Source organism: Lactuca virosa, chromosome 9 (assembly GCF_052849685.1).
Source record: "Lactuca virosa cultivar CGN04683 chromosome 9, Lactuca_virosa_CGN04683_v6, whole genome shotgun sequence".
NCBI lineage: Eukaryota > Viridiplantae > Streptophyta > Magnoliopsida > Asterales > Asteraceae > Lactuca > Lactuca virosa.
Window position 1 is genome coordinate 103,015,984 of NC_136434.1, and position 72,089 is coordinate 103,088,072.

The following is a 72,089-nucleotide window of genomic DNA, read 5'->3' on the forward strand; positions in this document are numbered from 1 at the left end:
TTCAGAAAAAAAACTAGTACATCCAGTACTTCAGATGGTGGTGACATTGATCATGAAGCCCCCTCAAAAGAAGCAAAAATCAAAGGTATGTCCTATGTCCCACTTAATCCTGCATCAATCTCCTAACCTTATATCTCAACTGAAAAACAACATAAGAGGCCCATCCATCAATACACATTAATAATCAAACATACATCTTTTTCTGATTCAGGTGTGAAGCATCGTAATCATATGCCTCAAGACAATTCAAAAACCAAGTCAAAGTCCACAGTCAACTCATCTAAACCAAGTGGTTCATCATTCATGAAACCAACTGCTAGTCATTTAGCCAAACAAAATAAAGAGCGTGACACAAACACACATTCTGGAGGCCATGGAAGGTGTTCATATTTTCTCTAGTTCCATAATCCATTTCCCTTCTTTTCATCACATAATTCTTTTTAAAAAATTTCATTCTTTTGTTATTTATCACCTTTCAGGGTGCAGAAGCCATTAGTTAGCCCTGGTGAAAACTTAACATCTCCTCCTACCATATCTTCAAACCAAACTACCAAAAGACAAAAGCTAGAAATTGGTTATTTGCGTAAGGTATAAAAACTTAACATCTTTAAAAATATCAAACAACAATTTCAATTTTCTTTTTTCTTATAAAACAGGTTGCCCAATTGAAACATCGCACTACATTTATGCACAAGATTGTGAAAAAGGTTGCAGAAATGGAGGGAAACTCAAACTCTAGATGTAATAAAACTACAATTCCCCAAAAACCTGAATTGGTAACACAAGAAAAAGCTCAAAAGCTTAGGTACTATTTCTTACATTTGTGCTATTTATATTGTATAAAGTAACTATTAATATTTATACAATATACATCTTGTTTTTATATTTAGGTCCCATAATAAATCTGAAGCATTTCAACAACCAAAAACAAACACTCTTAAATCACAATCATTCAACAGAAAAGTTAATGCTTGTGATAATTTAATACTCTGTAAACAAAAATCCGCTCCTCCAATGATTGAAGAGATATTGATTCAGAGGTTAGATAACTTTTATTAGTTTATTTTGGAATTTGGAATTTGGAATTAAGGTTTAAAATTTTTAAATGTTTTGTTATTTTTTGCAGCAAAAACTTTGGAAATGATAAATCCAGATCACCAAATAATCTAAAAGCTTCCAATAGTGCCAAGGTGGAGACAACATTACAAAATAAATAAATAATAATGATAAATTGGAATATATGAATATCATGTTGTAAGCTAATTAATTAGCTTTTTGTCATAGGTGCACCCAATTAAAGAAGGTGGATTTATGTTAAACTCAAAGCAAAATTCACATATGCCACCGATAGAGTTATTCAAAAAGGTAAAAAAATTCATATAACAATTTTATAAAAGGTTGTTTGATAGTTGTTGATTGAGTCAATTTTATAAAAGGTTGTTTGATAGTTGTTGATTGAGTCAGATACTAAAGTTATCTGATCATGGCAGCTTTCTTTGAAAAATGAATCGGATACTAAAGTTATATCCTTTGTAAGGCCACCACGTTTGAATAAGGTTAGTTTTTTTTTTTTTATAAATATTATATTCTATATATTTATGTATAGTATTGTTATTTGGTAATTGTTGTATTTAAAAAAAAATTGTGTTTAGGGGTTAAAGGAGAATGTGCCTAGATATTTTCAACAGGAGTTTAGGGTACGTATTATTTTATTGTTTTTAAGTTTTATATTATTCATAAAATGTGAATGGAACATTTTATTAGGATTTAAAGTTGAGATGTATATAGAGGTGTGCTGGGAAGCCAAATCAGTGTGGAAACGATAGGAGGATCACTGAACTTAAGACCTAATTAACAGGTACCCAAACTTATTTAAGGTTGTTGAAATAATTTAAAGAGTTATGTTATATAAAAGATCTTATGTATTGTTTTTTTTTCGGATTAAACTTTAATTATATTTTATGTTAAAAACCTTATGTTTTTCCATTCTTTTTGACTTGGCCTTTTAGTACGTTTACATTTTACTGGTAATATTCTGGTTTTACACAAAAATGTAATGGTTTTTTAATAATAAAATAAAGTTGAAAATTGCAAAGGTTTTTTAGAAGAAAAAAAATAAAGTTGAGGTTTAATTCAGAAAATTAAAAAAATGTGAGGGTCAAATCAAAAGTTAAAAAAAAAGTAGAAAAATGTGAAGGCCAAACCAAAAAAATAAAAAAATGCAAAGGTTTTAGGAAAGAAAAAGTTGTCGTCGGATCCAGAAATATAGAAAATTATAAAGTTTCTTTTAGTAAAAAATATAAAGTTGAGGTTTAACTTAGAAAAATGTGAGGGCCAATTCGGAAAAAAATGGAAAAATGTGAAGATTTTTTTAATGGTAAAAAATAAAGTTGTGGTTTAATCCAGAAATATATTAAAATGTGAGGCGATATGGAAAAATAAAAAGGCCAAATAAAAAAAGGAAAAATGTAAAGGCCAAATCGGAAAAAAAATATAAGGGTTTTTTTTATAAAAAATAAATAAATAAAGTTGACGTTTTATCCGAAAAACCGTTTTTTTATAATTAACCTTAATTTAAAGTTTTGGTTTTTGTTTTTTATTTTAATTAATTAATATTTTATGTGTTTGATATGAAGGTTGTTTGAAAATGGGTTGAAGATATACATGCAATTAATGCATTTTTGCTTCCACATTTTGAAAAAAAAAAAAAAAACACAAATAGCGTTTGCTAATTGCTATTGATAGAGTGGAAGATTTAACATTATTGTCATGTACAAAAGAAAAGAAAAGCGGAATACATACACAGTTCATTTGTTATTCAATGATATACATACATACATACATTATATATATATATATATATATATATATATATATAATAAATGTTTTTTAACTACATATAAATTTAACCAATCACTACTTAAAATCATTAAAATATAAAGTTTCATGTCTTTGAAGGGAAAATAATTATTATGATCAAAATATGACTGAATCTCTCAATGTTTGGTTAAGTGCACATGCATCACCCTATAAATAACCACTTTCAAGTTTTGAATCGGCTTTTATTTTAAAGTGACATCATGTCGCTACTCTCTCTATATCCATTTCAAGTTTGTTTGCAAGACCATTTAATCAATTGTGGGTCCTATTATCTTATTTTATATACGTATTAGTATTAATTTATAATTTTATAAATATATTTATAAGAGGATAAGATCTTTACGACTCAAGGACATTTTTTTTAACAACATCTAATACTGTTAGACTAGAAAATCTTTAATTAATTATATGTTAAATGAGACCAATTTAATAAAATGTTAGATGATGTTAGGATTAATTGCAAAAGCGTAATATGGCACAACTGAAAAAACAATATATTGGTGGAGGATTTTGTTAACATCATATGTAATCCTTATTGAGGGTGAATCCAGCAAAAAATGTAGCCTTGTGAACTACTAGTACTCAAAGTGGTGGGGCTATGTTTCTTCAATGATTATAATAGTATCGTATCCTCAGTTTGTTGTTTCCTTTGTTTTCTGTGTACATTTTTGCTTACTAAATCAATATCATGAGTATCATGTATTCATGTCCTCTACTTATTGTTGTCTCTTTTGTTTTATTAGCACTACTTTTGCTAATCAAGGGTTTGATTTTCTATCAACAATCGATAAAGTATATTTAAATGGATCATAAATGATAATTTTTCCATAGATATTATATTGTTTTTTTTGGAATAATTGTTTGGATCCAAATAAATGACTATTTTATCATTCTATTTAAAATTGGTAAATAGCAATTTACCATTTGTTTAATAATCATTATAAATTAAACTGTAGATCATCATATTTAAGTTTTTTTTTTAAATAACATGATTAGTAACTTAAATTAAACAGAGTAAACTGATAATAAAATTAAAAATTAAATCCAAACATTTGTTATAGCATATTAGCAAAATAAATATGAAATCATTACTTAATGCTAAGGAAACACCCCTTTCTATGACGTTTTGTTAACATTAAGTAAAAAATTAAGTCTATATAATTTACTTAATGGCTATATATATAATTGAATTCGTTAATCTTTTTATACATTAAGTACATTTGAGTAAAAAAGAAACAATACCTAAATCACTATCATGCCCTCAATTAAAATCTGATGTTGTAGATAAAAGTTATTCACTAAAATCACAAAATAAATAGTGTATTTCAATATAGAGATTTTAGTCTTTTCTAAAAATAAAACCACATAAACCCTGTGGATTAACGATAACACTCTTTTCCAAAAAAAATAAAATAAATAAATAAATAAACATGTTACGTTCTTGTGAGTGGAATTGATTCCTCATGAAAATCCTTCCAAAAATAACTTGTGAGAAAACTTGTTGCCTACTCATTAGGACAATTTTTATGTATACTTAGTCGATGATGTCGAACAACCAATACAATACAAAACATATATCACCGAAGAAGTTGTACTTTCTTAAAAAATGTTTTGAAGAAGTTAATGCAGACGAAGATTGTAATTTACTATATATCGTGTACTATTTCCAAGTAAGTTAAATGATTTTTTATTTTAAACAATCTACATTTCACTCGTTTTGTTGAATAGGTATTAATCTTGTTTGTTTTGTGTTGTTTTTAATTTAGTTATAGAGCAGCTTAAAAAGATTTCAACATGTAGGCATTTCATATTCATTTTAGTGAATAACTAGCTACAAATTAGTTTTGATGAACTAAAAGACAAACAACTGACAAGTATTAATGTACATGTAGTCATAGCGCGAACTTGCCTCTACTTAAGACACACATTGTCGATTCTAGAGGATCTTCAGTGATCATGAATTTTCTTCTTCGACTGAAGGCCTACATCGATGCATTAAAATTATGAAAACATATGTATAATTTGTTCTCTACCAAGTGGTGGATAGACGTGTATTTATTGCCTCTTCAATGTTGACATTCATGTTAGTTTGCATTTTTTTTTATTTTTTATTTTGTATGTTTTGTTGGATTGTCAATGTAACAATTTGTTTTGTAATATAACGTAAAATTTGTGTGGATTATTGGATTTTTGGATTGTAAATTATCTGTTTGTTTGATTTGTTGGAATTTTGATATTTTTACTATAAAAATGAACAACAATCAGATGATAAACTTTCCAATAATAAACTATTGTGGTAAAGCCATTATAGTTATTTTCACAAATAAAATAAGTATTACCATACACAACATAAAAACCACTAAGGTCGTGACAAAAACAATTCTAAGTAAAATAACATTTGTGTTCTTCCAACTTCAAACTAAAGTTTCATTATGCTACTTCAATTCTAATTGTATTTCATTCATTCATTTACCTTTGACATATGTTCTTTGTCAAGAAACAAATATTTGTAGCTTTGTAAAGTTAGTTCCTCATGAATATGTTAATCCAAATTATGCATCATTTTTTAATATAGTTAATTAAAATGTGTGTTGCTCATGCAAGAGGTTGCATCTCATCATCCTGTTAATGCAAACCGGGAATTGTAACATCCAAAATTTGGATGTTTAGAAAGTGAAAAGAAATGGAAATAAGTTGGAAAATGATAAATGACAAAATTGTCAAAGAGGTAAATTGGCTACCTTACATAACCAATAAGGGATATAATAGTAAATATGTCATCATTTTACAAATTATATGATTTTTATATGCTTATGATGTAATGTATTAAGTTCAAGGGCAAAAGTGAAAAATAATATGAAATTTGTAGTTCCATATAAAAGTGATAAAATTCCAACTTTGATACCATAAAAGCGAAACATAGAGGAAAGGTAAGGAGAGAGGGTACAAAGGTAACTTGTAATGGAATTGCAAATGAAGCAATATAAAAAACAATCAACTTAAAAGGTGTTCGTACGAAGAAACTACAACATTGCAAAATTGGACAAAAAGTTAATGAAAGCTGATTTGGAAATTTGGCAGCTGCAAGGTACCAACTTTGGAGTTTAATAATTCGATATCTATAGTTAATTATAAAGAACATTATCATGGAAAGTTGTATTCCATAAAACAAATAATACACATGAAAAATAATCAGACAATACGGATGTATAATGAATGAAATGTGGTTGTTTGAAAATTGTAGATTAAACATTTGAAATGTTGTAATATTCTGACTTTCCATGTTCACGGCTGAATAACTCCAATTTTGGACATATTCAGATGAAACAAGTAACATAGGACTTGTAGTACTCCTAACAGACTTTCCAAATATATAAAATTTTCCCAAATCGGAGTTCGTATGGCCAAGTTACAAGGCTGGAAAGATAGAGAAAAATCATTAATTATGTTGGAAAATTACCCCAAATCAAGGAGAGTAAGGGCATTTTCGGAATCTTACTAAATTAGGATGATGGGGGGAATAAGATGCACATACACTCCCTGCACTCTATTCTAATCGTATTTGGCAACCAAGAACTCTCCCATGACTATTTCTATATCTTTCTCCATCTAGGGTTTGAATCAAACAAGTTTTGAAGCCTCCAAATAGGAAGAGAAGCAATCAAAGGCTAACAAGTTATAAATCTTTCTCCTTTACCTCTATTTTTTAGTTCAACCCCAATGTCAATTTTGGCTTCAATTGATGATTAGGGTTTGGTTTTCTAACATCCCTTGAGTTGTTTTCATGGTTCTAATCTCAATCCAATCACACCATTGATGGATTTGATGATTTGGGTAAGAATCTCCATGAACCCTAGAAATCTAATTTAGGGATTTTGTATCAATAAGTTAGTATGGAATGAATTCAATGACCTAGATGTTGTTTGAGTACAATGAATCCAATTGGAATGCTCAAACACATCCATAATGGTAGAATGTTGCATAAACACGGATTTTAGATGGTTTTGGGGAAATTGTGATGACAACAATGGATCCTTTGTATGTGAGCATTTGATGACTATATGATACTCATAAACATGATTTGATATAAATAATATGATTTGAACACAAAAGCATGAAGACTTGAATGATCTTTAGTTGAATTTATGGAGTTTTTATTTATAAGGGCACTTTGGGAATTTGTTATGAAATTGAACAATCCTTTTATTATTAAGAGCTTGGTATGGGATTGGATTGGGTTACAACATGTTTTATACACTTGACAACACCCAATTATGTATTAAATGATTTGGGAATAAGTCATATTGGTTAAAGAGTGTTATTGAGATCTTAACCCTTTCAATTGAGTGTTCACAAGCATTTAGAGTGTAATAATGAAATTAAGGATTCCATAGTTAAATTAAGCACTTACAATGGGATTGGTTGTGTTTTTATCTACTTAAAAACATTCATATGGTTGCTCAATGAGTTAGGAACAAACTATGTGAGTTTTAGAATTTGAAATTGGATTAAGTAGAGTGTTTTAAGATGATAAAACTGATGGAAAACATAGGTTACAAAATTCAGGAAATCTACAGAAAAATCCCAAACTTTTGGGAAAAGTTTCAATAAAGTCCTAATTTTTTTTTTGAACAGAAAAGTCTCATTATTTTGAGAAAATCATATAATCTGTCATTTGTTGGTCAAATATAAAAAAAGACTTTTTCGTTAATTTAGGCAAAATGTTAAATAATCGAGACTTTTCTGTTAAAAAAACATTTAGGACTTTATTGAAACTTTTCCCAAAAGTTTGGGACTTTTCTATAGATTTCCCTACAAAATTCTATGCACTAAGCGGAAAAACATTTAACAATTAAATTATTAGGACACATGCAACCTATGAAGGATCTATGTCTTTCAAGTAAAGGAAACATACTATGAACTATCAAAACTACAAAACTTCTTATCTAAATCTAAATTCCTAAGATGAAATACATACCTTATTGATTATGTAAGTAAAAAATCAAGAAACCCTTTTTGTTGATCTTTTGGAAGCAAACACTACAAACGTTGTGCCTCTAGTGGTTCACACCCAACACAAGCAAGAAGGATATTGAGGAGAGAGGGGGAAGAAGATCAGAATTTTGGCCTATACTCTCTAAGGTATGAGTGGCTGAAAATCATAGCCCTAGGGGCCTTTATATAGTGCAGTCAGGAAACCCTAGATAAGTCCAAACCTAATATAATAATATTATCTTGAATTGAGTAATTGTCTAGCTTCTTAATTATCCACCAAGGATAATTATGGAAACCTTAATGGCTCCTTAAAACCATACATAGCCTCAAAGGGGGTTCTAGAATGCCTCTCGCTCAACTATTAAACAATTGCACTTCAGTCCTTGCACTTTCAATTAATTCTTTTAATCACCAAATTAATTCTAATTAATTTCTGATTAAATATTAATTAAATATTACTATTTCTAATCAATATATTATTTCCATAATATATTAACAAATTATTTATTTCAATTTATTAATCAAATAATAAATCATTCTCTCTCTCCAAAAATATCTTGTCCATTGCTAGGTTTGAGGGCAACCCAAAGGACTGTGCTACTATCAATTCAAGTTTATATCAATTATAGTTATGGGCATAGACACCTAATCCAACAGTCTCCCACTTGGATAAGTCTGTAATTATAATTGCCAGTATAACTTCTAAATTTATTGGCAAATTGTAGCTTCCATAAGTCGCTATCGAACTCTAAACCAGTCAGTTACATGTCCTAGTATAAGTGATCATATAATCATCCGTTCTGCAAGATATCATTCGGACATAAGACATGGAATAGAATCAATCTTATTGTCCACTACTTTGTTTCCGGATTTCTGATTTGTAATGACATAGAACTTCTTAATCGAACACATCAATTTAGTCATGGCCGGGCCCGACACTATAAGTCAACACCAAATCATTGAGGGGCCCAAAGATATCACTTTTCCCGTTAAGAAAAAAGGAACGAATAAACTTTGACTTATATGCTTGTACCATTTACTCATCACATCATGCACAACAATACATTTTATAACATCAAGTTACTGATGCGTTTTCGTATCATCAACGCACAACTGATTCGTAACCCACAACTCATATATCTCAGTTTCAGGATTATATGTTATTATCATCTCAGAATTACTCGTGATAAATCCCATGAAGTAATTTCTCTAAGCATGGGTTAATCCAATACTTAAATATCCATTTCAAAATACTCATGAACATTGCAACAATACCATTGTTATGTCTAAAACTCTTTAGACAATCTAAAATTCAATTCATGGCAGTCTTAATTCATTACTAACTTCCAGAAGTATGATTGACCGTAGAGTTTTGAATAATCGAATTATTCGGGAACTAAAACATGCAAAATGAATCACAATAATAAACAATTGACAAAAGGTAGTAAACAAATTCATAAATAATTCTCTATTATTTAATCACCAAAAGTTAATTACATTTACTTTGTTACAAGTGTCAACTAACTATCTAACTATTAAAACTAATATCATCTTTCAGACCAATGCTCTAGCATGTTGAACATATTTGACCCTACTCAGAACTTTTGTGAGGGAATTTGCAGGATTCTCTTCTGATGATACGTTCTTCACGATGAGGTGACCTTCTTCTACTCTATGTCTGATAAAATAGTATTTTATGTCGATATGTCTTGATATGCCATGATCTCTTGGTTCCTTAGTTAAGGCAACCACTCCTTCATTATCACAGAATATTTCCATTGGCTCCTTGATGGTCGGAACAACTCCAAGGTCTCCAATGAATTTCTTCAACCAAATTACCTACTTTGATGCTTCGCTCGCTACTATGTATTCTGATTCACAGGTAGAATCAACCACCGTCTCTTCTTTGGAACTTTTCTAGGTTACCACTCATCTATTTAAGGTAAACACCCAGCCAAATTGAGAACGGAAGTTGTCTCTGTCTGTTTAAAAGTTGGCGTCATTATACCCAGTTACTCTCAATGTATCACTGCCACCAAGTACAAGGATTCGATCCTTAGTCCTCCGCAGATACTTGGGAATATTCTTAACTGCTATCCAGTGAGCTCTACCTGGATTTCCATGATAACGACTGACCATGCTCAAAGAAAAAGCCACATTAGGGCGAGTACATGTCATATCATACATGATAGATCCAACGGCAGAAGCATATGGAAGTCTACTTATTTCTGCTATCTCTGCATCAATACTCGTGCTCTGAGTCTTACTCAGTTTGGTATTACTCTGTATAGGCAGTTCTCCTTTCTTGGAATTCTCCATGCTAAAACGTTTCAGCACCTTTTCCAAGTATTTACTTTGACTAATTTCAATTAGTCTTTTACTCCTGTCTCTCAAAATCCTTATCCCTAGACTATAAGCAGCCTCTCCCAGATCCTTCATAGCGAAACACTTTCCTAGCCAAGACTTAACAACTTGTAAAGTTGGAATGTCGTTTCCTATAAGAATCATGTCAGCAACATACAATACCAGGAAGGTTACTATACTCCCACTACCTTTGACATATACACAAGATTCATCCTCACTTCTAGAGAAGCCAAACTCTTTGACCTTCTCGTCAAAGCAAAGATTCCATCTGCGAGAAGCTTGTTTCAATCCATAGATTGATTTCTCAAGCTTACACACTCTATTTGGATACTTTGCATCTACAAAACTCTCTGGCTGACTCATGTAAACATCATCAACCAACTTCCCAATAAGGAAAGTGGTTTTGACATCCATCTGCCAAATTTCATAGTCATGAAACGCAACTATGGAGAGCATTATCCTAATAGATTTAGTCTTAGCTACTGGTGAGAATGTCTCATCATAATGAACCCCTGGGGTTTGAGTAAAGCCCTTCGCAACCGGTCGAGCCTTGAAAGTGTGTACCTTTCCATCTATTTCGGTCTTCTTCTTGAAGATCCACTTACACCCAACTGTCTTTCGACCTAGTATATTATCAACCAAATTCCAAACTTGGTTGTCATACATGGACTTGATCTTGCTGTCCATTGCCTCTTTCCATTTAGCAGCCTCAGGGCCTTCCATTGCTTCCTTGTAGCTAGCCGGCTCATCCAAATTTATCATTGCCCTATCACTGACAAATATGTCACCATCTGTATTAATATGGAAGTCATCGAACTCAGGTGGCATTCTAACTCTACTGGAACGCCTAAGAGGTAATGACTCATCAACTGGTTCAACTGTAATTTCTTTCTCTGGTTGAACCCTAGCGTCTTCAGAGGTTCCTTCATCGTTTGATTCCTGAATCTCTTTAATATCAATTGTACTCCCACTGTCCTCTTTGCATATGAGCTCTCTCTCTCTCTCTCTCTCTCTCTCTCTCTCTCTCTCACAACACTCCCCTTCATGCTACAAAGACCACGTTCTCACTAGTTCTGTAGAACAAATATCCAAAGGACTTATGTGGATAGCCGATGAAAATACATCTCTCACTTCGAGTTTCAAGCTTGTCATGAGTCTCTCGTCTAACGAAAGCTTAACAACCCTAAACCTTGATATGTGCTAACGAGGGAACCTTCCCTGTCTACATCTCATGAGGTTTTTTGGCAACCTTCTTAGTTGGGACAAGATTAAGAATGTGAGCGGCAGTCTCTAAGGCACACCCCCAAATGAAATTGAAAGAGAAGCTCGACTCATCATGGAACTAACCATGTCAAACAATGTTCGATTGCGCCTCTTAGCCACACTATTAAGTTGTGGTGTCCTAGGAGGTGTCAATTATTAAACTATTCCACATTCCTATAGGTAGTCGTGGAACTCGATACTAAGATACTCACCGCCTCTATCGGATCTAAGCATCTTTATCTTCCTTCCCAATTGATTCTCGACTTCTTGTTTAAACTCTTTGAACTTTTCAAAGGTTTCTGACTTATGTTTGATTAAGTAGATATAGCCACATCTGTTATAATCATCAATAAAAGTCACATAGAATTGATTAACATCCCTTGTGGTGGATCTGAGAGGCTCACACACATCTATGTGTATGAGATCCAACAAACCTTCACCTCATTCATCATCTGACCTTAAGTCAAATGATTTCAACATTCTATCCTTTTGGAGTTGGGCGATGCGTTTCTTGTTAATGTGTCCAAGAAGATAATGTCACAAGCACGTTTTATCTATGCCATTAGACGAATCAATATAAAATACATTATTACCTAAATTGTCTACACACATCACGGTTTCATACACACCATGACAAGGTAAAGCTTCAAAATAAAAAAATATATATATTATTTTTATAAGTAGAAATAGAACCATTCTCATCATTAAACGAATATCTAAAACCTTTTTTAAACAATGAATGAAAGGAAATAATGTTTTCATGTCATTTCTGACGAGATCAATAAATCTAAACTAACTCTATCACTAAGCACTAGACTATAAACCCCAATCTTGGTGACAGGTGAAGATTTCCAATTCCCCATGATCAAGTTTATTCTACCATGCTCCACGTCCTCACTTCTTCTTAGCCCCTGCAAATCAGAACAAATATGAAATCCACATCCTGTATCAAGGACCCAAGAATGAGAAGATGATGAGTTTTTAGATAAGATAGTGTATATACCTGCAGAAGTCGGCGTCACCCTGCCATCTTTGATGTCTTGCAGATACTTTGGGCAGCTTCGTTTCCAATGCCCTTTGTCGTTGTAGTAAAAGCAAGTGCCCTCTTTGGGAACAGAGACAGGGGGAGAATCAGAACTGAATTTTCCTTTGGGTCCATTTCTTGACAACCCAGCTTGAGACTTTCCATTGCAGTTTTGCTTAGGAGGACCTTTCCTCTTTTTCCCTTTCCCTTGACCAATGGCCAGAACGGGAGTACTAAGTACTAACAAGAGTGGAGGAAACACTTTTTCCCTTCATACCTGCTTTAGTTGTTCGCAGGAGGTTGCGCAATTGAGACAAAGTAGTTTCATTGTTGTTCAAATGTTAAGTCAAGATGAACTGATCATAACAACTTGGCATGGAGTTCAACACTATGTCGATTGTCAACTCTTCATCAAAATTCATATTAAGTTTGACAAGCCTATCCACGTATCGTTGCATTCTTTGTACATGGCTGCTAATAGATTCTTCCTCTTTCATCTTGCTAGCAATGAGGGACTTTACCACCTCATACTTTTCCTAGCGAGCTCGCTTATGGTACTTCTCCATAAGGTCCTTGTTCATCTCGTACGGACAGTAATCATCATAGTATCTCTACAATTCAGGAGTCATTGTGGCCATCATGATGCAAGAAACTTTTTTTTGCATCATTTTAGTGCTTTTTGTAGGCGACCATTTCTTCAGGAGTGGCCTTCTCTTCGTCGATCTCATCTAATGGTCTCTCAAGGACATACTCCTTGTCCTCGAAACGAAGGGCCATTTTTATGTTGCGAATCCAGTCATTGTAGTTGATTCCATCCAATTGCACCTTGGAGCAGATGTTCAACAAGGAAAAGTTATGGGAGGAGGAGGAGGAGGAGGAACTAGAAGCATCATTTGGAGTAGACATCTATAAAAGAAATGTAGTTTTAGTTAGATAAGAACAATCCTTAATATAACAACCCAAAAGTAAAATATCAAGGCTAGGATCCAACTAAATTATTCACAACCTTGAAAAGGAATGTCATAATCTAATTGTAAATTATATAAAGGTAGGTAAATGACGATTTACCAATTCCACCATCGAAAAACGAAATTTGAGGGAAATTAAGTTAAATGAATTTCCTAGATCTTTTGATACTCATTGAAACTATTCAATAGCATGTTTAATCTCAGATTATGCTCTTTCATTTGTGACTGGGATACCGAGGATCACAAACAAGATGTAAATAACCATGCAAATTAGTTTGGCACTCTCGATGTCATTTATCATCTCATTTTAATGTGCCGGTTAACCACACACGCTCCATTAATCAATGATAATTTTTGAGTTGCCCATTAGTGTGCTGGTTAACCACACACGCTCCACTAACTACTATAAAGTATAATGTTCAATTTAATGGGTTAGCATACAAATTCACATTTTCCTAAAGTAACTAAGATTGGGATTTAAAATTAAAATGTTTAGTTACTTTTAATCGCATTATGCTTATTAATGAGAACTAATTGTCCTATCAAACTAGTTCGACTAACGACCCTCCACCAATCAAGGAAGCGATGGGTGAGAGTGGACACCTATTCAACTACCAATTTATAGGCAGTTTCCTTATACCCCCTTTATAGATCGGCTTCGTAAATGAGGCGTACTGACGGTTCAACTGACTTAGTCTTATACATATAGTAATAATTAAACATTTAATTCTACATATAGTATAAGGCGTATTTTTTAAAACTTTTTCAAAAATACTTGTTTATATTTAAATTTCAAAAATTAAACAATTAATTTAAATTTAAAAATAAACCAAATAATATTTGACATTAATTATTAAGTTCAATTAATATCTAATTAATTAAGTTCAATAATATGAATCAACAAATAATTAATTAAGTCAAAAACTTATCTCCTAACTTCTAGGCTTTTGTTTTTATCATGATATATTCAGTAAAATCGGATTTGGCAAATAAATATAGCAGATAATTATCACATATAAGCAGATTAGGCAGATAAGCGTCAAAAATCTGGATCTGGACTAAGCTCACGTCGTGAGCTGTGACAAAACATAAAAACAGGTTTCTTTTCTTTTGATCGATTTACCAATGTGCAAATACATAAAAGATAGTCATAGGCTATGATACCACTGATGGAAAACGAAGGTTACAAAATTATATGTGCTAAGTGGAAAAAGATTTAACAATTAGATTATTATGGCACATGCAACTTATGAAGGATCTATGTCTTTCAAGTAAAGGCGACATACTATGAACTTTCAAAACTACAAAACTTCTTATCTAAATATGAATTCATAAGATGAAATACATACCTTATTGATTGTGTAAGAAAACAATCAAGAAACCCTTTTTGTTGATCTTTTGGAAGCAAGCACCACAAGCGTGATGTCTCTAGTGGTTCACACCCAACACAAGTAAGAAGGATATTGAGGAGAGAGGGGGAAGAAGATCAGAATTTTGGCCTATTCTGCCCCATGATACTTATGTCACAAAAAGATCGCATTCCATAAAAAATAAATTTAACTATTAACTAAAAACTATTATAAAATTGATAAATTATTTTATACGTGTTGAATTGGTCAAAATCTGACACATGTGCAATGTATTCGCCATACACCGGCTACCTAAAAACTCTCTAGTCTTAAATATACACAAATGACACTCGGACTATATTTTTGTCGTATGACTTATTAAGTGAATTATTGAAGACTAGTTGTAGGTCGACAACTTTTAGTGTGTCTGATGGGGAGACAAATGGAAACACCTTACCTTTAAATTATGTGGATGAAAAAGGAGCTTTGAAATACTCCTTGAACCAAAAACATATTAGAGGCAAAGTGGCATCTTGTCAAAAAAGAGTCGATAGTCACCCAACTTGTCTACCTCGAACCTTGGATGGGTCGCTACCTCCTTGCAAAACAAGTAATGACATAGTAACAGGTGACCCTCCACACCCCTCAGGACATCTAGCCACCTGTCAAAACAAGACGGTTTGAAAATCGTCACTCATGTCGGGGGTAGGCTGCATCCTAGCCGTAATTTTCCCACCCAATTCTCGTTTACATGTTGTAGTGAGAATTGTGTCGTATATATCGTCATGCTGCAAAAAACAATGAGAATCTTGTTCCGGACAAGATTTACGTGTGCGCTGGATATATTTTTCGTCTTCCGAACATGAACTTGCTGTTTTGGAGAAAGTTTTCTGGCTCTATACAAATGCTAATTGTTCTTAATACAAATCTTACTAGCATAAAATGCCTAAATAGAAACAAAAACTACTTCAAACAAAACATTTCGTCAAAAAATGCACTAAATTTCATATACTTTTTACATGTTTTGGATCAAAATTTCTTATTCTAATGTATATTTGAATCAATAATATGCTTAAAATAACATATTGTAAAAATAACTTATCCACAAAAATGTCAACTCTTCACCATTGAAAGACATTTTCTTCAAAAAAAAATCTATACTCCGGAACGGAGGTTACCTAGAGTGCAAAATTCGATTTTGAACTAAATTCTCTTAAATGCTTCATATATGGGGGACTACAGTAACAGGTTGGGTTCCCCGTGATTGTGACTCGGTTAAATTCGGATCCAAAATACCGCATTTCGGACTTGTTGGTTATCTTGATAAAAACAAATTTTTTTGAGATATTTCCTCTAAAAATGGGTTCTAGGCCGTCAATTGTGGCTCCTTGGCTCCTTGCTTTTGCAAAAAAAAATAAGGGAGAGGGGTCGTCTGTCCCTCTCTTGGCCAATTCTTAGTTGAAAACTTGAAACCCTCAAGACTTGAACACTTATTAGAAGTCAATGCCTTATTAGTCCTTTTGAAAAACTATTATCGCAAATGTGTCAGATCAAGGCAAGTGTTTAGCATAATCAATAATCATATTCCAAGATAACCACGAACAAGTACTTAGAAAAAGCAGGTCGTGACTTACACAATCTGCTCTGGGTGACATTAATTTACTTCGCTGCTATTTGGTGTTTCGAAGTTGGGTGCTCTTTTAAAGTTGGTTGGTGCTAATGGTGCCATCTTAAAGTTAACTGATTTCATTCTACTATTTAGTGTTTATTCTTATTCCTAAAGGCTAGCTTTTGTTTTTTATTTAAAGTCATTAACGTAAAACAAAATAATAATAATAATAATAATAATAATAAAACAAAATAATAATAATAATAAGGTAGCGCAAACTTACGGTCTGATTTTCATATAATAAGTGGTCATTTTTTGAAAATCCAAAGAAATATATTTATTTTGAAATATGAGCACATTTTACTTAATAACTCTTTTAATGATAACGCCAAACTCTTCCTCCTTTAGCATAAATACCAATGTTATTGAACAACCAACCATATATAATGAAATTGTAATTTATAAAAAAAAAAAAAAAAAAAAAAAAAAAAAAGTCGCAAGCATAACAAGAAATGAGGTCCAAAATATAACACCTTCACCTTGTGTATCAGTTTTTACAAGCAACCATTACATGATAATATAAGTTATAACAAACATTACACCGTGTTTCCTTCCTAATTCAAAAAATTTATCATCCAAAACACACAACAAAAACATATATCATATATTCATTCCCCTTCCTTCCTAAAACGTGTGATTCGACACAAGTTCACGGAACTTAAAAAACCACTGCGCATCAGATGAATTCTCATCCTCTTTCCCCTGTTTTTTCCTATCATCTCCCACCACCATTTTCTCATACTTCTTCTCCCCACCAGCACCACCACCCTTCTTCACACCTGTCAACAACGACTGCAATATCCCCGCCACCTCATGCATCGTGGGCCGCTCACAAGGATTTCTCCTCGTACACAACAACGCCAGCTGGAACGTCTTCTTCACATCCCCCAAATCCATACACGTCACCCACACTTCCGGATCCACCGCCTCCATCACCGTATTATCATCCGCCTTTGACAATATCTACAATTAAACCATTAATTACAACCCAATTTCCTTTTCTTATGTTCGTAATAAATTAGCAATTAGTAATACAATACCAGTTGATGTAGGTTTGACTCGTTCTCAACGGCTTTCTTTCCGGTTAAGAGCTCAAGAAGGACGATGCCAAAACTGTAGACGTCTGATTTTTCAGTTACGCGAGATGTTCTGGCGTATTCTGGATCTATGTAGCCGATTGTTCCTAAAACGTAAGTGGAGGCGTAGGTTTTTGTTGTTGGGAGAGATTTGGCGATTCCAAAATCGGATAAGTGAGGTTCGAAATTCTCGTCGAGTAGAATATTGGAAGACTTGACATCTCGATGGATGATTCTTGGGTTACAATCGTGGTGAAGATATGCCAATCCCTGTGCTGCTCCTACTGCTATCTTGTGTCGCGTTTCCCAATCCAATTTCACCTTCTTCGATGGCCCTAACAAAATTTATAAAATCGTTAACTAGATGAAATAGGGGCAAATTGGTAATTTTCACATATACCATGAAGAAGGTCCCAGAGGGAACCATTGGGCATGTAGTCGTAGAAAAGGAGGTTCCCAGTGGGTGAAAGGGAGTAACCGTGTAAGCTCACAAGGTTTCTATGACGGATGCTTCCAATTGTTGCAAGTTCAGTTTCAAACTCATGGAAAAAGTTATGTTGGTATTGAGTGTAAGGGTAAAGCCGCTTAATTGCAATAGGTCGGGAGTTTTTCAAACAACATTTATAAACCGTGCTTGATGATCCATATCCGATTATGTATTTCTCATTAAAATTTTCCGTCACTCTTAAAATATCATCATACGTATGAATCGCCATGTCCATGTGTAAAATCACAAGTTTCGGAGGACCTAAAATGAAAAATTATCTTCTTAGCCTTGCAATTAATAAAAAGTTTTTATTGATGGAAATTTTAAAAACCTTGTATGCCTTTGTTGGGTTCTGTGATGAACTGTTTTGATTTGTTTGATTTTAGAATCGTGAGTGTCACCATGGCGATTAGGATTACGAACCCTAATGTCATGCAAACGATGGTTGTTCTGGAGAATAAAACTGTTAAACAGAAATTGAAGATATTAGTAATTTAGTATTTTGGTTTATTTAACATTTTTTAAATAGATAATACCTTTTGATTGTGTCGAATATGGGTCGCATATGGAGCCTAGCCAGTTCCCGCATAACATAGGATTTCCAAGAAAGCTGGAAAATGGAAATAGAAAAGAAAGGTGTTAATAAGATTTTTTTTTTTTTAACAAAAAAAAAAAAGAGAATTATTGAATTTTTACCTGTCTGGGGGAAACCGAGAGAAGATTCTGGTAGGTGGAACCACACCAGAAATGTTGTTGTAGGAGATGTTTCTGATGAATAATAGTGGATTAAAAAAATAATTAAAAAAAAGTTATAGATTATGAACTTAATTACTAAAAGTAAATATGGATTATAAATTTAAGTAAAGCTTACAGATTAGTGAGGCTGAAGCAGTTGGATAACTGATTAGGAATTTCTCCATTTAGGTTGTTGTTATTTAAGATTCTGGAAAATAATAATAAAAAAAAATGTAAAATACAGAATTTTATTTTAATTTTTATAATAGAAGAAGAAAATCGGCTTACAGAGAAATGATGTTTTGTAACTGTCCCATTTCTACTGGTATAGCTTCGTGGAGTTTGTTGAATGACATGTCACTATAAAAATAAAGTAAAATAAATTATAATAAGATGACGTTTTATTTATTTTTTATTTTTTTTTGAAAAAGTCAATTTAAATTAAGAAACTTACATAATTTGGACACTTCTTAAATTCCCAAATTCCTGTGGTATTGAGCCATCAAGGTGATTATGGCTCAAATTCCTATGAATTAAACAAATAAAAAAAGTAAATTTTATGAAAATATGATCAAATATTATGTAAAAAAATTGATTACAGTGTAAGAAGATGCTCCAAATCGCCGATAGAAGCAGGAATGGGACCCGAGAAATGATTGCTTGAAAGATCCCTTGAAAATGTTTAAATTAATTTTATTAGAAAATATACTCATTAAATACTAAGTTATTTTATAAGTGAAAAAACTTACAACGTGTCTAGATTGATTATTCTCCCTAGTAGAAACGGTATAGTCCCCTTAAATTTGTTCGATGAAAGATTCCTGTAGTTAAAGAAAGAAATATTTCTAACATATTTAAATAATAATAATAAAAAAATTAAGAAATAGAACATACAGATAAGTTAAGCTCTCTAGATTCCGGAATCCCGAAGGAATTGAACCATTTAAGAAGTTTCCATGCACATTGCTGCAAATTAAATTCACATACGAGGGAATTTTAATATATAAAAAAGGAATTACATAAATAAAAAAAATGGAAATTAAATTATTAAACTTACAGCTGATTTAAAGCAGTGCAAGAACTAATGCGTTCAGGGATAGGTCCTTCAAGATCATTGAGTGCAAGGTTCCTAATGAAAAAAGCATATGATTTCACTTTTCAGCTATTTTTTAAATAAAAGAAATAAAAGATAATGTAAGAATTTAGAATTAAGAAATTACAATTCAAAAAGCTGATCAAGATTCCCAAGTTCAGGAGGGATTCCACCGGTTAAATGGTTGTTGTTCAACTGACTGAAAAGTGATAAAAAAAAAAAACCAACAAGAATATAACCAATTTTGTTTATATGGAATTTGCCTCAAAAATATAAAATTTTATAAGATTTGTTATTTGTACTTTTACTTACAGATAGCTTAGTTTTGTCATGTTGCCAAGCTCTGGTGGAATTGGTCCTGTGAGTTGATTCCCATGAAGGTAACTATGGAATGGAATTAGACAAATCAGTAATGGAATGGAATTAGACAAATCAGTGAACGGAATTGAAAACGCTTACAGTTTTCCAGTGAAGGATAAGTTTCCAAAGATTGGGGGAATTGGTCCCACTAGTTCATTCTCGCTTAAATCCCTAGAGAAAAAATGGAAATTATTAGTCAAAGAATACAGAAGGGTATTTTAGTCTTTTGACAATGATGGAAATCCTTACAGAACTGCCAGCGCTTGCATTAGACCAATGACTTCTGGGATTTTTCCAGTCAACTTGTTGCCTTGAAGAGACCTGGAAAACATATAAAATAAAAATAGAGTAGGTTACATTTTTGGTCCAATAGTTTGTTTAAATTTTCAGTTTTGGTCCCTAATAATTTTATCTTGCAATTTTAGTGCCTATTTTTAATTGTTTTAACAATTTTGGTCCCTATTGGCACCAAAATAGCAAGAAGAAACTTATGAATATAGATCAAACTTATGCAATATAACTTTTGAACAAACTCAGGAACGAAAATCATTACAAAAATAAAAAATTAGTACAAAAAATGCAAACACAAAATACTTGGGACTAAAACTACAAACTTTGAACAAGCTCAGGGACCAAAAATGTAATTACGAACAAGACAAACTCACAAGGTAGCCACTTGAAGGAACCCAATATTGTATGGGATTTCACCAGTGATCTGATTGTAAGAAATATCCCTACAAAAAAAATATAGTTCAAATGAAAAAGTATGTTAATTTATTTATTTATTTATTTGGCATAATGACTACTAAAAATCAGTCTTACAATATCTCAAAGCTTGTACAGTTGCCAATGTTATCTGGAATTGTGCCAGTCAAATTATTTCCACGAACATCACTGAAGAAATGTGAAGAATTTATGAGAAGAGAGAAGAGATAAGAGATAAATTATAAAATTCATGGTCAAAATAGAAGACTTACAAATACCAAAGGCCAGTCAACTGGCACATATCAGCAGATAGAGTCCCAGTTAATGAATTGCCTCTCAAACCTCTGTAAAAAAAGAAGTCCAAAACATGTTCAGAGTTACAAAAAGATGACTAAAATTTAATTTAATTTAAGTTGTAAGGTGTCATGAATGATGAAACTCACAGATACTGTAATACTTCGTTCCAGTAAATCAATCTTGGTATCTCACCAGTCAGCTGATTCTGAGCCAAATCCCTAAACAAAAGAAAAAGTTTCAACGTTAAGAACTTGAACTTTCATGAGGAAAAGGATGAAGATGAGTAGATAACTTACAGAGTCTTAAGGTTCGGAATTTGAGTTAGTGTTGAGGGGATAGGGCCTGTGATTTGGTTGTTCTTCAGGTTCCTGTTTTCAGCAACATTATCGCTTTATAAAGAGACGAATGTGTGCGCTATAATTGAATTTCTGGGTTTACATAGCATTAACTCACAATAGTTCAAGTTGCTTTAACTTTGAGATCGAGAAAGGTATGTCACCATACAGCATGTTGTCAGATAAATCGCTGCATTATGGACAAACAGAATGAGAAAAATATGTTTTTAGTTTTATACTTTCAATTTTTGGTGAATGTGAATGGAAGAAGCTTTGAAGCTTACAGGAGCACTAGAGAAACACAGCTGCCTATTTCATCTGGTATTTGTCCTGTGAGTTTGTTTCCCTGCAAATCTCTGTAGATCAAGTAAACCAAACGATGAGAACAGATTAAAGTGAAGAGAGACGGTTGATTTAGATTATGCTCATATGATTTGGAATACGTACACAGACTGTAGATTTCTCAAGTCTCCAATGGCGGGAGAAATTTCGCCTCCGAGGTTCAAATTTGACAAGTTCCTATTCGGAACAATGGATTAAGCAACGTGAAATCAAAACGAGAAAACATATAGAAAATGAGATCAAGTTTGAAGATGAGCAACATACAAAGCAACTACAGTTGTGCTGATATTGTCGCATAGAATTCCTCTCCATGAACAGAGATCGTCGTTCTGATCTTCGTCCCAATCCAGAAGCACATTAACGACATTGCTAAACGACGCCTTTATAGACATTATTGCTTTTCCTGCACACATTTATTCAAAACGATTAATAATTTACTACTAAAATATTCAACAGAAATTTAGAACAAAACGTAATGAATGTAATTTGTAAAAGTTAATAACAAAAATTTTGAAAATTAAAATTGCTAAGCAGAATTTGTTTGAAGTTATTATCTCTTCGGAATTTGTCGTTTCTGCTCGTTTGACTGAAAATACTGTTTTCGAAACTTTCTCTTCCAAACAGTAGAATCGGATGTTTCATCCATTCGTTCTCTGAGCATATCAACCTTCAGCTTTCTTAAAAAGATAAAAACAACAGAAAAACTCGACTCCCAATATCACTCAGAAACCTTCAGCATATGTTGTATTACATATTCTACAAACACAAGCATACATATCCAAAAGGAAAAAAAAAAATCAATGCTAGAAAACAGAACTCGTGTATTCTATGAAGTTAATAAATTACCTTCGTCGTTGAGAGACATCGTGCACGGAACCAGAGTCAGTAAAACCGCCATTAACACACATAATCCAAGCACCTTCTTAGTCGGAAACGCTATATTCTTCTCCATCATCGACTACAGCAACAATGTATGCAGAGAGAAACGCAGTTTCTTCCTTGAAACCAAATAAAACAGTCAAATTACCTCAAAATTGAGCTGTTCATGGAGTAACAGTGACAGTAGCACCAGGCATGACACTCGCAGTAGTGCGTGTGTGAATACTGGAGAGAGAGAGAGAAAGAGAGAAGAATGAAATGAAGAGAGAACAGGCGTTTGGCGTGAACTGTAAGAAAGAGAGAGAGGATAGTCGTGTTAATGGCGAATTGTTATGAAGAGAGAGAAAGTGCTGTTGTTGTTGTTGCAGAAGAGGGAGGGAGAGGTAAACGGCGGTGAATGGACGTTAGTAAATAGGGTGCTGGGAAAAAGAAGAAAAGTGGCAGCGGCCGTCACTACCCGTACTGCCGTTTCCCTAACTGGCTATATTTTGCGACAGTTGTCCCTCTTCTTTACACTTTACCACGCGCTGCAAAAATTCAATTCACTAAATTTAACAAAAATAATGATCATTATTTAATCATAGATAATATTAGACTAAATTATGAGCTATTCATTAATATGAATCAGGAAAAGACTCGTACGTTGCACGAGTGAAAGTTTAGGGGCAAAAATATAAAGAATTAAAAATAAAGTGCCAAAATTATAAAGATGAAAAGTTTGTTGAAACTTTAATAGCAAAATTAGTAAAAGTAAAGTACCAAAACTATAAAGAGGAAAAGTTTGTTAAAACTTTAGTGGTAAACTTATAAAAAAGTAAAAAATAAAGTGGTAAAATTATAAAATAATAAAAAAAAATGGTTTTAAAGAAGTAAAAGTGAAAGTTTAGTGGCAAAAATATGAAGAAGTAAAAATAAAGTGGCAAAATTATAAAAAGGAAATATTTGTTGAAACTTTAGTGGTAAAATTAAGAAAAAGTAAAAATATAGTGTTTAAATTATAAATATTGAAATGTTACTGTTGCCATAGGCTTTAATATATATATATATATATATATATATATATATATATATATATATATATATATATATATATAGGGTTAGATTCATGTGAGACGACCTAATTTTGTGAGACCGTGAGACACATTTTTTTATTTTTTTATTTTTTTTAGTTAATTCAAGTTCCGAAAATAATATTTAAAAAAAGAATTTTTGGATTTTTCCATTTATTTTGCATTTTAAAATTATTTTTTAGAATATGTACAGTGTAATATTCTATTAGAATATTTCACGTATTTTTCAAAAAAAATGGGATTTTTTTTATTTTTTTAGTTAATTCAAGTTCCGAAAATAATATTTTAAAAAAAATTAGATTTTTCCATTTATTTTGCATTTTAAAATTATTTTTTAGAATATGTCAGTGTAATATTCTATTAGAATATTTCACGTATTTTTCAAAAAAAACGGGATTTTTTTTTATTTTTTTTTATTTTTTTTTATTTTTTTTAGTTAATTCAAGTTTCGAAAATAATATTTAAAAAAAGAATTTTTGGATTTTTCCCATTTTAAAATTATTTTTAGATTTGGTCTGACGGTCTCACAAAATTAGAATGGTCTCAAATGAACCTGAACCTATATATATATATATATATATATATATATATATATATATATATATATATATATATATATATATATAGAGAGAGAGAGAGAGAGAGAATATTAAATATTATATTTTTTTAGGCAAGTTTGTATTTAGATATCAAAAGAAATGAAGTAGATTGATAAAAGGGAATAAAAACAAGAAAAAACCGTAAATGGTTATTTTGATATACATTTTATATTTAAACTTTTGAATAGGTGGTTTAGAAGAATAAACAAAAGAGAACGCGCATACAAAGAGGATTCTTAATCGTTCGCGAAGAGAAGATAGTTGTTTTAGTCAAGGAAAAAAGCCATGGTTTTGGTTTCTGTCTAAATTAAAAAGATTATTATAATCTTAATATATTTATTTTCATTTTTATTTCACTTTATAAAATTATTATTAATATTATTATATATATATTAATTACCAAAATTGGTTTGTGAGGGGTTTCACTATTCATCTCAACTTCTATTTTTATCCCTTGATTGCTGCTATCGTGTCCTTTCTATTTTTCCCGATTTTGCCACGTATCTTCCTTATCTACTTTACCTGCTTTACCTTTATTCACTCTGTTTACCGCCTCTATTCACCGTCTTCTTCCTGCTCTCTTACACGACTTACCTTCACGCCCGCCGACCGTCCACACACCTCACTGCTGTAATCGTGCTTCGCCTTCGGTGTTGACCATCATCGCTCCTCAGACCAAAGCCTCTGCTTCAGGTTTTAATCACCTCTTTCTTTTCTCTGAGTCGCTCTCCACTTACATGCAAATTTCAGTTTGCAATAACCCTTTCACTTTCAATTGGTAGGGCCGTTTTGTTACAAAAATTTTAAGAAAGTAAAACACGCACACCACCTGTTTGATAAGATGTGCTTTCTCAATTTCTTCTACTTCCATCCTAATTTTCATTGGAGTTTCAAATGATAAGCCTCCTATCACAGATATTTGAAGACCAACCTTGACAAAACTCAAAAACGCACACCACATGTTTCATAAAATGTCTATTTCAGATATGGAAAGATATTTTTTTGTTGGAAACTCAAAAACACACACCACATGTTTCATAAAATGTCTATTCCAGATATGGAAAGATATTTTTTTGTTGGATTTAAAACCAGCTTTACAGAATACCCATTCCAACATCACATCCTTTCAAATTACACTTTTATAAATTAAATTCCAACTAATCTATGGTTATGTGTTGCCAATCTGTACTATATTTTGAAATATTTATTGTACGACTATTCTTTGTCGTAGATACTAATCATACTCGCAGCCATCTTCCGCAACTTTATACCAATACCGCCTACAACTTCTTGCTGCAATATCTCCATCATTACACTTGGGTATGCTTTCCTGTCCACTGACTATCTAATATCTACTTCTACTATACAAAATATGTTTCTTTACTAATGAAAAATTAAAAAAAAATGTCGCACAATATATATGAGATTAAAAATAAATCACAAAATATATATGAGATTTAACTTTAAATAATGCTTACATCATTGTAAAATTGTTGAATTAAAACATGTACGTTACTCACATATTACTTCCGTTATTGTTTTTTCTATTATCTATGTCTATTGAAACTTGGTCGTAAATCTCTCCATATAACTACTTTGCTTCTATGTTACTTTCTTGGTGTTACCTCCATCTATAAAAGTTACTTGCTTTCTTGCTGTCCTACACAAATGCCACGTACAAAGAGACAACAGTTTGATTCTATTGACCCATCCAATGCTCCTTCAACATCAAATCAGAATCGTAACTGTCAATCATCATCTCAGGCTGCTTATCGCTCTACTATGCTTCGTACTTCATCAGTTAATGCCTCTTCTTACATAGATAATGGTGACTGCAACAACATCTGTGAATTTTGTGGTGCTTGCTTTTGGTATGACGAGCGTGTGGTTTCTGCTTCTAATAATCAACGTCCAAAGTACATGCAATGTTGCAAAGGAGGTCGTGTGGCTATCCCGTTTCACACACAACTTCCTGCAGCAATTGTACATCTATTCCAACAACCTGAATTCATGTTAAACATTCGAGCCTACAATTCTATGTTCTCTATGACCTCTTTAGGTGGGAAGGTAGATGACACAATAAACAACGGTGTTGGCCCATATGTCTTCAAGATTGCAGGCCAGATTCACCACTGGCTTGGTAGTCTATGCCCACCACCTACCAAGAAACCACGATTCCTGCAGATGTACGTATATGACACTGAAACTGAAATTGATAACAGGCTTCGTGCTTTTACTTTTGAAAATCGAACACCTCTGAATAGTGAAACGGTTACCCTTCTTCTAAAAACCTTAGACACTTCGAATGAATTGATTAAGCTTTTTCGAATAGCTAGAGATATTTGTTCCACGGTCGATGCACCCACCTTTACCGTCTGTCTTTATAGCTCGGAAAATGCTTTACGTTATGACAGACCATCCCCTGGCTGTATCGGTGCAATTGTGTATGATGATGACCCAACATGTAACACCTTTGACATAATTATTAGACACAAAGATGGTAGCCCTCAACGTATAACCAAACTTCACCCATTCTACATGGCATTGCAATACCCACTACTTTTCATTTATGGTGATGTTGGATGGTCACCAAACCTAACTCTTCATGGAGATGATAGTTCACAACACAAAAAATTGACCATCAACATGTACTATAGTTATATGTTACATGATCGGTACAACTTATATACACTACTACTTAGGGCAGGTCGCCTTCTACAACAATATTTGGTGGACGCCTACGTATGCATTGAAGAGAGTCGACTTGACTACATAAGGAAGAATCAAAATGTCTTTCGTACTGAATTTCTTCAGGGCGTACACGATGCAGTTCAACGTGGTGATACTGAAGGTCGTGATATCGGCACAAGGACTATACTACCATCGTCTTTTGTAGGTGGCCCACGATACATGTACAAGCACTACCAAGATGCTTTAGCTATTTGTCGAGTACATGGAAATCCTCAGTATTTCATCACATTTACATGCAATGTTAAGTGGCCTGAAATTCAAAGATATATATCACAATTTCCATCCCTCAAAGCACAAGATCGTCCAGATATCATCGCCAGAATCTTCCAAATAAAGGTCAGATCACTGATTGACTTTCTCAACTCCAGAAAACCTTTTGGTGAAGTAGCCGCAGGTACTCTTAACTGCCTCCTCTTACTTAATATTCTTCACCTTAAAAGTTCCCTATACTTCACATTAACTTAACTTTCTTGAATACTTCTACGCAGATTTATACACGATTGAGTTTCAAAAGAGAGGACTTCCACATTGTCATTTACTACTATGGGTTACTCCTCCATATAGAATAAAAAAAAGCAGATGAAATTGATAGATAGATATCCGCTGAAATATCAAATCCCACTCTAGAACCTCATCTGTATAAGATTGTTACAGATCTCATGATACATGGACCGTGTGGTATACTTAACCCACGTGCACCATGTATGGTGTCAGATTTATGTTCTAAACATTATCCAAAAGAATACCAGCCAAAAGAATACCACCACCTACCAAGAAACCACGATTCCTGCAGATGTACGTATATGACACTGAAACTGAAATTGATAACAGGCTTCGTGCTTTTACTTTTGAAAATCGAACACCTCTGAATCGTGAAACGGTTACCCTTCTTCTAAAAACCTTAGACACTTCGAATGAATTGATTAAGATTTTTCGAATAGCTAGAGATATTTGTTCCACGATCGATGCACCCACCTTTACCGTCTGTCTTTATAGCTCGGAAAATGCTTTACGTTATGACAGACCATCCCCTGGCTGTATCGGTGCAATTGTGTATGATGATGACCCAACATGTAACACCTTTGACATAATTATTAGACACAAAGATGGTAGCCCTCAACGTATAACCAAACTTCACCCATTCTACATGGCATTGCAATACCCACTACTTTTCATTTATGGTGATGCTGGATGGTCACCAAACCTAACTCTTCATGGAGATGATAGTTCACAACACAAAAAATTGACCATCAACATGTACTATAGTTATATGTTACATGATCGGTACAACTTATATACACTACTACTTAGGGCAGGTCGCCTTCTACAACAATATTTGGTGGACGCCTACGTATGCATTGAAGAGAGTCGACTTGACTACATAAGGAAGAATCAAAATGTCTTTCGTACTGAATTTCTTCAGGGCGTACACGATGCAGTTCAACGTGGTGATACTGAAGGTCGTGATATCGGCACAAGGACTATACTACCATCGTCTTTTGTAGGTGGCCCACGATACATGTACAAGCACTACCAAGATGCTTTAGCTATTTGTCGAGTACATGGAAATCCTCAGTATTTCATCACATTTACATGCAATGTTAAGTGGCCTGAAATTCAAAGATATATATCACAATTTCCATCCCTCAAAGCACAAGATCGTCCAGATATCATCGCCAGAATCTTCCAAATAAAGGTCAGATCACTGATTGACTTTCTCAACTCCAGAAAACCTTTTGGTGAAGTAGCCGCAGGTACTCTTAACTGCCTCCTCTTACTTAATATTCTTCACCTTAAAAGTTCCCTATACTTCACATTAACTTAACTTTCTTGAATACTTCTACGCAGATTTATACACGATTGAGTTTCAAAAGAGAGGACTTCCACATTGTCATTTACTACTATGGGTTACTCCTCCATATAGAATAAAAAAAAGCAGATGAAATTGATAGATAGATATCCGCTGAAATATCAAATCCCACTATAGAACCTCATATGTATAAGATTGTTACAGATCTCATGATACATGGACCGTGTGGTATACTTAACCCACGTGCACCATGTATGGTGTCAGATTTATGTTCTAAACATTATCCAAAAGAATACCAGCCAGAAACATCATTTGACAGCAACGGGTATGTTCAATACAGAAGACAACCGAATCGGTTTCATGTAATTAAGAACAATGTGAAAATAGACAATAGATATGTCGTGCCATACAACCGTGAATTATGTTTACATTATATGGCTCACATCAACGTTGAATATTGTGGTTGGAATATGCTTATCAAATATCTCTTCAAGTATATATCAAAGGGTGCTGATCGTGTGCATTATACAATTACAAATTCTCACTCCACTACTGACAACAACAATCAGCGTCATCTGAATGAAATTCAAAACTTCCTTGATGGTAGATTTATATGCTCACATGAAGCCGCATGGAGAATTTTTAATTTTGTTATCCATGATAGAAAGCCAGCTGTGCAGGTGCTCGCTGTTCATCTAGAAAACAAGCAAAATATCAGTTTTAGCGATAATGCTCAACAACAAAACATAATTCAAAATACATACAACAGTCGCACTACTCTTACAGAATGGTTATGCAATAATAACAATGACAACAGAGGTCGAGATCTTACCTACGTTGATTATCTTACTAAATACAGATGGCATGCAGCAAATAAATGTTGGATAAGACGATCATCAAAGAAAACTCCTGCAATAGGAAGGCTTATATACATACATCCCCGTTCCGGAGAAACCTTTTTTCTACGTATGCTCTTAGCTCATCAAAAGGGTTGCAGATCTTATGAGTGTATACGAACAGTGAATGGTGAACTGTGTCAAACATTTCGTGGTGCATGTGAAAAATTAGGATTACTAGGTGATGACAAAGAGTGGACATTTACATTTGAAGAAGCCTCAAATTGGGCTACTGCCTCAGAATTACGATCATTGTTCCCTCATATGCTTTTGTATTGTGAAATATCATATCCTATACTTCTATGGAATCAACAATGGCACAGAATGGCGGATGATGGACAACGAAACTTTGGTATAACAAATGATGATGACCTGAGACAATTTGTGTTGTATGAGCTAGAGTTGCTACTTCGTTCATGATCTTCTCCTTCCTCCTTATCAGAATACGACTTACCATTACCAAATTCTGATTCACTTCAACGACTACAGAATAGATTGCTTATGGAGGAGAAAAATTATGATAGACATTTGTTGGCATCCGAGCATGAGTTCTGTCGCTCACGCCTCAATTGTCAACAACAAATCATCTATGAACATGTCATGTCTACTATCTCTTCAAACCAACAAGTGTTAGCATTTGTATACGGACATGGAGGAACAGGAAAAACATTCTTATGGACAACAATCATTTCAGGCTTACATTCCAGAGGCAATATTGTGTTGGCGGTTTCAGCATCTGGTATTGCATCTCTACTTCTTCCTTCAGGTCGTACAGCTCATTCCCGATTTAAAATCCCAATAGATATAACAGATAATACCACCTGCAACATAAACAAAAAAACTCATCTTGCTCAACTACTGACTGAAACATCTATCGTTATTTGGGACGAGGCACCAATGAATGATCGCAAATGTTTCGAGTCATTAGACAGATCAATGAAAGACTTATTTGATAATATACATCAACCTTTTGGCGGAAAATCAATTTTACTAGGTGGCGACTTCAGGCAGACACTTCCGGTAATACCTAAATCTTCAAAGTCAACAATCCTAGCATCTTCGTTACCAAGATCTTATCTATGGAAATATTTCAAGCTTTACAAATTGAACGAAAATATGCGTCTTCAAAGGCCAAATCTTAATCCACAAGACCAACACATGATTTCAACATTCTCATCGTGGCTACTTCATGTCGGCGACGGGAAAGAAGGAACACCCGACACAACAGACCCACAAAATACCAAAAAAATACAAATTCCCAACCAATACCTTATACCTCCCAATGATTATGCATTAACAAAACTTGTCCAATTCATATATGACAATGACACTTTACAAAACCCAACAGCAGAAATACTGTCAACAAAAGCAATCGTATGCCCTAAAAATGATACAGTAGACGAACTTAACTCACTCATTATTAACATGAATCATGGAACAACTACCACCTACACCAGTGTTGACTCTATCGTTCCTCATCCAGGGAAACACGGCAACACTGAGGTTCTCTATCCAACTGAATACCTGAACCTCCTAAACTTTAATGGATTTCCTACACATTCTCTGCAACTTAAAGTCAATGCACCTATTATACTACTAAGAAATCTTAACCCAATGGAGGGGCTTTGTAACGGAACAAGATTGATAGTCACACAACTACTACCAAGAATTATTGAGGCAGAAATAATGACCGGGCAAATTTATCGGCCGTAGAGTTTTTCTACCAAAAATAACATTAACTTACAAAGACAAACAATTACCGTTTGACTTCAAGAGAAAACAATTCCCTGTAAAGTTATGCTATGCAATGACAATAAACAAAAGTCAGGGTCAATCACTTGACAAAATAGGCCTTTACTTACCACAACTTGTATTAAGTCACAGCCAACTATATGTAGCCTTATCAAGAGCAACAACACCCAACGCTTTAAAAATCCTAATAATTCCACAGGACAACGACAACCCAAACATAACAAAGAACATAGTATACTCCGACTTTCTGCAAGAAATAGAAACTACATAGAAATAACCTCTTCTATTCTTTAGATACCCAATCTTTTGGTTGTTCACAAGTCACATATGTATATTCTTTACACCATTCTAACTTGGCATCTTACAAACCGACAATATGCATCATATAAAAACAAACACTTCCTATTTGATACTTGTATCGTACCGAAATTCATATCCTTACTATTTACATGCACTTACAAATTCATGTCTTCCACAGTTACACTATACATCATACAGTCAAAGACAATGGCTTCAAAGCGTATCTCTGATATCAAAGAACGTCAAAAGCCCAACCCAATACAGATAAGAGTAGTGAAGCGATGGGTGCCAAAACAACAAAATCTACTGTGTTACCTATTCGTTGACAGTCATGTGAGTTATATATATATATATATATATATATATATATATATATATATATATATATATACACAATCAATTTAAATTGTGAGTGTAAACCTACTTGGGTGTGAACCTGCCATGAGTAGCTGTACCACCCTCTTTTGTTGACAAATGAATGCCTCCTTTGTTGACAATAAGAACTCAAATGGCAACTTCGTATGTTCACATAATGAACACAATAAATGGTAGCAGTAGTAATTGTAGGCTTGTTTAAGTATAAATAGAGGCTCTAACCTCAGTTGTAAGACACCACAAACAGAGAGTGTAGTGTGTAATACTTAGAGTGAGTATTAGAGGGTTGTTTCTTTTTCTTGTAATATTGAGCGTGTAAGCTCTTCTCTTTTGTTCTAGTTCTGAATAAAAGTGTGTTTCAACCCCAACAAGTGGTATCAGAGCTTGGTTAAGCTCCGGGGGAAGCATTCTCTGTTTTTTGGTCGAAATTTTTTTATCTCAAAAACAATTTCGGAGTACACCGTTGGAAAGGTCTCGTTCTGAGGATTCCGAAAATATATTTTTTTAAATTTTTTGACCACCGGAAGGCCTCCAAATCACCGGTCAAAGTTGGTCAAATCTGCCGGAAAAGTCGCCGGAAAAACCAGGGTTCGCCGGAGAAGACGACACTGTAGCAAGCACTGTAGCAGTGACATCAGCAGTGACGTCAGCAGCTGACCAAAGTTCTGGAAATTGCAGTTTAGCCCCTGTTCTTCCGGAAAGTGCAATTTGGCCCCTGTTTTTCAGAAAAATTGCAATATTGGTCTCGTTTTTCAGAAAAATTTCAATTTAGCCCCTGTTTTACTTCTGTAAAAGTTCTATTTGCCCCCTGAACTTCTGAAAAGTTCATATTGGTCCCCGTACTTCAAAAAAAAATAAAATATTCTTACTCGTGTATGCCCAAGTATATGCCAAGAATGACTACACCAACCTCGTCATCTTCTCAAGCCGGAGTTGAAAGTTTTCAAAGGACCGGGAAAGACGGTAGCGTTACGTTACACTATCCAATGCTCACGAAGATGAACTACGCGGTGTGGGCCATAAAAATGCGAGTGAATGTACAAGCACAAGGAGTATGGGATGTAATTAAAAATGCAGAAACGGACGAACGTAAAGATCGGATGGCTCTTGCGGCTATTTATCAAGCAATTCCAGAGGACGTAGTTTTGATGTTAGCTGAGAAGGACATAGCTAAAGAAGCATGGGAAACGCTCAAGATGATGCACATGGGAGCCGATCGGGTCAAGGAGGCTAAAGCTCAAACCTTGAGAAGTGACTTCGAGGTGATCCGGATGAAAGACAGTGAATCGGTAGATGATTTTTCCATGAGATTGAATACTATCGTAACCGGTATTCGATCTCTAGGTGAAAAGATTGAAGAAATTACGGTTGTGAAGAAGTTTCTGCGAGCCGTACCGATACGATTTATACAAATCGTAACATCGATCGAGCAATTCGGAGATTTGAAGAATATGACGGTGGAAGAAGTCGTGGGTCGTCTTAAGACCCATGAAGAGAGACTTCGAAGCTATGGAGAAAAAGAAGAAGGACCTTCTCTATTGCTTACACATGCTGAGTGGGCATCTCGTTCGAAGCAAACTGGCGAGAGAAACTCGTCAAACACTTCAAGAGGACGAGGAGGACATGGTAACCGAGGCCGGGGACGAGGCCGAGGTCGTGGACGTGGCCAAGGAGGTGGTCGCGAGTACAATACAAATCGGAATGACCATAATCCTTCTCGAAAGGATAAAAGTAAAATCAAATGCTTTACTTGTGAACAATTTTGTCATTATGCTTCGGAGTGTCCAAACAAGAATCGAGGTGAGGAGGCAAACCTCACTCAAGCCAACGAAGAAGAGCCTATTTTAATGATGGCAACCTCACAAGAATATGCACACAAAAAAGTGTCTCTAAGAGAGAAGATTTGTGTTAATCTTCTTGCATCGGGAGAAAGTCGAGTCGAGTCTGAGGTATGGTATCTCGACAACGGTGCTAGCAATCACATGACTGGAGACCGCTCAAAGTTTCGGGAACTAGATGAGCACGTTACGGGCCATGTGAAATTTGGGGATGGTTCGACCGTCGCTATTTTGGGAAAAGGGTTGATTTTATTCGATAACAAAAATGGCGACCAAAGACTCCTTAATGAGGTATATTTCATTCCAAGTCTAAAAAACAATATTATTAGTCTTGGACAAATGACGGAGGAAGGGAGTCGGGTCATAATGGATGGGTCGGATCTGACATTGTTTGACAGAAACAAAACTCTACTTTTGAGAGTTAAACGATCCCCAAACCGGTTATATAAAACTCCTTTAAGGACCGGTAGACCGACTTGTCTTTTAGCAACAAAAGACGAACCAGCTTGGATATGACATTCTAGACTCGGTCATGTTAACTTTCTCGCCTTAAAGAAGTTGTCCGAAAAGAATATGGCAATCGGAGTCCCAAAGATTGAGCACCCAAACCAAGTATGTGAAGGGTGCGTTCTTTCCAAACAAACCCGAATTCCTTTCCCGGATCATGCAGTTTTTCGAGCTCAAAAACCTCTACAACTTGTTCATGCGGACTTATGTGGTCCGATCACACCTACGTCTGTTGGAGGGAGTAAATATTTTCTCCTTTTTGTAGACGATTTTAGCCGGTGGATGTGGGTTTACATGCTATCGGAGAAGTCTCAAGCCTTGAGCGCTTTCAAACGGTTCAAGTTGATGGTTGAAAAGAATTCGGGTTATAAAATAAAGACACTTCGAACGGACCGAGGGGGAGAGTTCACTTCAAAAGAATTCTCATTATTTTGTGAAGAAAATGGTATTCAAAGGCATCTTACAACACCATATTCGGCTCAACAGAACGGAGTTGTAGAAAGGCGAAATCGGACCGTTATGGACATGGCAAGAAGTCTGCTCAAAGGTAGAAATGTTCCGGGAGAGTTTTGGGGAGAAGCGGTTAGACATGCAGTTTATCTTCTCAACCGCCTGCCAACAAAAGTACTTCCCGACAAGACGCCTTATGAAACGTGGTTTGGCAAAAAGCCCAACCTTGAACATCTAAAAGTTTTTGGTTGTGTTGCTTTTGCTAAACTTGTAGGTGGTCACCTGAAGAAGCTTGATGATCGAAGTAAGAAGATGGTGTATTTAGGTGTGGAAGATGGAACTAAAGGCAACCGTTTGTTTGATCCGCAAGACCGAAAGTTGCGAGTTAGTCGCGATGTTGTTTTTGACGAAAAAGAAGAATGGAATTGGTACAAAAACAAAGAAGAAGAGATGGCGACTCCTAAGACCTTTAACATAATTGAACCACAACCCCAAATACACCTCGAAACACCTCAAAATGACCCCGAAATCAATCCAGAACAACCAAACAGCCCAGGAATCGATGCTATCCAAGTTGGACAACCATATGCTGAATTTGACGAGCCTGAACCAGCTCCACATACTCCTGTCTCAGCCCCGTTTTCTTCAACCTCGCCCCATATGGAAAGCCCTTCTAGTGAGATTGGGCCAAGGGGATTGCGTTCGTTAACCGATATTTATTCTGAAACCGAAAATGTGTTCCTTGAACCCGGAGAATTGTTGATGATTGCAGCGGATCAACCCTTGAATTTTAAAGAGGCGGTAACCTCTAAGGCATGGCAAGAGGCTATGCAAACAGAGTTGGATGCAATCTAGAAGAACAAGACATGGCAACTTAATGATTTGCCACCCAGACACAAAGCAATCGGTTTTAAATGGGTGTTTAAAGTGAAGAAAGACAACTTGGGAAAAGTGGTGAAGCATAAAGCTCGACTTGTAGCAAAAGGATTTGTACAAAAGGAAGGAGTCGACTTTGATGAAGTTTTTGCACCGGTAGCACGACTTGACACCGTAAGGCTCATTCTTGCCTTAGCAGCTCAACATGGGTGGGTTGTCCACCATCTCGATGTCAAATCGGCTTTTCTCAATGGAGATCTCAAAGAGGAGGTTTATGTCACCCAACCAGAAGGTTATGTTGATAGAGCAAACAGTCATAAGGTGTTCAAGCTTCATAAAGCTCTTTATGGTCTACGACAAGCTCCTCGAGCTTGGAACATTCGTTTGGATAAAAGCTTAAAAAGGCTTGGTTTTACAAAAAGTTCACAAGACCCAACTGTTTACAAAAGGAACTCAAAAGACAAAATTCTTATTGTTGGTGTCTATGTTGATGACTTGATCATTACCGGGTCGAACACTAATGATGTTGTCGAATTCAAAGAACAAATGAAGAAAGAATTCGAAATGAGTGACTTGGGATTACTTTCTTACTAACTTGGAATCGAAGTTTCGCAAAAGAAGTGGGGAATATCTTTGCGACAAACGGCTTATACAAAGAAAATTTTAGAGCAATTTGGGTTGCTAGATTGTAATCCGACAACGTCACCAATGGAACCTAAGTTGAAGGTCAAGAAGGATGAAGATGGTGAAAAAGTTGATCCAACTGAATATAGGCGAGTGGTAGGTTGTTTAAGATACTTGACTCACACTCGACCAGACCTGTCATTTTCGGTTGGAATTGCAAGTCGTTTCATGGAGGAACCAACCACTTTGTATTTCCAAGTTGTGAAACACATCTTGCGATACGTAAAAGGAACCGTTGATTATGGAATCAACTATGGAAGAGGTCGTGAAATTGAAGATTTGGTTGGTTTTACCGATAGTGATCTTGGAGGTGACCCTGTTGATAGCAAGAGCACAAGTGGAATGATTTTCTATCTGGGAAGGAATGCGATAACTTGGCAATCCCAAAAGCAAAAGACTGTTGCTTTGTCCACGTGTGAAGCCGAGTTCATGGCAGCTACAACAGCAGCATGTCAAGCTATTTGGCTTGCTAATCTCGTGAAGGAGCTCACGGGACATCATATTATGCCTATCACCTTATATGTCGATAACAAGTCAGCAATCGCATTGATGAAAAATCCTGTGTTTCATGGTCGAAGCAAACACATTGACATTCGTTATCACTTCATACGAGAATGTGTTGAACGTGGGCAAATTATAGTGGAATATGTCAACTCGAAGGATCAACGGGCGGACGTCTTTACAAAGGCTTTAGCATACGTGAAACATGGTGAAATGCGAAACATGATCGGAGTGACGAATCTCGAGCCAAGTTAGGTTTAAGGGGGAGAATGTGAGTGTAAACCTACTTGGGTGTGAACCTGCCATGAGTAGCTGTACCACCCTCTTTTGTTGACAAATGAATGCCTCCTTTGTTGACAATAAGAACTCAAATGGCAACTTCGTATGTTCACATAATGAACACAATAAATGGTAGCAGTAGTAATTGTAGGCTTGTTTAAGTATAAATAGAGGCTCTAACCTCAGTTGTAAGACACCACAAACAGAGAGTGTAGTGTGTAATACTTAGAGTGAGTATTAGAGGGTTGTTTCTTTTTCTTGTAATATTGAGCGTGTAAGCTCTTCTCTTTTGTTCTAGTTCTGAATAAAAGTGTGTTTCAACCCCAACATAAATTATATATATGCCCCGTAACTTCGGGAGAATGGGTACCTGCTCACAAAGGGGGTCGCAGTGCTTTAACATTAGCAAGCAAAAAAAAGATTAAATGACAATCAAATCGCTTATTGTAGGGTGATGCTATTGAAGCAATTGCTGACCTAAATAATGAGGCACACTTCGACTCAATAATCAAGGTACAATCATGCTACACAATGACAAAATATGTATGCATTCTGTCAAGGAAATACATGCCAGCTGTAGACCACAAAGCAGCCCTAAAGATCGGAGAAAAGTTGAATTTATCCCCATCCCTGAGACCAATATACCAACCCAATACTTCAAGTTCGCCAGTTACAATATGTTGGAGACCCGAAGACAAGATCCCAAGCTACTTACAGGTAAACACAAAATACTTATCATAACTACAATCCTTAACAATGATCTTTTGATCTTACAATAACATTTGCAGGTTACATCGGCATAATCGAAAAAAACTTCGAGCTAACTACAAAAACAGGGAAAAAATAAGAAAAATGGTCATCCAAGATGAAAGGTACCTTCTTTATGTTGCTAAAACTTCAAAAAAAAAAATAAACCCAATCGTAATCGCTTAAGATACTAACTTTTTTTACTTATGAATAGCGGAAAAATGGTTGACATAACCTTTTGGCCTGAAACAACACATCTGCTAGCTGATAATATAAAAACTGGAGATATCATTGCGATCACAGCTACAGCAGCCACCGAGTACATGGGTATGTACATCTAAAAATATCGAAGTAAAGTAACCACTGTTAAATAGTATCGGACACATACTTACACCTATGTTTAATCAAGCCTACCGCAGCTTGAATCCACAAACACAACAACTGTTTTCATCAACCCAACATTCCCACAAACTATAGAACATGTTAACAGGTACCACTCTTGAATAATCATACACTAAAAATCATCATCTTAGAATCACGTTATATTAAGGTTGAAAGAATTGGACCCAAGTGGCAACAAAGTCACAATTCGCGAGCTTCTTACAAAAATTTCAGACAACAAAACGGTAAACATCTGAAGTTTTACCACACCATTTCATGTTTTACAATGCATGTGTTACATAACTTCTCTCAAATAGCAGCAACCTCATGTCATGTGCACGGCTCAAATCAAAGAGCTGTATGCACACCGAACATGGTATTATGTCCATTGCTCAAAATGCCCAAAGAAGTTGTACCAAGAGGATGACACCTCAACATATTTTGTATGTGAAGACCATGAGGACATACAACCAAAGTTCAAGTAAGTATCAACCTATAAAAATATATACCTATAATAAGATGATATACTATAACAATTCTTATATGATCTATATAGGTATTGCATAAATGCATCCATCACCAACGCAACAGGAACCTCTGATGTCATATTCTTCAATGAAGTTATGACTGAAATGTTGAACATAAACTGCGAAGACATGGTTGTAAAGCATGGATACATAGACTCAAAGATACTGCCACCACTGATTATCTCTCAAATAGGCATACCACACCATTTCCACTTAACACTGAATCCCGACCACACAATTGTTGTGAACAGGATAACACAACTTATTGACAATCGTTCGGGAAGAAAATCCATCCACCTACCCTCACTTACACCAGACCCAAAACCAAAAAGAATACAACCACCTCCACCAGGTATAAATATAAACATGATTTCTTACTTTACTTTATTTTTACATCATACCGTTAGATATTCATATAAGCCAACACATCGCAGCCATCACTGATAGCAAGAAGGCACGACAACCAAATTAGTATGGAATGTAAGGTAATCCAATTTACAAAGTTCGTACTTACAATTTCATCTATAATCTTTGTGATATGTGCCTAAAATTTTGGTGCAGAACAGCATGTCGAAATCTTTTGGATACCCCAACATATGTACATACCTAGCTTTTGTTGAACTACAGATCGACTGCAACGCTAACCAATGATCCATCCTTTTGAATGACGTCCTAAAATATTTTTGTAGCTACAGTCAGCATATTACCGTTAAAATATGATGTATGGTGTTATATTTCACATGTCAACCAACTTTTGTATCACGTAACCACTATCATACGTTTAAAATATGATGTTTATGCTATATTCACATGTCTTGCAATTACTAAAAGTCATATGGTCATCCCGCTGCAACGCGCGGACAGGTCAAAACCTAGTTATTATTAAATATAAAAATGGACTCACATTCTCACTCATCCCCTTTTTCTTACACATACATACGAGTCACCACCCTCCTACATCACCTTCCTCAGATATACCCTCTCCATTCTCATACCTTAAACCAACATCCTTTTGCTCATTAGCAAAGAATCACTACCACCTATTGTCATTGGAGGTGACAAGAACCGACACCACTCACCATGGCTAGACCCCCCCCCCATCCCCTTCGAATTTTCTGAAATGATAACCAAAAACAAAGATCGATGAAGGGTTTTAAATACACACATGATTTGTTATTCGATTTCCTGAGTATCAAAAATGAATATCATTAATGAGTGAATCGATTTACAACCTTGGTTTACACAAAGATCGATGATTTTTATTCGATTTCTTAAGTTTTATCCCCTGCCGTTAATATGAACACCAATCTGCCGTGCCTTTGTGTCCTCACTATTGTCATCCTCGCCCAATACGATGAACCTACAAATAATGATGAAATTTTAGTTGATCTTATGTGGTCACAATACCAGTCATTTTGTGAGAACAAATTGAATGATAGGAAAAGGAGATTACTTGTATTTGTGATTGTATTTGTGTGTCAAAACACTAGAAAATAAGAAATATATGAATTTGTTTTGTGTGTGGTTATGTAATATAGAAAGAGAGCCATGGTGATGAGGTGGGTGGAAGTGTGGCTATTTATGTCCCGATTAAAGTGGGAAAAAAAGATGTGTGGCGTACTTGCATTTTAGAAGGAGAGAGTGATATGGGGTGGTAGGTGGGCCTTTTTTATATCTGATAATAATAAATTTAAAAACTAAAAGAAAAATAAAAAATAAATATATTAAGGGTATAATACTCTTTTGTGTTTGGACATTGACCAAAATGACCAAAATTGTAAGCAAACTTGGTGAAAATGACCACAAATCCAAAAGTTTAGTGGTATGTATTTTTTTTCTTGAAAAAATGCATACCACAAAGACCATTTTTGTAGTTTTGTCTAAAGATAAAAGATATAATTAACAAAATTTAGAAAAGACATATACTTTGTATTCGAGTATCGGATTAGAGTTCCATAGGTGTGAGAGTAGTTGTACTTCCTTCTCCATCGTCGTTTGTTTATTTTTTTTAGATTGTTGAGTTTGAAAATGTCCATACTATCCGAATGAAAATCAAATATGATGCATTTTCATCTCAGACATGTAATTTGGTCCAGTAGATCCTTGACTATGTTGTAGTAGCTTTGGAGTCGAGGAAAGGTTATACACCAAGCTATCTCACCAACACTAAAACTCTTGTCATATTTGCTTTGTTAACGAACATGAAATTAAATAAAATGTGATGTTCATCATCATGCCATGTTTTAGATATTTTGTCATTCGTATAAGAACCCATAACAATCATGAAGAGATTTTTTAAGGTTGGTATCCAACCATGTCGAACTCTCTAAGAGATCATATTGTTCCAATGCCACAAAAAAACCATAGTGAGAAAGAGAGTTTCCATCACGATACTTTTTAAATGAGGATAAAAATGATTTTTGAACTATCCATGGTCTAAGACCAAGAGGAAGTCACATTCGCATCATGATATAATTATAAATATTTTTGAAACTGAAGATTGATTTTTGACAGCACAAGAGGAAGTCTTGTTGGTCCTAAATGGATTATTAAGGCAACCATTAGAACCATGTACAACTTTGATAACATGCTTCCAAACATTATTGCTAGAGTCTCCAGATTTCCACCACCAGTTACCAAGAAGAGCAAAGTTTTGTGTATTTAGATTGACAATATCTAATCCACCATGTTCTTTAATATAATAACATTGTCTCATGCAAATCAAACCATTTTTTTCTTTTCTAAACTACCTCCCTAAAAGAATCTTATTCTCAAATTCTGCAAACTTTTAGTTACTATGGCTAGAGCTTTGTAAACAACAAATAATACAATCGAGACTACTTAGTACAGTTTTACAAAATGTCAATAGACCACCAAATAAGAGTGAATATACTTTCCATCTATAGAGCTTGGATTATAATTTTCCAATTAAAGAAACTTATTGTGTCGTTCTACCCATGGGCGCACCAATAAGAAGACCAAGATATGTAAATGGGAGAAACCCAATTCGGCAGTTAATTCTTCGGGAAATGATTCTACTTCCACATGTGTGATTGAAAATCCAAAGATTTTGATGTTATCTAGATTGCCATTGAGACCAGCTGAGAGTTTAAAGCATCTTATAATCTTGATATGTTACTCTATTTCTAAAATATGTAATCAATTCAGGAATTGAGTTAAGTAAAAAGAACAAAGGGACTCTAAAATATGAATGAGTTTGTTACAATTATATATCATGTGTTTGCCAAATATTGGAGATTACGAAATGGTTTAACAATATTCGAGTTCAAGAGCATAAGAATGTGTGATTTTGGTTTACATTAAAATCACGCATTTAAAATCAATTAAGTGTTTGCTATTGGCTTCAACTCACAAAACAATTACAGGTTTTGCAAATCAAATAACTTGAATGATCTAACCCTAATTCATATAGCCAACAAGAATAAAAATCAAACCAAAATTTAATTTAACATAAAACTAAATTCACTAAATAGAATTCAAAGAAAACATCAAATCACATTATTGATTTGCAAACCATAGTCAAAACATAGAACTGGAAAGCTAGGGTTTTAGCCATACGTGGTTGAAACGAACACATGTCAATAAATATAGAATAGTACGTAAATACGACTTGCAGTCTGACAAAATAATGTTTCCAAATGATAAAGATTAAACCCTAACCACAAGCTTCCAAATCGTATGGATCCTGATGCTCTTTGGTGGTCAATATATGTGCAATTGATCACAGTCCCCAAAATAAGGCTAAAAATAAAAAGTACTAAAAAGTTGTCATATGCAGGACACGACCCATGTCATTTTATTGTAAGTACATATAACCGTGATGAGGGTTAAGCGTGTTGCCTTAAAAGGGTCTTCATCCAAAGTTCATTGCCAAAAAAAGCTTGTCTTCACATGACATGACCCGTGTCATTTTAGTGTAAAGTGACACGATTTGTGTCAGCCTTCAAATCCTTAACCGTCTTCACTGGATGCGACCTGTGTCAGCCTCAAGGCCAAATATGGGGCATGACCCTGTTTTGGTAAAAAATTAACAATCTAATTTCGTAACCAAATTGGTAATTGTGGTGTGATGTTGAAATTGTGATTTTATGAACTAGAATGGTAAAAATCTTAAAATGTGTCGTAGATCTTGATAGTGCCCAATATCATGGGAAGAAGATAATGATATTAGGAAAACTGTAGAATATAATTGATTCGTTTTAAGTTGTAAACAAGCATATGTTAGGTAAATGGGACAAAAATAGTGTTAAAATGATTATCAAGTGATTTGATGTAATATGTTTGTAAAGTACTCAAAAATGGTATCAAGATACCACATAATATCTTAATAACTCGATATGTAAATAGATTAACGATCAAACAGGTGTGGAAAAGGTATGGTAATCGATCAAACAATCACAAGTAAGTAAAATCAAAACAAAAACACGATGATATACGAGGAAATCCCTTAATCATTTTGGATATTCGGCATAAAACCTCGGGAGGTGATAAACTCACCTACCTTAGAAATTATATTAAATTGTAAAGAACAGTTATACGTGCTAGCTAATCTTAGAAAGAGGGTGTTCATGCTCAAGTGTCATGAAAATCAGAGAAGAAAGAGAAGTGAATGCCCAAGTGTGCATATGATTATCTAGTCTTTTATACACAACAATAATGACTAATATTCCAAGAATATTGGGATTCTCCTTGGACTTCTCTTGACCCGACTTTCTCGAGGGTCTTCAACGTTCTTTAAGTGCTGGCACGTGCTATTAACTTGGTCTAACTCTTTTCCATTAAGTATTAAGTCCTTGCATAAGATTCCACTAGAGAAACGATGGCAATCCAATATACTAAATAAATCCAAGATTAGATTTGTCCGGGATGTTAGTTCAAGTTCAAGATATAAGAATAGTAAGTTAACAAATCTACCCATAACAGACCCGTGTATCAGCCATGCATGTTAACTCAACTTTGACTTTTCAAAGTGCTTGCTTTTCATCCGATAGCTCTCAAAATTTCACCATAACCTCCTTTCACCTCCCTAGGCGTGTTCCCATCCTCGTATTACATGAAATCATCATACTTTCAACCGAGAAACACATATTTTCCCAAAATGTAAGTCAAATGCAAAGTTCTACAAGTAATTTTAATGCATAAATGGGAAAAACGTTGTACAAAAAGATGCATAAAGTGCACCTAACAAATATCCCAGGCTTAGTACTTCCTTATCCTAAAATGATAAGAGAAAAATATACAACACGAGATGAAATTAGGCAACAAGAAGGAACAAAGAAGCAAAATGAAAGAACCTAATGAAACCAGGAATGAATGCATGCAATGATAATTTTTTAACAATTTAAAAGACTATGCGCTAAGCAACAGAGAAAGGCTTTATTAATGGGTTCGACTAAACTTAATTTGTGTGAATTTCTGCGAATACTATCATCTCCATATTTGACTTTACACTAGGTATAGTTAAATGTCTTGGAGTATATGATTGGTTTTTCTTTCGTGACATAGAGTCTCTTAGCTTGATCAAGTATACTCTCGAACTCACAAAGATTTATATGTGATCCTTGAATGGAAGAAATCAACATAGTTTTTCAATTAACTCATTCATCCAATCATATTAGATTTCAACTTCTAAAGTAGTGTATTCTTATTTCGTAGTAGATTGTGTCATTTTGTTTTGCTTGGACCTCATTCCAACTAAACTTACTCTTCATCCCAAAATGAAGTCATAATCCAATTATAATTCATAATTATCTGTATTTGCTTAGAAATCAGAATCTTATGTAGCTCTTTACCTGGAGATTTTATTCTAAACTAATTATCTCATATCCATTATCTTAGTTCTTGTAAAGTACTCTTAGAATGTTCATATAGTCATCCAGTGACTTAACCATGTATTCAATTGGTATATTATGATATGCTCAAAGCATGATCATATACCAAGTCTTATGCATAATATGGCATAAATGATAGATTCATTTGCCAAGCAAATCGAATATAAATCATTTTAGCTAGTTCAAACCTATAACTTAGGTTCCTTTTGAGGCTGGCTCAAATTTAGTTCCATGTGACAATGTTAAGGTTTCTTCCAAAAAATCATTTATCTTGATCTCTTCAGGATATTGTCAATGTATGCATAAAGATATAAAACTTTTAACATTCATTTTATTTATCTTTATAGATTTTACATTCCAAGAATATATCTTGTCCTTCCTAAGTCTTTCATTTTGGAAACACATTCTGAGTCAAGGTGAAAAGGATTGGCATGGTCAGAATGTAATTTCTTATGATTAAGTATGTATCACTGATACAAGATTAGGAATGTCACTATGCTCACACTAGTTCTTTGTAAACAAACATGTTCTATTCATCTTGATATAAAAGCATACCTTGTAGTTTTATATTAAAATGATGATTGCAGCCTTGAGATGTTTGCTTTATATCCACACATGGATCTCAAGCTTTACACATTTTGTTAGAATAACATGGATTAAGAAAACCTCCAGGCTAATCTATATAGATATCTTCGAGTAGAGGTCTGTTAAGAAAAGCGGTATTTCTTGAAATCTATTTGCTATATTTCATATTAAGAATATGAATTTATAGTAAATAATACCCATGTTGATCTAATCATAGCTACTTATGAAAAAAGTTTTGATCATACTCAATGTCATGAGTATGATAAGGACAATAATCAATGACATGAGTATGAGAAAATCCTTTTATAACAAGTCTTGCTTTAAATGTGTATAGTTATCCGTATAATGTATTCTTTCTAGAAGAATAACTTATTCCTACTACCCTTGCTATAGAGAGGAAGTTCAATCAATATCATACTTGATTATCATACATGGATTACATCTCATGTTCATGACAAAAAATGCATGTCAATTTTGTCACAAAAAATAACAATTAAAATGTTGTCAAAGAAAATATGTATGAATTTATTTTTACACAAAAACAAGTTATCCTTATTCTCCAAAACTAAGATTTTCAAAAATCTAACTAAACTTTCAAGGTGGCTATTGATACCAATTGTTGGGTTTTATTTCAAAATTAGTTTCATAAACTAGAAAATTTGGCAAACGGAAGACTTGAGATTTCAAAATAAGAAAAAAAGAAAATTTACACCCACTAAGGATCATCTTGCAAGTTGTAGAAAGATTTAAACACCAACTAAGGAAGAGATGAAGAAATAACAACCTTTGTACTTCTTTGGTTCCTCTAAGGAGGCTTGGAAGTTGATGAAGAATGATGAACATTAGAGACACCAACAATGACCTAACTTGATGTAGAATGCTATTTATTTTTATAAAACTCTTAAGCTTTGAACCAGGCCTAAGTATGGTTTAAAGAGAGCACAATGCAAGCAACAAATCTTCAAGTGTTCAAAGCAATAGAAAAGAGGGAGTGTATGGAGATTCTATTGGCTTTTCACTCTCAAAGAGTGACCAAAGATGCAAGTAACTAGTAACGTTATAGCTCACACTTAATCTAAAGGTCTTTAACCATTAAGACCTTTAGACAAGCTTTTCCCCCATGCTTTCTCCCATTTATCTACTTTTGAATAAACTAATTAAAATTCCATACCTTTTCACCCTCTCTAACTTTCGGAAATACCTAGTTGTTAATGTATTCCTCTAGGAATACGTTAAAGTTAACATAACGACTATTTTTAGGGCGACCTAGTTAACAGTCGCTATCTGGCTTAGTGCCTGACCTGTGCCCTCGCCCTCGTGGTATGACACTAGAACCTTGGTACTTGGCACTCTCGCACCTAAGTCCAATTCGAGAAGATTATCTCTAGTCTATAATAAGGCAAAACACATTTGGTCACTTTCCAGGGCGACACGTGTAACGCTAAGAGCACTATCCTCTGTCTTCTTTGCACTAATAGCAGATGACCACTAGGGGTGCATGATCCACCATTGGGAATCCTCCATGTCCTGTCGGCCCAAACGGGACAAAGGATATTGTTGGGAACATGCTCAGAAGAAGACAAATATAAAAGAGATCCTCCTCCTCCAAGGGGAAGGGATCGCTTTATTCTTACCAAAAACCTAATCTCCATATTCCCACACATACACTCATACTAACTAGACCATCGGAGCTTCGTCTCGGGATTACAGTGCTCAACCTAGTCGGAACCATTACGAGACGCCGTTAAGCCCGAGCACATATCACCACATTTGGCGCCATCTGGGCATGTACTCAGAGTTACACAACCTTGATATGACACTAGATGTCGACAATGACGGTAAAAGGACCTATGGCACCCGATGGAGGTCAAATAAGCCCACTCAGATCTATATCGTCACTCGACGGCACACAAGCATCTACATCAGAAGGAGAAGCTCCACCCAAACACCAGCCTCACAAGCACCAATCTCCACGGTGGACACCGCATCGACATTAATAGTCAACTTATGGCGAATTCTACCCGTTACGACAGAGCATCTGATCACAACCACGACTGCAACGCCACAGATAACGGTGACCCAACATTCACAACACCGATTTCTCAGCCACAATCATTGTTGCAGCAAGCGAGTACGAACACTTGGTCCCCAGGAACCATGTTGTCCTTCGTACAACAACCAGTGCCGAACTATCAATTCTCTCCCATAGCAAGCATGATGCACATCCCGTTCTTCGCACAACAACCACCGATGTTCAATCCCTACATCCAACAACTGCAAGGATCCATTCCCCACGTGCCACCATCGCATGGGTCCAACCCTAACACAATATCGACACAGAAGCCTAATCCTCGCTCATCATCAACACAACAGCTCAATCCCTATGCACAACACTCACAGGGACCGAATCTGTACACGTCTCACAGTTGCAGCAAAGCACACAAATGAGCTCACAACAACAACCGTGCATATCATAGGCGGAGATGCACAATAAGAATTACGAAAACCCATATTATGCTCAATAATTCATGATGTACGGTGGATTCCCATACCTGCACATGGAAAACCCGATGAGGAGTACCAGCTCCGCTTTCTGCCAGGAACTCTTACATTACGAGATTCCACACTTGGCGATGATATCGTACATCCCAACGTACGATGGCAGAACTGATCCAGTCGAGCACATCGATAATTACGAGTGGACAAGCTCAAGTATAGAGTTGAGAAATATCTCAGACAAATCGAAGGTGAAGAGAGAAAAGAAGCCAAACTAAAGGTTGTCGCCAATGGGTACATAAAACAAGAAGAAGCAGTCTCGTGCCCCAATATCGGCAATCGAGAGCCCCAAGACGGGGGTCATGACAAGCACAATCGGCATTCGCGACATTCTTCCCGGAGGTATTATCCATTCAACAAGGATGAGCACCGAAACCATCGAACCACCGTACATGCCATCGAGAAAATGCTTCCAAAGGCAGAAAAAGAAAAGGGCAGATACTGTGAGTTTTCACAAAAGCAAAACTCATGACACTAGCGAATGCACAGTGTTGAAGAAAGAAATTAAAGAAAAACAACTAAAGGGAAACGTGTATGATATTGCAAAGGATTTGAGATCCAAGTTCGATGTCGACCAGAAGAACGCCCGAGATTAAAAAGACGTGGGCAAGCGCCAAGACAAAAAGAATGACATCTTCACCATCTTCAGGCCCCACAAGAGAAGCGAACCCCACGAAGCGGAGGACGACATTGATGTATTATCCAAAAATATACTCAACATGAAAATCTCGATAGATGAACCAAGGCCACCCAACTGGGATCCAATGGATCAACTCCTGATTACTGGCTACATACATTAAACGTAAGTTCATCGTTTCTACATAGAAAACGGAAACAACACCGATATACTCTATGAACAATGCTTCAGACAGCTACCTACCTCCGGGAAGTAGGGTCTAAAACCTCTGACGGGTAGTCCAGTCGTAAGCTTCATCGGGCATAGCCTATGGCCACTAGGAACCATTCATCTACCACTCACGTTTGTTAGTCATGATGGGAAAGATAAGATCACACGAACGATTGGATTCTCAGTGATACGTCTTCCAACCGAGCACAACATCTTTCTCGGGTGACCGAAACTTTTCTAGTTATAGGTCATACCATTAATAATCCACGGTATTGTCAAGTTCATCACACACGTCGGGTCAGGCGCAATCATTGCTACTAACCGATGCGTGCACCATTGTCATCAGATCATTGTTGCACCAACGCAAGTCTGAGCCCCAAAAAAATTGAAGGAAGATCGCCACACAAAAAAACACATCATCGACCTGGATTATCCAGAGTAAACAGTACGAACAGGCGCCATCCTATCGAAAGAATCCAAAGTAAGGTTAGTCTTCCTCCTGAAGCATTACTCCAAGGTCTTTGTATGGCAACCTATAGATATGACTGGAGTCGATTGCAACGTCATCAATCACATCTTGAATATTTTCCCGGGGAGCACCCCCATCAAGAAAAAAAAGAGGGGCAAGAGGGTGATAGGAACAAGGCAATCAATGCAAAAGTGGCGAAGCTAGTGGATGCAGGCATTCTCCAGGAAGCAATTTTCCCAACCTGGATAGCAAATCCATTAATGGTAAAAAACATGATGGATCATGGCGGATGTGTATTGATTACTCCGATCTAAACAACACGTTCCCAAGGATAACTACCCTCTTTCGGAGATATATCAAAAATTTGAGTCCTTGGAAGGATTTCAATTCAAGTGTTTCCTTTATGCATACAACGGTTATCATCAATTTCATATGAGAAGAAAAAATGAAGAGAAAACAATCTTTCATACCGATCGCAACACCTTTTGTTATCAGAAGATGTCATTCGGCCTCAAGAATGTCGAGGCGACATACCGACATCTGATGGAGAAAGTGTTTGCAAACCAAATTGGTAGAAACGTTGAAGTCTATGTTTATGACAATGTTATCAAAAGCCATAACGAAGCACGATTGCTTCGTGACATTGAAGAAACCTTTCAAACTTTGACGAGAGCACAAATGAAGCTCAACCTTGGTAAATGTACTTTTGGGATAGAGGAAGGCTAATTCCTGGGTTATCAAATAACCAAATAAGTAATCTCGCCAAAACCAAGCAAGATACAAGAATTCATCGACTCTAAAACCCCTCACAACCTAAAAGGAGTACAAGAAATCAATGGAAGGTTGACGATGCTTGGTAGATTCATCACCAAGTTGTTTGAAAGATCTCTCTCACTTTTCCAAACTTCGAAAGGTTTCACTGATAAAAATCAATTCAAATGGACAGCAGAGGCCGATAAGGCCTTGCAACACCTGAAAGAAGCTTTACACCAGCTCCCAGCCATGGCGAGCCCCCTACCAGGAGAAACTTTGCAAATGTACTTGGCAGCATCCGGCGAAGCCATATCATCGGTACTAGTCATCGAGAGGGATAATAAACAACTACCAATATATTTATTAAGAAGAGCGTTAGAAGGTCCTGGCTTAACTACCCGATATTAGAAAAACTGGTGCTCACATTAATCTATGCAGCTAGGCGTCACATGCGCTACTTCCAAGCCCACAAGATTGAGGTCATGACCAATTACCCAAAAAAAACAAATCCTTTTGAGACAGAGAAATCAGGACACCTGGCAAAATGGGTAATCGAGTTGGGCGAACACGAAATAGATTATCGCCCACGCACCAACATCAATGCCTAGGCTTTGGCAGACTTCCTAGTCAAGATTCCCAACACACTAAAAATTGTGCCACCAGTCATACCAATAAATCCCTCAGAACCGGAGGCAAGTCGAGACATTTGGGAACTAGAAACTGACGGAGTTGCGAGCAAAGGAAGGGTATGGGGCAGGACTAATTCTGAAAAACCCCAACGGTGATGAATTTATGTATGACTTGCGATTCAACTTCCAGTTCTCCAATAATGAGGCCGAGTACGAAGCACTTATAACAGGATTCCGACTAGTCCGAGAAGTCGGAGAGAAATGCCTTACAACCCTCAATGATTCCCTCCTCATCTCCAATCAGATCATGACACATACGAAGCCAAGGACCAAATAATGCAAAGGTACTTGGACGCAGTGCGAGAGTTATCACGATCATTCAAAAGCTTCTCACTCAAAATGATCCCCCAAGGGAGAATGCAAGGGTGGATGCTCTTAGCAAATTGGCCTCAACATCTTTCGATCATCTAACCAAGAAAGTCTTAGTGTAGATTCTCCCGGAAAGAAGCATTGACAACAATCAGGTTGACATTATCACAACAGTTCCTGATTGGATCAAACCCTTTATAGATTTCCTCCTGCATGGAGTCCTCCCAGATGATCCCACAGAGGCTAGGAGGGGTCAAGATCAAGGTCAAGGCATCGTAGTTCATCGTAAGGGACACATAATTATACAAAAGGGGATACATGGAACCATGGCTAAAGTGCGTCAGCCACTCCGAAGGGAAATCACTTTTAGAAGAAAGCCACGCAGAGGAAGTCAGAATGAATGAAGGTGCACAAGCGCTCATCGGGAAGATACTCCTCCTCGGGGCGTATTGGCCAAAAATCTACAAGGATGCAGCCAAGCTCACTAAAAAATGACCGGAGTGCCAAGTTTTCACTCCTTTCTAAAACCAACCCGCCATGTCACTAACCATCATCAGTAGTCCCTAGCCTTTTCACCAATAGGGCATAGATATTGTTGGACTATTTCCAACCGCCCCAGGTGGAGCTAAATTGTTGTTGGTCCTCGTCGATTACTTCACTAAGTGGATCGAGGTCGTGCCCTTACAACCGTCACAAGAAAGCACATGATAAAATTCATGTGGAAAAACATCCTCATGCATTTTGGCACCCCAAGTATCCTAATTAGAGATAATGGCACTCAGTTTGAAGGTAATCCCTTCAAGGAATGGTGTGAAGAAAAGACAATACGTTGCCGGTTCACCTCGATGGCACATCCCCAAGCCAACGGCCAAACAAAGTTGTGAAACAAGACTATCGTCAATGGCCTTAAGAAGTGCCTGATGAGGTCTAAGGGAGCATGGGTTGAAGAATTTCCCATATTGCTCTGGTCGTATCGCACGACCTAGAGATCCAGTACCGGGGAAACATCATTTAGCCTAACATACAACACAGAGGCAATACCCCTACCTGAAATCTTTTCCGGGTCACTACGAGTGACGAAAATTAGCATAACCACCAATGAAGCTGGACAACGTCAAGACTCAAACATGCTTGACGAGAAACATGAAGCCACCCTGCTCCGACAAGCTGCTTACAAAACTCACACCGAAAATTACTACAATTGGCATGTACGAGTAAAGCATTTCAAAATAGGAGAATGGGTGTTGAGAAAAATGAATCCAGTTATGTTCAACCCAGGGAAAACTGAGTGTCACCTGGGAAGGCCCATACAAGATAGTGGAGACATACTAGAACGTAGCTTATGTATTGGAAGCACAAGACGGGAGGCCTATCCCCGAGACTTTGAATGCGCACAATTTGCGCCACTTTTGTTCCTAGAGCAAGGAAAGAAGAAAAAATAAGGTGCGTCAAGGGCAATGTGATCTAACTCCAAGTGGATAATCACACCCGAACAGGTAGCTCTAGTTCTAGGCTCATTTTCGTGTCAAAGTTTAGTCATTTTTGTCCTCATTAAACAATGTTGATATTTCCAAAACATTATCAATAGAATGATGGAGGTTGACTGCTTTCGGAAACAATTCAGATGTTTATTATTATTATTCAAGCTTGATAACATTTAAATAAGAGGTTGTGTACATTTACCATGTGATAAAAAGGACTGATCATCCATGTCACTTGAGCGTAATCGATGAAAGGATGCAACCGTAGGCTTTAAAGGCCCATAACCTTTCCCTAAAACATGTGAATCTAACTCAAAGGACCATTACCTTTGCCCATGACATGAACAAAGTCTTTAAAGGTTCATAACCTTTCCCTTGATATAAAAAATACCTAAGTCCTAAACACCTTGAGGTGATGATCTCGGCTTAACGTAGATGACTAGGGCCAGAGTGCAACTCTCATTGGCCCAAGACTTAGAATAAAGTCTTAAATGGTAACTTGAAAACTTTAATTAAATGGGAATAGCCTAACAAAAGTGAACCTGTGAAGGTTCATATAAAAAAAAGGCTATCCAAGGGCTCAACCTAAAAATACAGGCCAATGAATCGAAAGAAGGAGGAGCCCCGAGTTTACAAGTGAGAACTCCCGGGCCACAGTCAACAAACTTTGGATAGGTATACACAAGTTTCATCTACCAAAGGAGAGTATCCTTCGAGTCTTAATACCCTGCCATGCAAAAAGGAGCCATTACCACCCAATTCCTAAGGCCAACACAAACCTTAGGAAAAAATCCCCCCAATAGGAAAAAGCATGAACAAATGTACCTGAAAGGTCAACATCAATATTGTGGGAAAAATTAAACCAGTGGCCAACATGACCCATCTGGGACCAAAACGAGGAAGATTCAGTCAAAAGATACCATTAAATTGCAAACCAAGGTAAATTATATGCCGGACACATACCAGACTTAAAAAAGACCACGTAGGGTCACCAACCAAGTTAAACTTTGTCCAAATGTTGTTTCCAAAACACAACTATCAAAAGCTCAAACCAAGAGAAGAGGGAGATGTTAGTTACCAGGAGGATTGGAGGAGGGTCCAACATTCGGAGAGCTACTTTCTAATGGGTTCTCCTCAGGTTCAGAATCAAAACACCGTTGACGGAGGCCAACCAAATCTAGCTCACCCAAATGGAGATACAAAGCAAAATCCGTTTCCATAAACGACTTCACGGAGGTATGCCTTGCTTGTATCTTCTCCACTATTATACTTTACTCCCCTGAATCAAATTTTCCAACAACCACTTGCTCTCGTACCGCTTGCTTGCCACCCTCCACACCGGCAGCCATACACGCTGCTTTCATCCACCGAATCCCGAATGAGAACTCAGGGCTCTCAATAACCTGATCCACCATGCACACAACCCCATTTTGGAGAATCCAAGTCATGTCCTCCTCCATGATCTTCCTCCTCGACCCCTCGTTCACCAATTGCTCGCCATGTTGCTTCACTTGACCCTCAAACGTTTCCTTATACGCCTCCAAGGTCTGCACTTGTCAAGACAGAAGCTTCACCTCTTCGTCCAAGCTTGTCACTTGGTCGTCTACCGAAGCCTTCTCCTCGGCCAATAGGTCATAACGTTCTTCAAATTTGCGTTTATCCTCCTCGAGGTGTAACACGTTCTCCCTAAATTCATCGCACTCAGCTCGGGCGATAGTAAATTCCGCCAAATCCGAGCTAACATGACGTAGGCGCCCAACCACAACCACCAAGTATGGGGCAACCTAGGCCACCACATACCGAAGGTTGTTCACCCTATGGGAGTTATAGAGCAGATCCAATGCTTTTATTATAGCCAGAGGGAATGCATGAAGACTCCAATCATACGCTGAAGGTTTATATCAATCGGATACACTTCAAGTATAAATAACAAAGAACTAACTAACTAAGCAAAAGACTAAACAGGAAAACAAAGAACACCAGTAATCACAAAGTATCTTTCACTAAGAAAGAATGTTCTCACCGAGAGAACGAAGGTCACAAATACATACATTAGGGTTTCACCCTAATTTTGAATATATATATATATATATATATATATATATATATATACAATTACAATAACTGAAATCCCACTAACCAAGGGATGTATACCTAACTAAGTAAATGTATGATCCTAATCACAAAGATTATAGATCAGATATCTTATATATATATATATATATATATATATATATATATATATATATATATGTATAATTGCCTAATATACAAAAGTTACTTAGACTATGAATTTAACGCTGACGCTGATGAGATCTGGTTTTGGCGTTGGTGCTTATGTTGATGCTGGCATTGGCGTTGGTGGTAAGTGTGTAATGTGTTTGACTCATACGATCATAAGGTGTGATCTTACAATCTCACCTTGTCTAATTATGTCAAAACTAATCTTCAACGAAGTTTTTCAGCATATGCTCCCCTTGAGAAGGTATATGACTTCCCTTTTTTGGTTATAAGTAGTAGAAGCATTAAGAACAACGAATATAATCAACGTAGCACGGGTTGCAGCAGAATGATAGAATGCTGATATGTTCCCCCTTATATTTATAACATCTGGCGTTTGCTCCCCCTGAAGACGAGAACTTCCTTTCTTGAATCTGATAGCATAGTCTATTCTTTACTTTGAGATATTTACCCAATCATAGACGAAGGTATATTAAGGACAACGTATGAGCGTATGGAAGACCATGTGCCATGATAAGTATAGTACCGCCCCTGAGAAAATGAAGAGTATTGGTATCTCCTCCTAAAAGTATGAATATGTTGTTGTGAAAGTATATCTCCCCCTTTTGACATCAGCAACATTATGGTACTGGCGGAAGTGCTCAATGTATCTGAATAACTCTATCAGCAGATCAATAATGTAGATGACAGTGAAGTGAGATTGTGATGTCTCCTTATAATATGGGTTTTAACTATCATTCACTGATATATTGTTGCGAGGTCTCATCAGCATATGGTTCTATACGCTGAATCATTAACTTTTTTTATTAGAAGAATAAAGGGCAAGAATGGAATGATGTGTGTAATACATTCCAATATTAAATGTACCCATCGACAAAGAGTGTAGAAGTTTTATCAGTGTATGGCTAATACAGTGAATCATTAACCTCTATAATAGAAGAATTGTTGGGAAAGAATGGGTAGGTGCGTGCAATACATCACGCACAATGATATACCCATCGACATTGATTTTTCGAATTCTTATCAACGTCTGGATTCGTATGCTAAATTATAAAATTCTAAAGAAGAATATATGGGCAAGAGGGGATTGGAGCGTGTGATACCCTATGGTACATAGACTAACCATCGGCACAAAGTTTCAAACTTTTATTAGTCTGTGGTTTATCACATTGAATCGTTAAGTTTTATAAAGAATAAATTGAGGAAGGAATGGAGTGTTTCAGTCACGCTGAGGTGAGATCAGCGTGAATAATAAACAATCAACTTATCAACAAGAAGTGGTTTATCTTCTATATCATAAAATTTCAGTCTAGAATTTTAGAATTCACCATCAATTCATTTAATGTTGTACAAGACAAAATAAGTAAGGAAATCAAAACGTAAAAAATGGTCAACAGAAGAATAGTTAAAACGGAATATACAATTTTTTCAGAGCCGCTTTACGTAGCCTTTTTCAGGAGAATCATAAAACTAATGCTAGAAGATCTTTTGATTTAAAAGCTCATAAATAATTTTCCTTTCTTCGAGATACCTCCTCCTCAAAATAGTCTATAATAGAGTACACAAGCTAGAACAAGCACATCAATGTAAAATATAACTCATTACAAACCGAGAATGACAAAACCTTAATCGTTGAATGTTGAGGATATATTACAATATTCATGTTCACCAAGAGCAAGAAAGGAACATAAACCAGTCTTTGTAACCAACGAGTTAATGAACTCTAATCCGTGAAACCATCGAGTTGAAAAGATCAACACGAGGACACTCGAGGTTTCATCGGATTATGAGTCAGTAGATGAAAGTAAGACTCACTGTATTGATGGTGGCTTCTTGCATCCATAACAATGAGTTGAGGAAAGAAAGTGTATTGTCAACAAGAAAAATACTTGATGCCAATATTCTTCTCAACAACTAGAGCATTCAAAACATTATGAATGACCCCAAATCTTTCTAACTCTGGAAGGAAGAGGTGCAGATAATTTGTAGATAAAGTATTGATAGACCTAAAAAATAGAAAATAGAGAGAAAAGAGGGTACTTGTAACATTAGATGCAAAGCTTAATCAAACCATGTAAAGTTCTATGACAAAAGCATAATAAAAGCAACACTTTTTTTTGTGTGTTCTAAGAAATCAAGTAGAAACAAAGTTATTTTAAACAAGTTAGAAAATAATTAAGTCATTGAAAGCATGCCAAGATACGTAATCAATTTGTTTAGGGTCTTCTCTTCTAATGCCTTATTGAAAATATAAGCCAGTTGATCAGTGGATGGAATGTATAACAACTCCACTTTTACTTTTTGAACAATTTCCCTGATGAAGTGATGACGAATGTTGATGTGCTTGATTTTGGAATGTTGTATTGGGTTATGTATCATCTGAATTGTGATGGTATTGTCACATCAGTTAGGAGTCTTTGAGAAAATGATACCATAATCCATGAGTTGATTTTGAATTCATAGAATCTGAGCAAAACACCTTCCAACAACTATATATTCAGCTTCAACGGTAGAGCAAGCCACTGATGTCTGCTTCTTGTGGGACCGACTCATCAATCTATCTCCAAGCATTTTAGCTCCTCCCGAAGTACTTTTACGATCAATACCACATCTGCCATGATCCGAGTCATTGTATCCCACCGGCTTGAACTCAGAGTCGCGAGGATACCATAACCCAAGATTGGGTGTATGCTTCAAGTAACAATAGATCCTTTTTACAACGAGAAGATAATATTCCTTAGGATAGGCTTGATATCGAGTGCACGATATGGTGGAAAACATAATGTCAGGGCGACTGGAAGTGAGATAGAGCAGTGAACCTATCATTCCTCGGTACAGGGTTGCATTCACATCTGAGCCAGTTGGATCAGCAGAGATAGACGCTGATGAAGTCATTGGAGTCTTTGTTGGTTTGCTATCATAAAAGCCAAACTTCTTCAGTATGTATGCAATATATTTAGCTTGATAAACAAAGATTCTATCAATAAGTTGTTTAACCTTCAAACCTAAAAAGAAGGTTAGTTCACCCATCATGCTCATCTCAAATTTCCTGCCATAACCTCAGCAAACTCAGAACTTAGTTTCTCATCAGTGGATCCAAAAATGATGTCATCAACATACACTCGAGCAAGGATAATGTGAGATCCTGAATGCTTGATAAAAAAAGTGTTGTCAATTTTTCCTTGTTTGTATCCACTCTCCAGAAGATAACTCAACAATGAGTCATACCGTACCCTAGGTGCCTGCTTCAAACCATAGAAAGCTTTATCAAGACGATATACATGATTGGGAAATTATTCACTACAAACCTTGGAGGTTGCTTTAAAAAGACTTCTTCTTGAAGATACCCATGTAAGAAGGCAGTCTTTACGTCCATTTGATAGACTTTGAAGTTATTGAATGAAGCAAAAGCAAGGAACAGACGAATTGCTTCAAGTCTGGAAACAGGGGTAAAGGTTTCATCATAGTCTAATCCTTCCGGATGACAAAATCCTTGGGCCACGAGTCTTGCTTTGTTCCTAATGACGATTTCATCTTCACCCATCTTGTTTTTGAATACCCAACATGTATCATTGATGGTTTTTCCTTGAGGTATGGGAACTAGAGTCCACACACGATGACATTCGAAATCATTCAGCTCATCTTCCATAGCTTTGATCCAGGTCAACTTCCTTGAGAGCATAAGCAACAATCTTTGATTTGATCATTGAGACAAAATTCACAAACATGCAAAAGTTGTCGTTGACTTTACTACGAGTGAGAATCACCAAATTTACATCTATAATAATTTGACATTCAAGATTGTCTCGAAGGATTCTAGGTTTAGTATTCTCATTCGTGTTATTTGGAACTGAATCTTTCAAATTTTAGGAGTTAGATGGCTCAGCTTCTTCTGAAACAATAACCTGATCTTCCGAGTCAAAATGAGTGTTGACGATTTGATCAGTATTGGGAACAACAAGCTCGGTGACATTAGGAAAGAACTTGGGAACAGGGTCTAAAGAGCTAAAGGTAAGTTCATTCATAATGGAAGAAGGGTGATCACTCCGATTGTGGATAAATGAATCTTCATCTAACGTGACGTGAACAGTTTCTCAACACTTTGTCTTGAAAGATTGAATACCCTAAAAGGCTTGGACACACTAGAGTATCCCAGAAACACTCCTTCATCAGCTTTAGCATCAAACTTTAAGCGCTGATCTCTTTCATTCAAAATGTAGCAGACACATCCAAACACATGAAAGTAAGAGATGTCCGATTTTATCCCCTTAAACAACTCATAGGCAGTCTTCCCATGACGCTTTACAATGATGGAATGGTTTTGAGTAAAACATGTTGTGTTGATAGCTTCGGCCCAAAAGGACAGAGGAAGACCAGCTTCTACAACCATAGTTCTTCCAGCTTCAATAAGAGTTCTATTTTGTCTTTTAGCAGTGCCATTTTTTTAGGGGGTTCTAACAACATAGAATTTTTGAGAGATTCCTAAATTAAAGCAAAAGTCTTCTAAGGAGGAGTTTCTGAATTCAATGTCATGATCACTACATAGTTTTCCAACTTCATGATTGTAAAGAACTTCTCATTGCTTAATGAATGACATGATTTCAACAACAACATGACTTTTATTTCTCAAAAATATTACCCAAGTAAACCTTGAGTAGTCATCTACGATGACGAGAGTAAACTTATTCCTAGCTATTGACTTAATTGGGACTAGTCCAAAAAGTTCCATCTGGAGGAGATGAAAGGGTTTGATAATGGAGGAACGGAACATTGGCTTGAAGGATGACTTGGTTTTCTTTCCCTTTTTACACGCTAAACTTAGCTTATCTTTGACAAACTGCATCTTAGGAATTCCTCGCACAATCTGATTCTCAAAAATCTTTGATATGTTCTTGAAATTCAATTGAGATAGTCTCTTGTGCCAAAGCCAATTTAAATGAGACTGAACGCGAGAAAAGAAGTAGCGTCGAAGAGAGTTGTCAGCAGAGAACATGTCCAAAACATAAATGTCATTATGTCTATTTTCAGTAAGTACAGTGAAATTCTTTTGAGAAATAACCTTTCCTTCCTTCTTGTTAAAGTGAACTTCATAGTCAACATTACACAGTTGGCTGATTGAGATGAGATTATGTTGAATACCTTTCACGTACAAAACATTCTTGAATACAACCAACTTACACTTGATCGTTCCATATCCCTTTGTAGTTCCCTTGCTATTGTCTCCATATGTAACAGTTGGACCATCCTTCATTACAAAGTTATCCAAAAGTGACTTGAAACCTGTCATGTTTCTTGAACAACCACTATCTAAATACCAAATATGTTCTTTACCCTGAAAACCAAAAAAACCAAAATGTACAATTAGTATACACTGACCCATCTTGCAATGGATCAGTTAAGAGAAAATGTGATAACAAGCATTAGGGAGACAAATAAAAGATTTTCCCTTTTTGATGCATTTATCATTTTGAGTTATGATGTTGTCAGCGTGAACATAGCTCTTTTCAAATGTACACTCGCTGACTCTGTGAGAGGCATCACCACACTGATAACAAACTCTGGTTCTAGGATTCTTTATTTTAACATTAGAACTTTGTTTTCTTTTATCAATGGAACCTGAAGAATATTGATCATTTGATTTGAAAACTCTTGCTTTAGTTCTGGACCAAGGAATGTCATCGATGGTATGATCATATGATTCTTCTTCATCAGACACATAATAGATTAAAGAATCATCTGAAACAGAAGGCTTTGATTGATCTCTAGATTCAGTGTTTCTAATAGAGCACTGAGGAAACATGTTGATAATTTCATTTACATAATGAACTTCACCATTGGAGATAGGAAATTTTAGGAAGATCTTAGTGGAGGGTAAGACATACTCACGATGAGGAGGTTGACGAGAAGAATGAAGAGCAAATAAACAAGATACACATTTGGTATTACCATTTTAGTCAGTAGTACAATGTGTATCAATCAGAGTTTGATTTATGAAATAGGTACTTAAAAATCTATTTTTCAAATCTTTCTCGAGACTGTCAGCGTTATAAAAAGTTTATTTAGTCTCGACCTTTTTGATTAAGGAAATAACGCCTTCAACATCACCTCCAAGGATTTTCTCACACTGATCATGAATTTTATCATTAATAATCCTCGTGACATTACGGTGTGAAGAAGGCCAACTATTTAAAATAGGTTGAATGCTTCTTGCACGATCAACAAGATTTTCTTTTTCAGTATGAAGAAAACTGTTGGTCACTGAGATACAAGGGTTTTCCTTTTTTAAACGAGAAAGTGAGTCTTCAGAAGAGGAGAGTATTTCTTTAAGATTTTTTAACTCAACTTTGAGAGAAGATTTTTCTTTGTTTGAAATAGATAAATCGAAACGTAAATGATCAAACATGTCAGCTTTTTCAATGGAAGAATAGTTAACGAAGTTCTTTACCTGATACGTTGAGGCTAAGTCCCAGTCCTAAGACTTAACGATTTGATAAAGGCCAACGTCAAATGTACTAACACTATCCCTTGGTGCATCAACGTGAGACTCAACGATTTGACCCATGACACACTTACCTTTTGAAACTTCGTCATCTGATAGATCTTCTTTGTCGAAGGCGGATGATAGGGTGATCATCATCTCTTGTGCAATTGAGCAATTTTGAACCAAATGATAGACATGAAATGGAAGCGAATTTCTAATAGCAATCATCGCCTTTACATCGATATTTTGGACCCTTTTTTCTTCCTTGTTATATCCTGGCACAAATTTCTATTTTAGTTTACTACCAAATTCATTGTCATTCGATAACCGATGCATAGAGACAATGGGACCCTTATTGATGATATCAAGCATGTCATAGTCCATGATCTGGAGAACATCCATGGCCTTTGATTTGAATGAAGTAAAGTTGTGTTTATTAAAAGGAGGAATATTATTGAGAACATATGACTTGGGATTATAGGAGGTCGACATGATTACTTGAGTGTATCGAAAACCTACTTTGATACACTTCAAGTATGAATAATAAAAAACGAACTAACTAATAAAAAGACTAAACAGAAAAACAACAACACGAGTAATCACAAAGATGCTTTCACTAAGAAAGAATGTTCTCATCAAGAGAACGAAGGCCACAAAGACGATCACAAAGACATACATTAGGATATCACCCTAATGTTGAATATATACGATTACAATAACTAAAATCCCACTAATTAAGGGATGTATACCTATCTAAGTAAAGTTCTGATCCTAGTCACAAAGATTACGAATCAGATATCTATTTTCTCTCTCTCTCTCTCTCTCTATATATATATATATATATATATATATATATATATATATATATATATATATATATATATATAATTGCCTGATATATAAAAGTTACTTAGACTATGAAGTTAACGCTGACACAGATGAGATCTGGTGTTGGCGCTGGCACTGGTGCCGACACTCCCATTGGTGTGGTGGTCAGCGTGTAATGTGTTTGACTAATCAGATCATAAGGTGTGACCTTACATATGGAACAACATGTTGCATGAGTAGGGAGCCATGATTGAGAGTTCAGTCCGGGAGATAAACTCCGGGAGCGACCAATGGTGTAGAGGGAGCGCCAGGAACAATGTTATCTCTCATTGGAGACAAAGTGGAGCGAGAAGCAGTTGGAGGTTAACCTTCGGCTTCTTCCCAAATTCGCTATTGCTAAGACCGGTGGCATACTCGGCTTCTTTCTTTGGTTCCCGAGGCAGTTCAGTTGCCTCTTTGTCCATCCCCTCCGACTGGTGAGAAGTGTCATCATCGAGGATGTCGTTCACTGTGTTGGACCCCCTAGTAAAAATTCAATGTTACACTTCTTACGAAGGTGCCTATCAATCGTATTGGACCAAACATCCTCCGCAAGAGGGGAGTCCATCCAGGATATCCGCTGCTTGGTGGTTACACAGCTGCTGCCGATCAACAACTCCTTTATTGTTTCATCATCAGAGGTATGATGCAGAGGATTGTTATGGGAAACACGACCAAACTAGGGTCAGCCTGAGTGGCAGCTCCCTTGACCCTGACGGCAGAAGGAGCGGCAAGCGCTAGCCCCCTATCGGCACTAACGGGCGGAGGAAGGATCTTCATCAAGGGTACCTCATGGTACTGGAGATCGCCCTTGTACTTGCCCCACATAACCATCTCAATGGATAACACCATTTCGATACCTGCGAATACAAACAACAAATGAATTAGCAACCCCTTTCGTCTTCCAAAAAAGGAAGGGGGGAGGGGGAGAAGAGAACTTACCATCCTTCCCCACATAGAATTGGAGCATCATCCTTCAGGACCGCCAGGTGGCGCTCATTCTCGCTGCCGCCAGGATGCAATACTCACCGACGATGCAGATACTCTTTGACGCATTCACCACAGTCAAAATCGCACCCCATAGTTGTGGCATCTGGTCAGAGAAGATGGTCACTCGGGGATAACCAAAACCAACCATGTAAACGCTAACCAAAAGTTTTCGACAAAAATTTCAAGGTAAATCACACAAGCTCTGAATTTTTTTGTTTAAGATTTTTTTTTTTTTAATTTTTTTTTTTAATTTTTTTTTAAGGATTTTGAACAAGTGATATTAAAATGAAATTTTTAAAGAAAAGCTTATGGAAGGTTTATAACCTTCCATAAGCTTTTCTTTAAAAATTTCATTTTAATATCACTTGTTCAAAATCCTTAAAAAAAAAATCCATAAGCTTTTCTTTAAAAATTTCATTTTAATATCACTTGTTCAAAATCCTTAAAAAAAAAAATAATAATAAAAATTTAAAAAAATTTAAAAAAAAAAAAAATCTTAAACAAAAAAAATTCAGAGCTTGTGTGATTTACTTTGAAATTTTTGTCGAAAACTTTTGGTTAGCGTTTATAAACCTTCCATAAGCTTTTCTTTAAAAATTTCATTTTAATATCACTTGTTCAAAATCCTTTCAAAACAAAAAAAAATGTCTTCTGCTAATTACTCCAACATGAACTCTGTTTCTATTGCTAACAGCTTGGGATCTGGTTCACGGGCACCCATACTTATTCCTGAAGAGTATAATTCGTGGGTTGGCCGTATAAATCTTCATCTTAACACCATAAGTGAAGATGTCTTGAATTGTGTAGAAGGAACATATGTTACTCCAGAAAATATGGCTACTCTTGCTACAAATCAAGCCACTCTTGCTGAAACCGAAAAAAGGCTGCAACTCCAAGCCAAAAAGGAACTTGTGTCTGGAATTCCCCACAATATTCTAAGTCAAATGGATGACATAATACTGTTGACTGCAAATCAAATCTGGGAAAATTTAAAAAATCGTTTTTGTGGAAATCAAAGAATTGTTGGAAACAAAAGAACATCTGTTTTAAATGAATTCGATAATTTCAAGATGCTTTCATCAGAAACCATCCATGATGCTCATGATAGGTTCAATTTTATCATGGTAAAAATGAACAATTTGGGCATCAAAAAGACACAACACGAGATAAATCTTAAGTTTCTAAACAATCTTTACGAAAGCTGGAAGATGGTTAAACTCATCATTCAGGGAAATCCAGCCATTCATACTGAAACTTTATACAATTTGTATGGAGAACTTCAATCGTATGAATCCTCGATTGACCCACCAACCACTACAGCTTTTGGAGGACCACTTGCTCTCGTTTCCACATCTTCTCAAAACCAAACACCTTTTAATGAACAAAACTTCAATCATTTTAATCAGACATCTTTTCAAAACCAACCCTTTTTGAACCATTCTTTTGATCAATCTGATTTAAATGATGAAGCAGACTACCAACAACTGTGTGCTTTGGTAGCAAACACAAACCTCCAGAGATTTATTCCAAATCACGGTCAATCGAATTTTAAACCAAAATTTCAAAACCGACCATCATTTGGACAAAATAATTGTGGATTTCAACCAAGACCTCAACCTGTTCAAAACAACTCAGGTTTTCAACCAAGACCTTATTTTGGACAAAATTTTCAAAGACCTTCCTTCCAAAACAATTCAAACCAAGGTTTTCAAAACCAGGGATTTCAAAACAATCCCAACTCAAGTCATCATAACAATAACCAAAACAACAGTTTTCAAAACCAAAACAGAGGATTCCACAATCAAGGTTACACTAATCAAAACAATGGCTTTCAAAACAACCAAAATTTTGGATTCCAGCAGAGCCCTTCCCAATCTTCCCAACAAATCCAAACTCAAGCTCCTGAAAGACTTCCGATTAAAAGTCAAAAGGATGACAGTGATGAAGAAGTGATCATTTGTCACAACTGCAAAGGAACTAATCACTATGCCAGAGAATGCCGAGCCAAAAACAAAACCAAAGTCAAAGACTCAGCATACTACGCTCAAAAAGCCGATGAATTAAAGAAACAGGAAAATCAAGATAAGCAAAGAGCATTGATGGCAATCCATGAACCAAACGTGGAATACTGGCCAACTTCTGAAGACGAAGCTGACAATGAACCAACACAATCAAACTTCTGTTTCGTAGTTGGTGTTGATAGACCTTCAAGAGCTCCAAACGTCATAGAACAGGTATGGTCTATGATCTCTGAACTTGGTCTTTCGAAATCAATTTTTGAGTCCCATATAACCAAGATTGAGAAAAGTCTAGAAGCTGATCTCAAAAAATATCATGACACAATGATCAATTCCGATATCTGCAAATCTGAGTTACAAACCTTGCAACTCAAATTTGGAGAATCAACAAGGATAAAGAACAAATTGGAAAGAGACGTTGAAAGAAAATCAGAAGATTATAATCACGTCTTGGAACAATTAAATCAAACCCTAATTCAGAAAAAGGATTTGGAACAAAAAAATCAGTCAGTCATTTCCTCTGAAACAAAAGATGTTTTAGAAAAGGAAATCCTTCAGTTGAAACAAAACTTTCAAGAATCAACTGAAAAATACAAAACTTTAAATGAAAAACTGACTGATTCTTTAAACCAAACCAATTTTCTTGAATCTGAAAACAAAAGATTGATATGGAATATGAATTCTATCAAAATTGCTAGAAAACTAAGTGATGATGTTTTCACCAAAGCAAACACCTTAGGAACTGGCAAAATTGATACGAATTACAGACCAGGAATTGGAAGAGAATCCTTTGAAAATGAACTAGCTAAACAAGAAAACATGACAATTTGTGAAAACTCTGAATCCACTCTTCCAGATCTTTTCACATCTGCTAATGAGGAAGATTCAGATGACGAAACAGTTATCAACTGTAGCCCAGATGACACTGCTTTCACTGTTTCCAAAAAGTCTATCAAAAGAGTTGTAAAATCTGAAACAAACTCTGCTAGTTCTTCAACAAACCAAATCAAACATACCAATGAAGCAACCATAACCCCACTTAACAAACCAAAGGCTTTTGAAAACAAACCAAAGAAACCTGTTAAACCATACGTCATACCTCAAAAACAGGTTTCCAAACAAAAACCAAAACCTTTTCAAAAACCTTTTGAAAACCGCTTTCAAGAGATCACCTTTAAAAATTCAAGGAACTTTCAAAAACGACCAAATCAGAAAGTTTCAAAACATCATCTTCAAAAAGCCTTTCATAACCGCCAATCATATCCTATATATGAAGAGAACTTTTCAAAAAAAAAATTCACATCTAGGATATCATTCACCAAATCACAGATTTTATCAACCAACGAATTTTCAGAAACAAATCACTTTTTGGGAAAATTTGATAAATAAAATCAAACCTCAACCATTCCATCCTTATAAACCAAACTCTTATAGCAATATAAAGTCAAATGCTACAAGAAGTTCGGTAAACAAAAAACCCAAAATAAAAACAACTAACAAACCAGGACCCATTCAGATTTGGGTACCTAAATCTTCTGTCTAAATTGCAGGTATCTAATGCTGGAGAACCCAAGGATGATACATGGTATATTGATAGTGGCTGCTCCAAGCATATGACAGGAAACCGAAACTACCTTCGTGACTTCAAACCCACCCAAACCAATCAAGACGTTACCTTCGGCAACAACATGACGGCAAAAATCAAGGGTTATGGAAACATAACAAATGGTAATTTTACCATAAAGAAAGTTGCCTATGTCGATGACCTGAAACACAACCTCATCAGTGTTTCTCAACTGTGTGATAACAATCTTGAAGTCCTATTCACCAAACAAAGAAGCTTGATCATGGACGCCAAAACCAAAGAAATCATTGTTGATTCTTACCGTGCCGGAAATATGTATCCACTTGACATGGATCTTATCTATGGTAAACCCGATATATGTCTGCTATCAAAAGCCCCAGCAGATATCAGTTGGTTATGGCACCGCCGCCTTTCCCATCTAAACTTTGGGTACATCAACAAACTGATCGGCGATGATCTTGTTAGAGGACTGCCACTTCTGAAGCTTGATAATGAAACTCTGTGTGCTGCATGTGAAAAGGGAAAACTTTCCAAATCCACTCACAAAAGCATCTCAGAATCTAGTATATCCGAACCACTAGAATTGCTGCACATAGACCTTTGTGGCCCTGCCAAAACCCAAACCATACAAGGGAAGAAGTACATTCTTGTTGTCGTTGATGGCTTTTCGCGCTTTACTTGGGTCTTCTTCTTAAGACTAAAATCAGAAGCACCTGAAGAGATGATCAACTTCATAAAACAAATCGAACTGAAGCTCAAACGACCTGTTCGAAGAATCCGAAGTGATAATGGTTTAGAGTTCAAAAACAAGACTCTAGATTCATTTCTCAAAGACAAAGGAATTGAACATAACTTCTCAGCCCCATACACTCCACAACAGAACGGAGTTGTCGAAAGAAGGAACAAAACTCTATGTGAAGCTGCAAGATCAATGCTTATCTTCGCTGATCTGCCACAATACTTATGGGCAGAAGCAATAGCCACAGCTTGCTACACTCAAAATCGTTCCTTAATCCATAAACATCTTCATAAAACACCATATGAAGTCATTAACAACCGAAAACCAAACATCAAATTTTTCCATATTTTTGGTTGTCGATGCTTCATAAAGAACAATAAAGATCACCTTTCAAAATTTGAATCAAGGTCGGACGAAGGAATTTTCCTTGGTTACTCGTTTTCCTCAGCTGCTTATCGTGTACTGAACAAACGTACCAGAGTAATTGAAGAAAGTACTGATGTTCATTTCGATGAATTTTATGTTAGAAAATTGGATCGTGAACATTTTGGTTCTAAAATGATTGATAATATTTTTCAAAATCCAATTCAACAAACACCTTCTCCTGACATAGACATTGAAATCGATCTTGATTTACTTTTTGAACAACCCAAAACCGCTTACAATTCTGAACTTCTAACTACTTCTATTGATTCTACAGGAACGACCACTGAAGGAACTCCACAAACAAACCGAAATGATGCAGATCAATTCAAGGGGGAACCACCTACACATACTTCTTCATTGGAGCAAACACCAAATCCTCCTTTAAATACCCCATCCCCAAATATCCAAAACAATCCTGATGCATCATTTATGGGGGAACCTTCAAACCTATTCCAAGATGAAACTCCCGGAGAAGAACAATGGGATACTGAAATTCCAATTATTATAGCGGAAGAGAATCGCTTAATAAAATGGACCAGAAACCATCCAACTGACCAAATCATCAGAGATCCAAACTCAGGCATCCAAACTAGAGCCGCAACTTCTAATGATTGTTTATTTGGAGCCTTCTTATCCATGACTGAACCCAAAACCATACATTCTGCTCTCAAAGATCCAGACTGGGTAAAAGCTATGCAAGAAGAGCTAGAAGAATTTGAAAGAAATGACGTATGGAATCTTGTCCCTACCCCACCCGATGTTTCTGTTATAGGTTCAAGATGGGTATTCAGAAACAAAACTGACGATCAAGGAATCGTTTGTCGAAACAAGGCACGTCTCGTAGTCAAAGGATATTCACAACAAGAAGGAATCGACTACGATGAAACATATGCTCCAGTTGCCAGAATTGAAGCAATTCACATCTTTCTTGCATATGCTGCACATAAGAACTTCAAAGTATTCCAAATGGATGTTAAATGTGCATTCCTACATGTAGAGTTAGATCGCGATGTATACATCCAACAACCACCAGGTTTCGAAGATCCCAAATTTCCTGATCACAGCTTCAAATTGCAGAAAGCTGTCTATGGCTTGAAACAAGCACCCCGAGCCTGGTATGCCACATTGACAACCTTTCTCGAAGAATCAGGTTTTAAAAGAGGTTCAATCGATCAAACCCTCTTTCGTAAAATCTATAATAAACATCTTTTAATCGTACAAATATATGTTGATGACATTATTTTCGGTTCTACTGATGAATCTTTGAGTATTAAGTTTGCAGATCTAATGAAGAGCAAATTTGAAATGAGCATGATTGGGGAGATGACTACTTTTCTCGGACTTCAAATCAAACAATCAACTGATGGCATTTTCATCAACCAAGAGAATTATGTCAAAAACCTACTCACTCGCTTTTCAATGGACAAATCCAATACCGCAAAAACCCCAATGGCTTTTGGATACAAAATCGATGCAGACTTAAATGGCAAACCTGTTGATCAGAAAAGATATCGTGGAATGATCGGATCACTCTTATACCTCACTGCCAGCAGACCTGACATCATGTTTTCTACATGTGTCTGTGCCAGATACCAAGCAAATCCTATGGAATCCCATGTAGTTGCTGTGAAACGCATCTTCAAATACCTAAAAGGCACTCCCAAACTTGGCCTTTGGTATCCAGCTAAATCCGATTTTCAGCTGAACGCTTTCACCGACTCAGACTATGGAGGATGCAAGTTAGATAGAAAGAGTACATCTGGTAGCTGTCAATTCCTAGGAGGTATACTAGTGAGTTGGACTTCAAAGAAACAGACTTGTGTATCCACATCAACAGCAGAAGCTGAATACGTCGCTGCCGCCAGCTGTTGTTCGCAAGTCATATGGATGCAAACTCAACTGCGAGACTATGGCTTCAAAATTTCACAAATTCCCATATTTTGTGACTCAACCAGTGCAATTGCCATTTCTCACAATCCCGTTCACCATTCCATGACAAAGCACATCGATATTCGATATCATTTCATCAAAGACAACATTCAAAAGGGTCATATCGAATTACACTTCATCAACACCGAAGATCAAATTGCCGATGTCTTCACTAAGGCTCTCGATGAAACAAAGTTTCAATACTTCCTAGGCCGTCTAGGAATGTTAAATCCAGATAACATCTATCCTTAAACTTTTACTTTTTGTTTGTACAAAAGTGTGTTTACTTTCATTCAAAAGGAAAATTCAAAAACAATTGAAAATTGCTTTCCTTTTAAAAAATACCAAAAACATTCAAATAACCAATATTTCCAAAAACATTCAGAAAAACAAATCTTCAGAAAAACAAATCTTCAAGAAAAAAATTAATAAAAGACTTGCCATAATAAGCTTTTATAGAACCTTGTGATTAATCTTCTCTTGACTTAATTTTCATATGCTTATGCTCGATGAAGATTTTAAGTCATATTGATTCTCAATTGGAGTGAAGGTTCAAATATCCTACTTTTCATAATGTATATAACTTTATTTCCTTCGATTTTATTTCATTATTGACGATTTTAAACAATCAAGGGACATAAGGTTAGGAGGTTCAGAGGAAAACAAAAACCCATGTGAGAATTTGTGCCTCGTCGATCTAAATCATTGTGGAAATCATTTCTTGTGAGCTTAGGTGTGTTACTATTCTTATAAGGTATACCTAATTATACCTTGTCACGGTCTCATTTTTGCTTAGATATCAAAATGACCAGGGACGATACATTCATTTCTTACATACTAGACAAACTGTCTTTTATGCCACTTATCCCTACCTAGATAAAAGCCAACCAAAAATGAAGACTTGCGATCCCATGATCCATCAAGCAAACAACGACATATCCTTACAAGAAAACCAAAGGAGAAACAAATATCTATCAACATCCAATCCTCAAAGACAAATCAACAAGAAAACAAATGGATTCAATAAAGATATACCAAACAAAACAAAAAAAATATTCTATATTTGGTATTTTCAAACAAACTTTCAACCAAATGGTTATTTCAAAACAAAAATCATAAAATCTCGCGATTTGTTTTAACCATTTTTTCACAAAAGAATATATCTCAATCACTCAAGTCAAATACTCTTAAAAAGGTCTCAAATGTAGCAAATTCTCAATGCTAAAACAAAATATCTTTTTACAAGAAATCGGTATTGATCAACAAACAGGATACTATCAAAGAAGAAGCTGCAACAACAATGGATTTCCCGGGATACTGTAGCCTTCATCACTGAAGAATCTTAGTTGCAAACTGCACTATGAAAACTGCTAAACCCCTCTACATGTATTTCCCGACGGAGAGAGAGTGAACTTTAATGGCATGAATGAAGAAACCCACTGAGTAATGCCGAAACCAGTCTTATGTGATTGATTATCTAATAATGCGACTAAGTGACTTTACAGGAAAAGCATAGCTGAACACCTCCGATATGAGTGTGAGTCGTCAGAGAGAGATATCACTCATTTTTAGTGATCATTAACTTGTTCTGCTGCCAGAACAACCAAACACCCAAGTGAAGTGTGAGCTATACCTATGAGCGTTCATCTGAATCGATCTGTTAGACCACTTGTCGTCATTAATAATGCTATAAAATCTAAGGAAATTTCTTTAGATACATATATGACTACCCTTTGATAACCGAACCCGAGACTTTAATTCGGAAACAAATTTCTGAGAATCTTTTACATAAGATATGTTAAACCAAGCCACAAACTTTCAAAAAGATTACAATGGTTTTATATATATCTTCTCATTGACAAAACTTTTATCCCAAATCTTCAAGATTAAAACTGTTAATGTGATTATATCTATCCTTATTTCATCAATGATCACATAGGGGGAAATTGTTGAAAAATGTTTTTGTATGTGATCATCACTGAAATAAGACGAACTGTTTTTTATGTTATCTAACAAATATTATCAGTTATTTCAGGTTGCATTAATGCGTGATCAAACGGAATATACGAAAACACGTGAATGACAGAAAACGCATAGACGAGAAAATT

The 72,089-nt window shown here is 35.7% G+C and overlaps 5 protein-coding genes and 1 pseudogene across 6 annotated transcripts in view; 5 read left to right on the plus strand and 1 right to left on the minus strand.

Annotated features, from left to right (window-relative positions):
- Positions 1–2,848, plus strand: part of LOC145137976 (uncharacterized) — a 3,866-nt gene extending 1,018 nt beyond the window's left edge. Inside the window, exons 2-12 of one of the 2 annotated variants that reach the window (XR_013721288.1) lie at positions 1–85; positions 212–380; positions 480–588; positions 657–805; positions 891–1,040; positions 1,127–1,190; positions 1,285–1,365; positions 1,491–1,556; positions 1,653–1,697; positions 1,765–1,858; positions 2,637–2,848. The exon at positions 1–85 is cut by the window's left edge and continues 74 nt beyond it. Coding sequence is in view for 1 of the 2 variants with exons in the window: in XM_079072118.1 (XP_078928244.1) it covers positions 1–85; positions 212–380; positions 480–588; positions 657–805; positions 891–1,040; positions 1,127–1,190; positions 1,285–1,365; positions 1,491–1,556; positions 1,653–1,697; positions 1,789–1,851 (981 nt within the window). In the remaining variant the exon portion in view is untranslated. The remainder of the gene's footprint in view (positions 86–211; positions 381–479; positions 589–656; positions 806–890; positions 1,041–1,126; positions 1,191–1,284; positions 1,366–1,490; positions 1,557–1,652; positions 1,698–1,764; positions 1,859–2,636) is intronic. The other variant, XM_079072118.1, reaches the window with a different exon arrangement.
- A 14,117-nt stretch (positions 2,849–16,965) lies between these two features.
- Positions 16,966–23,269, minus strand: LOC145137172 (LRR receptor-like serine/threonine-protein kinase ERL1). The gene is made up of 27 exons (XM_079071308.1): positions 22,789–23,269; positions 22,207–22,345; positions 22,048–22,119; positions 21,885–21,956; positions 21,719–21,790; positions 21,562–21,633; positions 21,412–21,483; positions 21,241–21,312; positions 21,086–21,157; positions 20,929–20,997; positions 20,513–20,584; positions 20,363–20,434; positions 20,216–20,287; positions 20,031–20,102; positions 19,868–19,939; positions 19,705–19,776; positions 19,560–19,631; positions 19,410–19,481; positions 19,265–19,336; positions 19,099–19,170; positions 18,947–19,018; positions 18,772–18,843; positions 18,612–18,685; positions 18,407–18,538; positions 17,989–18,336; positions 17,553–17,923; positions 16,966–17,475 (listed from the first exon to the last, which is right to left on the minus strand). Exons 1-27 carry the CDS (start codon positions 22,895–22,897, stop codon positions 17,137–17,139), a joined length of 2,949 nt encoding a protein of 982 aa, XP_078927434.1. The 5' UTR covers positions 22,898–23,269; the 3' UTR covers positions 16,966–17,136.
- Positions 23,270–26,158: 2,889 nt separating this feature from the next.
- On the plus strand, positions 26,159–27,824 carry LOC145139633 (uncharacterized). Its single transcript, XM_079073387.1, has 2 exons — positions 26,159–27,635; positions 27,730–27,824. The coding sequence occupies exons 1-2, from the start codon at positions 26,159–26,161 to the stop codon at positions 27,822–27,824; spliced, it is 1,572 nt and encodes a 523-aa protein (XP_078929513.1).
- A 1,481-nt stretch (positions 27,825–29,305) lies between these two features.
- LOC145139634 (uncharacterized) lies at positions 29,306–30,367 on the plus strand. The gene has a single exon (XM_079073388.1). The coding sequence runs from the start codon at positions 29,306–29,308 to the stop codon at positions 30,365–30,367; it is 1,062 nt and encodes a 353-aa protein (XP_078929514.1).
- Positions 30,368–30,448: 81 nt separating this feature from the next.
- LOC145139635 (ATP-dependent DNA helicase PIF1-like) lies at positions 30,449–31,660 on the plus strand. The gene has a single exon (XM_079073389.1). The coding sequence runs from the start codon at positions 30,449–30,451 to the stop codon at positions 31,658–31,660; it is 1,212 nt and encodes a 403-aa protein (XP_078929515.1).
- Positions 31,661–36,753: 5,093 nt separating this feature from the next.
- LOC145139637 (secreted RxLR effector protein 161 pseudogene) lies at positions 36,754–37,485 on the plus strand (annotated as a pseudogene).
- Positions 37,486–72,089: the final 34,604 nt, after the last annotated feature.

Excerpts from the sequence above, each read along its gene's own strand:
- LOC145137172 (XM_079071308.1), bottom strand. The coding sequence starts at position 22,897 with ATGATGGAGAAGAATATAGCGTTTCCGACTAAGAAGGTGCTTGGATTA. Across the intron at positions 20,435-20,512 it reads ATGCAAGCGCTGGCAGTTCT|GGATTTAAGCGAGAATGAAC; the intron begins GTAAGGATTTCC and ends TTTTTTCTCTAG. Across the intron at positions 17,476-17,552 it reads AGTCAAACCTACATCAACTG|ATATTGTCAAAGGCGGATGA; the intron begins GTATTGTATTAC and ends GTTTAATTGTAG.
- LOC145139633 (XM_079073387.1), top strand. The coding sequence starts at position 26,159 with ATGCCACGTACAAAGAGACAACAGTTTGATTCTATTGACCCATCCAAT. Across the intron at positions 27,636-27,729 it reads TTTTGGTGAAGTAGCCGCAG|ATTTATACACGATTGAGTTT; the intron begins GTACTCTTAACT and ends ACTTCTACGCAG.
- LOC145139634 (XM_079073388.1), top strand. The coding sequence starts at position 29,306 with ATGGTGTCAGATTTATGTTCTAAACATTATCCAAAAGAATACCAGCCA.
- LOC145139635 (XM_079073389.1), top strand. The coding sequence starts at position 30,449 with ATGGAGGAGAAAAATTATGATAGACATTTGTTGGCATCCGAGCATGAG.